This window comes from Mesoplodon densirostris, chromosome 15, assembly GCF_025265405.1.
Source record: "Mesoplodon densirostris isolate mMesDen1 chromosome 15, mMesDen1 primary haplotype, whole genome shotgun sequence".
In the NCBI taxonomy this organism is placed as follows: domain Eukaryota; kingdom Metazoa; phylum Chordata; class Mammalia; order Artiodactyla; family Ziphiidae; genus Mesoplodon; species Mesoplodon densirostris.
This window is the reverse complement of record NC_082675.1, coordinates 80,253,268-80,325,356: the sequence shown is the minus strand read 5'-3', so window position 1 is coordinate 80,325,356 and position 72,089 is coordinate 80,253,268. Positions and strand designations below refer to the sequence as shown.

At 33.7% G+C, this 72,089-nt stretch overlaps 1 protein-coding gene across 1 annotated transcript; it reads left to right on the top strand.

Moving 5' to 3' along the window:
• The first annotated feature begins 11,729 nt into the window (after positions 1-11,729).
• On the top strand, positions 11,730-66,718 carry CDH19 (cadherin 19). The gene is made up of 11 exons (XM_060119309.1): positions 11,730-11,924; positions 15,178-15,472; positions 22,051-22,170; positions 25,220-25,384; positions 27,422-27,603; positions 28,353-28,606; positions 40,583-40,704; positions 46,923-47,044; positions 61,124-61,238; positions 63,277-63,528; positions 66,228-66,718. The coding sequence occupies exons 1-11, from the start codon at positions 11,730-11,732 to the stop codon at positions 66,716-66,718; spliced, it is 2,313 nt and encodes a 770-aa protein (XP_059975292.1).
• The last annotated feature ends 5,371 nt before the right edge of the window (positions 66,719-72,089 follow it).

Genomic DNA, 72,089 nt, shown 5'->3' with positions numbered 1-72,089 from the left:
CTTAGTGGAAATGGTTTCAGTTTTTCACCATTGAGGATGATGCTGGCTGTGGGTTTGTCATATATGGCCTTTATTATGTTGAGGAAAGTTCCCTCTATGCCTACTTTCTGCAGAGTTTTTATCATAAATGGGTGTTGAATTTTGTCAAAAGCTTTCTCTGCATCTATTGAGATGATCATATGGTTTTTCTCCTTCAGTTTGTTAATATGGTGTATCACGTTGATTGATTTGCGTATATTGAAGAATCCTTGCATTCCTGGAATAAACCCCACTTGATCATGGTGTATGATCCTTTTAATGTGCTGTTGGATTCTGTTTGCTAGTATTTTGTTGAGGATTTTTGCATCTATGTTCATCAGTGATATTGGCCTGTAGTTTTCTTTCTTTGTGACATCCTTGCCTGGTTTTGGTATCAAGGTGATGGTGGCCTCATAGAATGAGTTTGGGAGTGTTCCTCCCTCTGCTATATTTTGGAAGAGTTTCAGAAGGATAGGTGTTAGCTCTTCTCTAAATGCTTGATAGAATTCCCCTGTGAAGCCATCTGGTCCTGGGCTTTTGTTTGTCGGAAGATTTTTGATCACAGTTTCAATTTCAGTGCTTGTGATTGGTCTGTTCATATTTTCTATTTCTTCCTGATTCAGTCTTGGCAGGTTGTGCATTTCTAAGAATTTGTCCATTTCTTCCAGGTTGTCCATTTTATTGGCGTAGAGTTGCTTATAGTAATCTCTCATGATCTTTTGTATTTCTGCAGTGTCAGTTGTTACTTCTCCTTTTTCATTTCTAATTCTATTAATTTGAGTCTTCTCCCTTTTTTTCTTGATGAGTCTGGCTAATGGTTTATCAATTTTGTTTATCTTCTCAAAGAACCAGCTTTTAGTTTTATTGATCTTTGCTATCGTTTCCTTCATTTCTTTTTCATTTATTTCTGATCTGATTTTTATGATTTCTTTCCTTCTGCTAACTTTGGGATGTTTTTGTTCTTCTTTCTCTAATTGCTTTAGGTGCAAGGTTAGGTTGTTTATTCGAGATGTTTCCTGTTTCTTAAGGTGGGATTGTATTGCCATAAACTTCCCTCTTAGAACTGCTTTTGCTGCATCCCATAGGTTTTGGGTCGTCGTGTCTCCATTGCCATTTGTTTCTAGGTATTTTTAAATTTCTGCTTTGATTTCTTCAGTGATCACTTCGTTATTAAGTAGTGTATTGTTTAGCCTCCATGTGTTTGTATGTTTTACAGCTCTTTTCCTGTAATTGATATCTAGTCTCATAGCATTGTGGTCGGAAAAGATACTTGATACAATTTCAATTTTCTTAAATTTACCAAGGCTTGATTTGTGACCCAAGATATGATCTATCCTGGAGAATGTTCCATGAGCACTTGAGAAAAATGTGTATTCTGTTGTTTTTGGATGGAATGTCCTATAAATATCAATTAAGTCCATCTTGTTTAATGTATCATTTAAAGCTTGTGTTTCCTTATTTATTTTCATTTTGGATGACCTGTCCATTGGTGAAAGTGGGGTGTTAAAGTCCCCTACTATGATTGTGTTACTGTCAATTTCTCCTTTTATGGCTGTTAATATTTCCCTTATGTATTGGGGTGCTCCTATGTTTGGTGCATAAATATTTACAATTGTTATATCTTCTTCTTGGATCGATCCCTTGATCATTATGTAGTGTCCTTCTTTGTCTCTTCTAGTAGTCTTTATTTTAAAGTCTATTTTGTCTGATATGAGAATTGCCACTCCAGCTTTCTTTTGGTTTCCATTTGCATGGAATATCTTTTTCCATCCCCTTACTTTCAGTCTGTATGTGTCTCTAGGTCTGAAGTGGGTCTCTTGTAGACAGCATATATATGGGTCTTGTTTTTGTATCCATTCAGCCAATCTGTGTCTTTTGGTTGGAGCATTTAGTCCATTTACATTTAAGGTAATTATTGATATGTATGTTCCTATTCCCATTTTCTTAATTGTTTTGGGTTCGTTATTGTAGTTCTTTTCCTTCTGTTGTGTTTCTTGCCTAGAGAAGTTCCTTTAGCATTTGTTGTAAAGCTGGTTTGGTGGTGCTGAATTCTCTCAGCTTTTGCTTGTCTGTAAACGTTTTAATTTCTCCATCAAATCTGAATGAGATCCTTGCTGGGTAGAGTAATCTTGGTTGCAGGTTTTTCTCCTTCATCACTTTAATTATGTCCTGCCACTCCCTTCTGGCTTGTAGAGTTTCTGCTGAGAGATCAGCTGTTATCCTGATGGGGATTCCCTTGTGTGTTATTTGTTGTTTTTCCCTTGCTGCTTTTAATATGATTTCTTTGTGTTTAATTTTTGACAGTTTGATTAATATGTGTCTTGGTGTATTTCTCCTTGGATTTATTCTGTATGGGACTCTCTGTGCCTCCTGGACTTGATTAACTATTTCCTTTCCCATATTAGGGAAGTTTTCAACTATAATCTCTTCAAATATTTTCTCAGTCCCTTTCTTTTTCTCTTCTTCTTCTGGAACCCCTATAATTCGAATGTTGGTGCGTTTAATGTTGTCCCAGAGGTCTCTGAGACTGTCCTCTGTTCTTTTCATTCTTTTTTCTTTATTTTGCTGTGCAGCAGTTATTTCCACTATTTTATCTTCCACCTCACTTATCCGTTCTTCTGCCTCAATTATTCTGCTATTGATCCCTTCTAGAGTATTTTTTATTTCATTTATTGTGTTTTTAATCGATGCTTGATTCATCTTTAGTTCTTCTAGGTCCTTGTTAACTGTTTCTTGCATTTTGTCTATTCTATTTCCAAGATTTTGGATCATCTTTACCATCATTATTCTGAATTCTTTTTCAGGTAGACTGCCTATTACCTCTTCATTTGTTAGGTCTGGTGGGTTTTTATCTTGCTCCTTCTCCTGCTGTGTGTTTTTCTGTCTTCTCATTTTGCTTATGTTACTGTGTTTGGGGTCTCCTTTTTGCAGGCTGCAGGTTCGTAGTTCCCGTTGTTTTTGGTGTCTGTCCCCAGTGGCTAAGGTTGGTTTAGTGGGTTGTGTAGGCTTCTTGGTGGAGGGGAGTACTGCCTGTGTTCTGGTGGATGAGGCTGGATCTTGTCTTTCTGGTGGGCAGGTCCACGTCTGGTGGTGTGTTTTGGTGTGTCTGCGGACTTTTTATGATTTTAGGCCACCTCTCTGCTAATGCGTGGAGTTGTGTTCCTGTCTTGCTAGTTGTTTGGCATAGGGTGTCCAGCACTGTAGCTTGCTGGTCGTTGAGTGAAGCTGGGTGCTGGTGTTGAGATGGAGATCTCTGGAAGATTTTCGCCGTTTGATATTATGTGGAGCTGGGAGGTCTCTTGTGGACCAGTGTCCTGAAGTTGGCTCTCCCACCTCAGAGGCACAGCACTGACTCCTGGCTCCTCAATTTGGGATGATTTGTTGTCTATTCATGTATTCCACAGATGCAGGGTACATGAAGTTGATTGTGGAACTTTAATCCGCTGCTTCTGAGGCTGCTGGGAGAGGTTTCCCTTTCTCTTCTTTGTTCTCACAGCTCCTGGGTCTCAGCTTTGGATTTGGCCCCGCCTCTGCGTGTAGGTCACTGGAGGGCGTCTGTTCTTCGCTCAGACAGGACAGGGTTAAAGGAGCAGCCTCTTCGGGGGCTCTGGCTCACTCAGGCCCGGCGGGAGGGAGGGGCACGGAGTGCGGGGCGAGCCTGCAGCGGCAGAGGTCGGCGTGACGTTGCACCAGCCCGTGGCGCGCCGTGAGTTCTCTCAGGGAAGCCGCCCCTGGATCCCGGGACCCCGGCAGTGGCAGGCTGCACAGGCTCCCGGAAGGGCGGTGTGGACAGTGACCTGCGCTCGCACACAGGCTTCTTGGCGGCGGCAGCAGCAGCCCCAGCTTCCCACGCCCGTCTCTGGGCTCTGCGCTTTCAGCCGCGACTCGCGCCCGTCTCTGGAGCTCCTTTACGTGGCGCTCTTAATCCCCTCTCCTCGCGCACCAGGAAACCAAGAGGGAAGAAAAAGTCTCCTGCCTCTTCGGCAGCTCCAGAGTTTTCCCGGTCTCCCTCCCGGCTAGCTGTGGCACATTAGCCCCCTTCAGGCTGAGTTCTCGCCGCCAGCCCCAGTCCTCTCGCTGCGCTCTGACCGAAGCCCGAGCCTCAGCTCCAGCGCCACCCGCCCCGGCGGGGGAGCAGACAAGCCTCTCGGGCTGGTGAGTGCCGCTCGGCACCGCTCCTCTGTGCGGGAATCTCTCCGCTTTGCCCTACCCAGGTATGTGGGGAGTTTCTTGTCTTTTGGGAGGTCTGGGGTCTTCTGCCAGCGTTCAGTAGGTGTTCTGTAGGAGTTGTTCCACGTGTAGCTGTATTTCTGGTGTATCTGTGGGGAGGAAGGTGATCTCCGCGTCTTACCCTTCCGCCATCTTTCCCGGAAGTCTCTACTTGCTTCTCTGAAACACTGTAATTTCTATCTTAAAAAATTCTTCATACATGGCTAGGCCAGCTGTGGAATGTAAATTCAAAACTTTTCAAAATGTATTTAGCACAAATTTGTATTCAAAATGTAACAAATGTGCTCTTCTCTAATTGACCAGTTATGTGAACTGTGTTTAAATATATTGTTAAAATTCAGAAAGGATATTATAAGTATAGTAAATGAAAAAAAAATTCTTCATTAACTCGAAGCCCCCTAGGGCAGAGACATATCTCTGCTTTCCCTCTATTTGCAACAACTCTGAGAGACACATCTACTCTTGGGACTCAATTTTTGACCTTTAGTCACTCTTCAATCCACTCTTTTCTAACTGTTGAGAATCACTTGTAAAACTTCTCTTGAGCTATTCATCAAGATGCACCAGTTTTTGTTTTTAATTAATGAGTGGTGTAAGAAACAAAATCTGGACACTTAGGGTGCATATTAGTGCTGGTAATAGGTAAATTTTTGCTGATATTGTTATGGTCTCTTTTAGTGGCACTTTAGGAAAGATATCTATTTTTCATGCTCATTTGTTAATACTGATTTTTCTAATTAAATACAACTCACTATCAAACTCTACTTTCCTGATAGCATATAGTTTTTCTACTACAAAACTATACACTGTCATTGTCATAATTCTGTCCAACTTCTTTAAATATTTGACTGAGTGTAGATGTCAAAAATTACTCAACTATCTTCAACAATTAGGTTTCCAAATTCTTCACACAATAAACAAATGCATTGCACCAGAATTTTCTAAATGTCAGTTTATTTCTGTAGGATAGAGTTTCAGACCTGAGTTTAGTAGATTAAGTGGTCTGAAATCTTTAACACTCCTGAAAGATATTTTCTAATTTCAAAATATCATTCCAATTTATTTTGCTGGTATGAGAAGCAACTAATAACAAGAAATTATGGATTAGGAATTTAGAGGTTGTAGGAGATTAGTGCATATCTTTGAAAGACTTAAGAGGTAGAATTGACCATAGATGAAACCTGAATATATATGAGAGGTAAAGTGAAGAAAACACTAAAGGGGAATTTTTATTCAACTGAGAGCTTCTGAGTGGAACCTGGTTTCATTCAGTAAAAGAAACAACATAGTGATGATGTGGAATGGGGGATAAAAGATAATTATTTCTGTGTGAGACATGGACATTGAAATACCTCTTGGAAAATAGGTTTGTAGATCAGGGAAGTGATATATATGGACTATTGAGATTGCTTTGTGATGCTTCAGGATATAAATATTAATTGAAGCTGTAAAACCAGGAGATAAACATGAATCGAATGAACAAAAAATTCCGTAAGAATCGAACTCCATAATTTAAAAAATAGGACAGTAAAATGAAATGGAGATTCCTCAGACAAAAGAGAACCACAAACGTGTATGGTGTATTGCAAACCAAAAAAGGGAGATTTTTGAAAATGATGTGTGGTTATGGTGCAGGCAACAATGTGCCATGCCACTGTGAAGTTAATTTTAAAAAAATAAATAAAAGTATTTATTAAATTTATAGAAAGAAATAAAGGGGATCCCTTTTGACCTCAATGGATTGGTTGCATTGTACAGTAGTAAGGGTAGAAAAAGCCAGACTGCATTTTTCTGTAGACTGAATGAGAAACCGTGAAGACAGTAAATGGGCATTTATCCTGTAATAGTATTTCCCCTCCATTTTCTTTGAGATTTATTTGTGGATGCTGTGCCTTTTGAATTAACCTTCTAATTTCCTGATCTTTTCTATCCAAGTTTCTAGATCTATGCATTGTTATTCTACTTCCTAAGAGATTTTCTCAAATTTATCTTTTAACCACCCTCCACCTTTTAAAAAACTAGTCATGAAATTGGACTTCACTAGATTTTTTTTGGCAATGACTCAGGTGGTTGATTTAGATACGCCAACTATCATTACAGCTTTGTACTTGAGGATATATGTTTCTTTATTAAAGAAAGTTGATAGGCAAGTAGATAGATTTCAGTTTACAAGTTCATGGAATCAACTTTTCTAAATCTATATTTAGATGTGACAATGACACTATAAGGTGATGGTTTTAGTCTTCTGATTCTATCTCTAAAGTGTCTTAGGTCTTGTCACTATAGTACGTTTCTACTTCAAAACCTGACTTTTCACATAATAGAAACTGCATACATTAGCTTTGGGTGTATAAACCTGAAATCATTTGTATACAGTCTGCAGCAAATATTTCCTATTTTTTGTTGCCCTGTCTTGAAAGGAGTTCTTTCCTCTATGATTTAAACAACATTAATGTTGACAGTTACTCCTTTGATTTTTTATTCCTGTGGTAATAGGGACTTACTAGTGATTCTCTTATGCACCCTAAGGATGGATTAATTAGAGGGTTACAAAGAAATCTGTGTTTATAAACATTTAAATAAATGCCATGTTTATGGCATAATAATAACTACTTTTATTGCACATTTAATATGTTCCAGGTGCAGTTCCAGTTCTTTTTAAATGACTTATCGCAACATACATAGAAGTCAGGTATGTTATCTCATTTTGCAATTAGAGGAACTCAATCTGAGAGTGTTTAAGCACCCTGATTAGTACCATGCAACTCTTGTATCTATATATGTACAAATCTTTACATTTTATACAGATTTCCTTAATAGTTAGCATTAATTTAATATTAAATGAAGACTTAAATAAGTAATATAATTAAGAAAAAGAACCAGATGGATACTATATGGTTTATTTGATTTAATTATTTACTTCATGTCATACCTTTATCTACTATATATATATATAGATAGATAGATAGATTTTTTTTTTTTTTGCGGTATGCAGGCCTCTCACTGCTGTGGCCTCTCCCGTTGCGGAGCACAGGCTCCGGACGCAGAAGCTCAGCGGCCATGGCTCAAGGGCCTAGCCGCTCCGCGGCATGTGGGATCTTCCCGGACCGGGGCACGAACCCGTGTCCCCTGCATCAGCAGGCGGACTCTCAACCACTGTGCCACCATGGAAGCCCTTTATCTACTATTATGTATTCTCAACCTTTATTATTTATAATAACCATCCATTCTAGATATAATTTGGCAACCAGAAAGTTGCTACTACATGATCAGGGCTTTACGGTAAAAGTCAGTCTGAGAACCAGAGCAGATTATTCTCTTGAAGAGAAGGGAAGCAGGATAAAGTGGGGGATGTGGATTTGGAACATCCAACATGGCCATGTGGTGCTCCTCTACCTTGCAGAACAGTCTCCAAATAGGTGTTTATGTAACATAGGGCATACACAATACCATCAACTGAGCTGTGGGAAAATGTAAGAAATTCTATTTGTATTGATGTTTTATCTCATTCTCTTGCATGTCAATTTTCAGTGTGATTTTTAAAATATCTATATAGTGGTGAAAGTTGTAGAAGTAAATGATTAGTATATAAATATACAACAAATATTGGAGGCCACCTTCAGCATTTTTTTCTGATAGGAGTATAAAATATGAAAGTTCAGAAACCACTGCTCTAAAAATAAACCTTGGTCAATATCTGCACACATATTTCCAAAATAGCATCCATATTCCAGAATCCTGCAACCACATTGGTTAAATGTGCCCACTCAGAAAGAAATAAGCTCTCTGGATTTAACTCCAATCCCACCAATTATTACATGGCTAAGCAAAGCTAGTTAACCTACATATGTTCATTGTCTGCATTTATAAAATAGCAACATTAAAAGAAAATATACCATAGAATTGTTGTAAGACAAATTAATTAAAAAATGACATACTCTTTGTATAGTTATAATCATGGAGTAAGCCCTCAATACTTGTTAGACAAGATGATGATGATGATGATGATGATGGTAGTGTCCTCAGACTATTTGCCTTAGAATTACCTATAGTGCTTGTTAAAAATACTTAACTGGTGAATCAGAAGCTATGGAGTGGAAAATCTACATTTTATCCAGAGTAGAATAAGATGTGTAAATCATTTCCCACAAATAGAGGGATGGAACTAACCAAGGTACTGTTTACTTTATACATTTAAGGATCAAGGAATTTTCTTCACGCATAGTAAAAATTTTAAAGTAGAAAAAATGTAATCAGCTCCAACATAAAATAATAACAGTATTGTCACATGTTCAGAGTTTAAACTAATAATTATTACTACTATTGTCAAAATAGTGTTTTTGCTGAAATGTTTTTAATATTTCACCCAGTTCCTCTGAATCTGATACTATATGATTCTGTGATCATATTTTATGAATTTTAAAAATTTTCATTGATTCTATACACACACATACACACACAGACACACACACACAAGCAAAATACAGGGTATATGACTTTAAACGTTTTTTTTTCATTCACTATGATTTGGGCCTTTAAAAAAGTCATGTTTATATTATGATTTTTTCAATAACAGAATCATATTTTCCACACCATTTAGAAGTGGTGCTTACGAAGTATTGCTTTTGATGGTAGAATAAATTTATAGATATTGTAGTTGTAAAGAAGATGTACTGAAAACAATTGATAATTGGAGAAAGGAATATTTTTTGGATATATTTGACTAGGCTTTATTGAGCTACTAATACAACATGAGCAAAAATTGTCAAATAGAGTACAACTGTGTCTTTATTTATAATACTATAATAAAAGTGGCTAAAAAGATTTTCAACAAGTGAAAACCAAGATAATATCTTTATAATGGAAATTGAGGACAAAATATATAACTGTAACAAATTTTTCGGAGAGTAGAATATATTGTTCGTAAGAAGAAAAATATTTTTTCCTTTATTTTGTCTTTATAGTGATATATATGTTCAATTCGACAGATATTATTTATGTGATGAAAATAATTAACTGATTATGTTTTATAATCACGCAAAACAACGTTTTAGGTGAAAAATGCCTAAAACAATAACTTTGCATCATTCTAAGATTGTGGAATTTTTGACTCAAAATATATGTTAACTGATGGTTTTGTAAAACTGCTATGATTTATTTCATGGTTCATGAAATCTTCAAAAGTGTACCTTATTCATCAATTGTTGTTTAAAATGTTTACTTTTCTAAATTTGTCTTAGTTTTTCTTAGCATTGAAAATCATTTTTTGTTAGTTATATACTATCTGAAAGCTATGAATTCATTAGGATTAGATAATAAAGGAAACCTGGAATATATGTTATATTTTCTAATCAATATTTCAGTGGTTTATCTGCATGAATTACACTTTAGTTTTTACCCTGTATAAATTCCATACACACATACACACACACATACACACACACACACACACACACACACACATAGAGCTGGAGCCTGGAAATAAACACAATGTTCTATTTGTTTAGATACCATTTGTGTGTGTGTGTGCGTAATGCAACTTTGATTAGTTCTAGTCATAAAAATGAAAAATCAATTAAATCCAATGAATTGTAAGGAGAGTGTCGGGCTTCCCTGGTGGCGCAATGGTTGAGAGTCCGCCTGCCGATGCAGGGGACATGGATTCGTGCCCCGGTCCGGGAAGATCCCACATGTTGTGGAGCGGCTGGGCCTGTGAGCCATGGCCACTGAGCCTGCACGTCCGGAGCCTGTGCTCCACAACGGGAGAGGCCACAACAGTGAGAGGCCCGCGTACCGCAAAAAAAAAAAAAAAAAAAAAAAAATGATAACGACATTTGAAATTTGTTTTAATATCAGGAAGTGGATATGTATATAGATTAAACAATATGACCGTGTTTTGATAATTTTGAACCTAAGTAATGATATGTAGGTGTTCATTATACTCTGTTTAGATGTATGAAGATACCATAATATAAAGTTAACATAGATGTTATTTACCCAACATTTTAAGCATAATTCATATCACTGTTAGTGATAGCTTTACAAATGTATACAAAATATATTCTCATAAAGAAAACTGTACTTGTTCCAAATGTTTTCATTATTCACTAGCTATCAAAATATATGTTTTAGCTATTTCTAAGCAACAGACATAAGAATTTCAAATATTTAACATAAGGGTGAAATTCATCTTTAATTTTCACCTCAGCTGAATTTCTTCATGACTTTCATTAAGTAAACTTATAACAAAGAATACATCTGCTTGAAGTAATTACAGAGGGATCACAGGATCCCCGTTTATGACAATGTGTTCTTTCTTAATTAAGTGTTTTTAATAACTCTTCCTAACAAGAGCCAAAGACCTAAAAAAACCTGTCAGGGACAAACAAGGTCATATGAAAAACTCTTAACAGAAAGAGATTCTATGATTTTTCTGCTGACTATGGCATTGTAGACTGGACAAAATTATTTTTCTTCATTAATCCCAAACAAACAAATCCAATCTGGTTATACGGAGGCACTATATAGATGTGGAAATTGCAAAGTTATTCAGTTTTATATAAGGGTGAGAATTACCAATCATATCATGGAGAGCTGTTATGATCAGTATCAGGTAAATGGAAAATTTTAAATGGAAAAGTCAGTAGCTTGAGTTTTTTGTCTCAATATTTACATACTAAAAGATACCTTTCGTCTCCATTTTACGTATTATAAACATTCAGTCATTTTACCCAAGCACTGTAATTTTTCATTTATTTTTTAAAAATGGTTTTATTTCTTTGTTAAGCTGAAAAACATTTCTTTCATATCTTTTGCAATATAAAAATATCTTAACAGGATTTCTATTCACATGATGTTTTATAACATCAGTATAAATCAGTGTAAATGTTTAAGTCCCCCAGGTTTTAAGTTGAATTGTCATTTTGCCTATTTAATTAGCTATGTAAAATACCATAATGTGGGAAACTGGATGAAAAAACGTATCTATTGAAAAAGAGGAAAAATGTCACATTTTTCCCTGGCTTGATGGTTGATTTAATTGGATAGTTTGAATTTTACTGAGATAGAAAGGAATAAGTAAGCAGGTTCAATTTTTAAAAATATCTCAGTGTCAGTTATCAATCAAGGAGATTGCTAGAGCAACTTTTCAACCTTCAGGCAGATTTATGACTACAATGACTGAGCAGAAATTTGTAATTGTACCATTCAAATTATTGCTGAGTTACAAAACATAATTAAGTAGCTGAACTGGAAGATGAGTGTATATTTCTGTTCCATTTTTACAGATGCAAAAGTTGTATCCTGTCTTTAACAATTATGTGAGAAAATGTTATTTTTTAAATGTTGAGAATTTTGTTTTGTTTTTTGTTCTCTAGGAATATGAAAGATACCTAAGAGTTAAAAATATCACAAGGGAACATAAGATTTTTGTTTGCAACATACTGTTCCTCTGAAGCGTACCAGTTGGAATAAAGATCAGAATGAATTGCTGCTTATTGCTGCCTTTTATGTTGGGAATTCCTCTCCTATTGCCTTGCCTTATAGCAACAGAAAACTCTAAAACAGAGCAAGTTAAGCACCCAGCGGGATCTCATTTGAGAGTGAGGCGGGGCTGGATGTGGAACCAGTTTTTTGTACCAGAAGAAATGAATAAGACTAGACATCACATTGGCCAGGTACTGATTTTCTGGAAGTGCTACAGGAAATAACCTTGTAAATCTGATCGAAAGAGTGGAGGAGGCTTTGGTATTTGATGAATTCTCCGTTTTTCTTAGTGGAACCATTAGAAAGCTTCAAACACCAGCATAATTGATTGTTATATTTGCAAGCACCTAAAATAGTTGCAAAAACTTGAAAAAGAGGGAAAGCTCTGATTTTTAAATTTCACTTTAACCTCATACAAATTACAGCATTTATCAACATCTGGAAATGTGATGGTGTTATTTTTGGTTATGGATCAAAGCCACCACACGGAGAACAGTAATGTTTACCAACGGTATTTAGCCTGATTTTCCATTATGCTAAGTAGGTGTTGATTTACTCCTCATTAATTTTTAATGAAGCAGATTAATACCAAATCCTTTTACAGTTATGTAGCTTCAAGAGCCTACACACTTCATTTGATTAGTGAAGTTGAAGTAAAACAAATAATTATTTCATTTTCTTATAAGAATACATTTTAAGAAAATTTCCTTTATGAGACAAAACATTTCCTATTTATGTTTTTGGGTTTTATTATTATTTGATTTTCTTCAAACAGAGATAGTTATAATATCATGTCCTTCTCTGTAAGGCTCTTTCTCTGGATGGATGAACTGAAATAAGTTTAACCGCTAATTAACTGACACTAAAATTTAATTGGGCCCAAAGCGTGAAACACTCAAAATTTATTAACTCTCTTTTTCTAGCCCTTTTAGGGGAGCTGCAGTGTTAGTGTGTTGTCTGGATACCATATGAGTTCATCTGTCCCATCAGCCAAATATATGAGTACATTCGACCAAAGGCCTAGATTAGGGTTTTAGGCAAACAGATTTTAATCTGTGTGTGTGTGTGTGTGTGTGTGCACGCGCACGCGCGTGCGTATGTGCCCACCCGCGCGCGTGCCTGCCTGCTGCCTGCTATAAGTAATATTTCCCATCCCTTTTTATTTTCTAAGATGACTCCAGGTAAAGCACAGGCAGAACAGTGTGAGGTCCGTTGTTAAGTGTCTGCTAGTTACCTGAGTCTCTAGCCATATTTACAGAGGACTCCACAGATCCCCATGGGCTCTCCCACCACTGAATAAGGAAACATGCTACTATTGGCAGGCGAATGTTAGTGGTAAGGCTCTACAGGGAAGTGCATCAGTGCAGTCAGAACAGGGACTAGTCACTGAATAACTCACATTTTCTGTTTTTTGTTTTTCTGCTCCCCACACATGTCTCCCATTTCCTCCTTTCATATAGCAGTTTGTTTTGCTTCTTTTTCATTCAGTAAAAATATTTATGAAAATATTCTAACAGATATCTTTTCCTCTAAACAACCTCATTAAGCTTAAACCACATACAGATAACTGGTTTAAAAGAGAGTAATAATGAATACTTACATGCTTGTAATAACAGAGCTGGTAAAAATAAAATGTAGATGATGTGTCCAAAATAACTTTCTTTTTGATCTGTTTGTTAAAACAGATTAAATTTGGAACACACAATTAGGTAAAAATTTAGTCATATTGATTTGCCAAATTGATAGTAACTATGTAATTGAAAAATATTTTTGAATGGAAATACAGAAAATTTTATAACACTAGAATCCACGAAATTGAAAAGTGTTTAAAATGCATTTTGTGACAACAAGAGGAAGATGTTCAATTTTTTTTTAATTGAATATGGGTCCTTAAAAAGATGAAGCTCACTGATCTATGAAAATTAACATGAATATACTTGAAATACATTTATTCATGACTGAATTTGACTTGTCTTCATTCTAACATTCAAATTTTCAAACTACATTGAAATAATATTTGGAAACCAGGGACTAAGCATTGCTTTCATTTGGTATACTTATTGGAGAATACATTTGTTTTCCACAATTTCTTATCACTGGGGCATGGGGATTTCACTTTTACGAGTAATGAAGGACTTTCAAATTTTAAAAGCTGTAACTCTTTTATTATCTTTTTATTGTCTCCAATTTGGTTCTTTCATTGTAGAGCAGTGATGTTCACACACTATTAAAATTATTAAAATTTGTTGTTTTAGATCTCTTTAGATATTCTCCACAATCACATAGAAAACATTATTAATTAGTCCAGAATAATATATTGTACTTCGAGCTATCAGAAAAATTATGAAATTAAGGATGTATTTTTTGGCTAACTGTAAATTTTCAGAGAAGCTCTTACTTTGAAGATGGGTATATTCATAAATGGTGAATCGAGAACCATGGATTCACAATAATTAAGAGATTATTCTCTAATCCTTCCTTTCTTTATGTAAAAATATGTTAGATATGAAAAATCATACAATGTTACCTATATCATAACATCTTTTTTATATATAAAATTCAAAATTCCATTCACACTATGAATAATGACAAATTTACTTTGCTCTTAAATAAATAAAATAGTGAGGACAAAAGAAGTACATTTGAGAAATGAGTGACCTATGTTGGAAAGGAAGAGTTAGAGCTAATTTGGCTAAAACTCAAGGACTAAAAGACCATGTTAGGTACCGGTTTGCAGGGGAGGATCTGAGATCAAACAGGCCTTTTGGTGTAAATCATAATTCTACCCCAAAACCATGTGACGCTGTGAAAGTTTTTAAAATTTTCAGTCTCACTTTCCTTCTCTATTGAAAGAATTTATTATATCAATGTGTATTTTACAATGAATGCATGAGGATTAATTGAGAAAACTAATATAAAGCAATTTGTAGATTTTATGGATGATTGAGATTATTATCATCTTCTCAACATGCTCCCTAATTTTCTTACTAATATTTCCATGTTTTCTATGTGTTTTTAGCCTAGAGATAGAACATCACTGTTTAACTTTATTTTAGATCATTATCTCTCTGTCTCTAGGCCCCGATCTAATATAAATATTTGAGAGTATGGTTTTAGTGACTAAAAATGTAATCATATAGAGTAAACATGAACCAACTTTTTTGTGCATAATGTATAAAAGGGGCTTTGTTTTTCAATCATTATAGTTTCTAATTAGAATAATCTGTTTAGAGTAATGAAATTTGTATAGTGCTTTTCGTTGAAAATTCAGACTTCTCTGCATGGTAATAGATGTTAATCTTAAACTTAACATTTTACCTCACTTAATATAATATGGGAATTATATGGAATTCTTAGGGAATAATTAACAGAAATTAAGATTGCAATGATTAAAATTTGTCTTAACATGTTTGGAAAGTAAATTATCTCTCTTTGCACTTGCAGCTAAGATCTGATTTAGACAATGGAAACAACTCTTTCCAGTACAAGCTTTTGGGAGCTGGAGCTGGAAGTATTTTTGTCATTGATGAAAGAACAGGTGACATATATGCTGTACAGAAGCTTGATAGAGAGGAACGGTCCCTCTACACTCTAAGAGCCCAGGTAATAGACACCACTACTGGAAGGGCTATGGAACCTGAGTCTGAGTTTGTCATCAGAGTGTCGGATATCAATGACAATGAACCAAAATTCCTAGATGAACCTTATGAGGCCATTGTACCAGAGATGTCTCCAGAAGGTATTGCATATTAATTTACATCAAAGATGTACCTATTAACAATGAAAACAGATTTAAAATTTCGAGCATATGTTTTGGAAGTGAATTATTTACCATTCTACACGGGTACTTCCTTCTGCAAATGTGTTAAGTGAAATATTTGAAAACATTAGACTTATGATTAAAATCTTGTAAATAGTCATACTATATATTAATAAGTAATTTGTCTTGTTAAAATATAACTTCAGTCTTCAATAGAAAGAAACGTTTATTTGAGTATACATAAAATTCTTCAGCTTGTTCACTTAGTGGTTTCTTCCATAAAAGAATTTACTTTCCAAAACAAACTATTCTTTTGTATCTCAAAAAATACATAAGATCATCCTGAAAGAGTCACACATAAAAATAGGAGAAACCAATTTATAAGACTAGAATCCTAGATGCATCCAAACAACGGAACTTGAAAACTAAAAACAAAACAAAATGGTTGAAGACCTCTGTTTAGCCATATCCATTTTTAAGTTCTTTTTCAAACCCAATGCCACTTTAATAAATATTTTAAATATAATACTTGTAGAAGAGAATGCTTTCCATTAGATGTAATAATTGACTGCCTTGGAAATCAGACATGTCTTTCCAATAGGGAGAAAATCATGGTATGGTTACACAAAATTTGTCCACACATTCTTTGTGAGAAAAGTTTAATAATACAACAGATAGTAAAATTTAATTCACAAAATTTACTTAAGTATGATAAATTTCAATGTAATTTAATAATTGTCATTTTTAAATTATGCTAATGTGCTTTAAAACTGCCTTACCTAAACATTTGATTCATTAGCTAGGAAGTCTAAAAATGTATATTCCATTACATATTTTCCTGATTCTTCATTTTTTTAAACATTCCAGGTAACAATTTAAAGACCTACTTCTACATATATTCAGAACATAGTGTTTTAACAACAGCCTAAACAAATTTAGCTGTGTAGCATGTATCAAGACCAACTGTCCTTAGATATAATTGACACATTAATATTGTCCTATGTGATAACTAGGCAGTGATATATTTCTTCTTTTTTTAAATAAATTTATTTATTTATTTATTTTTGGCTGCACTGGGTCTTCTTTGCTCTGCACAGGCTTTCTCTAGCTGTGGCAAGCGGGGACCATTCTTCACTGGGGTGCGCAAGTTTCTCGTTGCAGTGGCTTTTCTTGTTGTGGAGCATGAGCTCTAGGTGCACGGGCTTCAGTAGTTGTGGCACGCAGCCTCAGTAGTTGTGGCTCATGGGCTCTAGAGAACAGGCTCAGTAGTTGTGGAACGTGGGCTTAGTTGCTCTGCGACATGTGGGATCTTCCCGGACCAGAGCTTGAACCCGTGTCCCCTGCATTGGCAGGCGGATTCTCAACCACTGAGCCACAGGGAAGTCTGGCAGTGATATTTCTTTTTCCCCTTTCCATTCTTCTCCTCCTCCTCCTTTCTCTCCTCCCCTTCCTCCTTCTTCTTCAACTAGCATATGTTATGGTCCTCACATGTTCTAGGAACTTTTTGTAAGACTGGGGATTCAGTTGTAAAGGAAATATATGAAGTAACGGCTACTATGGAACTTATATTTTAGTTATAGCACATGAACAGTAAATAATTATTTTAAATAAGCCAGGTAATATTTGACATTGTATGTTATTAAAGTGTTAAGTATGGGTAAAGTATGATGGTGATTAATTGACTGGAGGAAACGGGGACATTTAGGAGGTGGCATTTGAAGGAAATGATACAAAGAGGCCAGCCATGCCATGTTCTGGGAAAAAAAATTTCCATTGCAGGGTGAGGAGAATTGTATATATCAATATTGGAGTTATTGGCATATTGCTGGCATGGAGGGCATGACAAAGGATGAGATCCCCTTGGTAGAGAATTTAGGTAGAGAAAAGGCAAACGTACAGGGTGACTGAACTGTAAGAACTTAGTTGACTGCTGAATTAGAATCAGTGAGATTGGTCAGTCATGTAAGAAAAGAAAGACACGAGGAGAGACGTTGCACAAGAAGAGATCCTCCAACTATGTGGAAGCTGCTTTTAGGTTGAATAAAATCAACGTGATTTTTTTTCTCAAGAATTTGGTACAAGTTTACATGCTGCATCACCTATGTAAAATGTTTTTGCAATATGATATGTCTGATAAAGTGGGCATAGTCAAATATCATCTTAAATTTATTTTTATAAAGTCCTTTGCAAAAACTAGCTTTAAGATTCTAGAAATCCATCTAGAAAGACACAACTGATTTAAATTTTGCATGTTTGAAGAAAATCTCTCAAGGGTAATATAGACAAACAATATCAACTATCAATGTAATGGATAAAATGCAGAATTTATATATTTCAACATGTTGTAAGTTTATTATAGGAACAAGTAAACTGAGAAATTACTTTTATTAAAATCTGATTCTGAGACAATAATTTTTTAGAATTAAACTTTTGTTCACTTAACAGTGTAGATACCAACTGATTTAAGAAATCTTCAGACTGCAAGAGTCCAGTCATTGGCTCTTTGCATTTCCAAATAGTTTGGTCATCTGTGATCTAGCTATGCTGACTCAACTCAGAAACTCACAATGACCTTTGGATCCTTCAGTCACCAAGAGAAGGCTTTTCCCACTCTCTCGTCTACATTCCTTGCTAATTCAATTTCATGAATCTAGTCAATTTAAAATTTTAAGAGTTGCCATCAGTTATTCAACTCTAATTACAGGATGGTGTCTTAAGGTGGAATAATAGGAGTTAAGAGTGAGAGGATTCAGTATATACATATTCGTTCTGGGTTATTGGCCCTTCCCTTTACACATAATCATTGTGATCATTTTGCATTGCCACCAGTGTTCTAAAGTAGGGCGATCAGATTTCCATTTCTACCTATGACAGCCCTACTAAACCCTATTTTTTTTTTCTGGCATCTTGCCCTAGAAGCATTTGTCCCTGTTTTTTAATTTTTAAAAAATTGTATTAGTACCTGCATTACAACAAGCCAGAGTTAATTTGGTAGGCATCTACTTTTTTTACTTGCAGCTTCTTCCATGGTGTGTGAGAAAAAGTGTGTGAGTCATGTGGACAGTGAATAAAGTTGTTTTAAGACATGGTTAAATCTGAAAGAGGGCTAGTTATAACCCAGTACACTATATGATAAAACACAGTTAAGCTAAGAAACCTATTAAATACTGTGAATACATATGAAGAATATCCTTCTGATGATATATTTCAGGTTAGAATAGTCTGCATATCTTTCATTAATGTACATATAGACCATTTATTCTTTAGAAATACATTTATTTCTAATATAATTTAGAGAGAATTTAATTTTTTATCCATTAATGTAATAAACCCAACTTTGTCACTTGTAGTGAGAGCACAGTAAAATGAATAAAGAGAGACTAAACAGGTTAGATTATATATGTGACATGTACCATGCTTCATACATTGATCGAGTCAGTAATGCACATTAAAGATGATACTCAACAACTAAGTGTCTGTTGCCTATATTTAACTGGTAACACAAGGAAGAGGGGACTGTGAAACAGTTATTGATTATTTCCATGAAAGACACATTATTGGCCACATAGTGATTTTGTCAACTTTGTATGCACTATAGTATAGCATACCTAACTGCAAGTGAATGCACAATTCCTCTTACACATGACAAGTCCTAATGGAAAACATATATATACAAAATATTATCAAATATTTTTGTATTTCTTAATTGCTTTGATGTTTATTTATTATTACTATTTATTTACATTTGACTATTTTTTGAAGATTTCTACAGTATTTAAATTACTGATTAGGAAAGTATACAGGCTTACTTCTCTCTATTTACTTTTTTAGAAAAACCATTTAGAAAATATTTAGAGGGTTTAAAGTTGCTTAATCTGTATTTAATGAATTGTAATGTCAATAAAACTGAAACAGGAAAAAAGGAAAGACTGAAACAACTGAAGAAAATAAAATCAGATCATCAGAGTGATGTAAGAATTGAACATTGCTAAAGTCCTTCTGAATTTTATAGACGACATTTACAAATTATAAGTAAGAATAAAGCAAGACTTTATGCAATGAATTTTTGGAAATTCTGCTGCATATTTGTATCATCTTAATTTATTTTACATTTCTTTTTTCCGTGGTAAGTTTATAGTAAGATTCACAGACACATGATTTCACACACATACATGCATGCACACACACACTCACTCACTCACAAACATAAAAAGTGAATCACTGGTTAGTCATCAATTGTTCATCATCAAGCACTGTTTGAAACATTGTAGAATTATGCCAGTTCTGTAAGATTGCTACTTTTAATTTAAAAGTGCAGTGAGTCTTATAAGGGAGAACAATAATTATTTTCCTAGAAATTGAACTCCCTAACAAATTCACGTGAGAGAGTTATTCTGAATATTTATATCATATTTTTATCCACTAAATTTTCTGAGTTTGACTTTTTTTGATTTACCCCACATGCAAAGAAATTATTTTTTGTGACATTAATATATTACATTAAGTTTTCCATTTAGTAGAGAAAAAGGTCATGACATATTAGGACATTGAAGAGGTATGTTTTGGTTAGAAGTAAATGAAGCGTCGATTAAAATGGGCTTTAAAATAAACTGAACTGGGAATAACAACCTAACTCCATAGCTCTTGTCTCTAGAAATGAAGTATGGGTGGTCTATGAGTCAGTGCATTTTCTTAGTCTTCCTGATTCTCATTTGTACGGTACTAAGTTAAGAAATCTAAAGTCTTAATTAAGAATTTCTCTTGGTCAACAACTAAGAGTACAATGATTTTGACTATTGTTTCTGAAGCCAAATACAGGTGGTCTAGTTCTGAAAACTAGAGACAGGAAACCCTGATAGAAATAAATGAAATAGAGACATCATGAGGAAATGTAGGGGAAGGAAATGAATGAGTGCAAAGAAGCGTAGTTAAAAGAACAAGATTTGCCTATTACAAACTGATAGAAATGTCTCTAAGAAGCCTTTTGTTGGAATAATTCTTTACGATTCCTACAGGGATGTATCTATCTATTCATTTATTTAGTATTTGTATTATTGTGATATAATTGACATATAATATTGTGTAAGTGTAAGGCGTACAATGTGCTGATTTCATACATTTATATATTGCAATGTGGTTACCATTATAGCCTTACCTATCATTTCCATCATGTCACATGATTATCAGTTCCATGGTGAAAACATTTCAGATCTAGTCTCTTAGCAACTTTGAAGTTTATAATACAGTATTGCTGACTATAATCACTATAAGGTACATAATCTCCCCAGAACTTATTCATATTCTAACTGTAATATGAATATATTACAAACATCCTTTGACAAACATCCCAAGTCCCCTACAACCCAGACCCTGGTAACCAGCAATCCACTGTCTCTGTAAGTTCCGCCTTTTTTTTTTTTTTTTTTTTTTAGATTCCTCATATAATTCATTGCATACTCTGCCTTTGACTTAGCATAATGCCCTCAAGGTCCATCCATGTTGTCTCAAATGGCAGGAATGTATTTAAAACACCTGAAACTAATGAGTGTCTACATGTTGAGTGGAGGACAGTACAAAACAAGTGTTAAATAACTAACATAACAATTCTAAAACAAAACAGCAAATACTATCAATACATGCAATTGAGGACCACAGGAAAAGTTTCAACATTTTTATTACTGAAGCATAGAATGGCTTCATACTAGAATGTGTCAGTTTATAAAATTAGATTGTAATGAAAAACTTCATAATGCTAATTTCACATAAAATCACAAGCCTATTTGATTTAGTGCCATTTGTGTTGCCATTCTTATTGACATAGAACATAGTGTCTCAAAGATGTGGATTTCCAACAAGACCCATAATGCTAGATTCCATGTTTACATAAAAATAATTTAAAAGCTCATTAAAGAAAGATTTTTAATTTGACCATTAATTTTAAACATACAAATACTTATTTCCCATGAGTTTTATTGATTGTTACTGAATTTTATTAAGAATACTTACCTTATCAATCTGGTAGATTTTGTTTTGCACTTTAAAAATTTCTTTAAAGAAAGTAGGCATTTTACAGAAGGGGATGAAGCAAGCCAAATAATTATGCTCACCTTCAGCTTCACACTGTGTCGAGATCATTTCAATAATCTTTATTAATATTTTACTAATATTCTGTAATTTTTTGAGGTACAGGTCACAACATAGTTTTTTGAAGAAAACTGTTTCTAATTTCCCTTTGATTCCTCTGCTAATAACACATCTTTAAATGATCCTTAATTATGTATTGTAATGGGTTGTTTAATAGTTATATTTCATTAGATCATGGATTCACATATTTAAAACTCTACATGGTATGTGGAAATTAGGGTTATTTTGTATAAGGTTATATTTTCTTGTCTATACAGAAAGATACTTGTTTTATAATTCAGAACAGGGAGGACTAGTCTTTTATTGCATATCATCATCTTGCTTGCTAAAGAAAGAATACCTTACAGAACTGGAATCCGTTTTTCAAAAAGACCATAGACTTAATTTCTTGTAACTATGTATTTTCTCCTCAGGAACATTTGTCATCCAGGTGACAGCAAGTGATGCTGATGATCCTTCAAGTGGAAATAACGCTCGTCTCCTGTACAGCTTACGACAAGGCCAACCATATTTCTCCATTGAACCAACAACAGGTATTCCTGGAAGAAACGAAGTGCAATTCAACATGATTCTAAGGCAAAGTCAGAGCAAAAGTTCTCTGCCTACAAACATGTTGTAAAGTAGACCTGATGTTTCAATAAATAAATGGGTTGTAATGTTAAGCATTTAATTATTTTTAATCTTTTAGCTGGTTTTTCTAAGGTTGGGAGATTGGACTTTTCACACCCATACCACAAATGATTTGTGTATGGGATATAAAACATACTTAAGGTTTATTACAAATTAATTACAGAACTACAGACAACCTAATTTAAATATATGGGGAAAAGACATTTACAAGCAATTGACAAAAAATTGACAAACAAAAAGTCTGCAAGCATATTAAAATTGCTCAACCTCATTAGTCATCATGGAAATGCAAATTAAAATCACAGAGTTACACCTGTACACCCAGCCAGAATGAGATTAAGCTGAGTTTATGGCTGGGTGTAGGAACTTAAAAAAAATTAGTTCTGTATTTTATGTCTTTTTGATTCACATGAATACAACATTTGCTTTTTCTGTCCTCCAATTTCTGTTAATCAATTGAATACTTTATAAAATAAATTTTAAAATTGCTCTTATTTATTTACATCTATTAAACAGTTAAGAATTATGTGACATTGATTCATTTAACAAATATTGATTGCTTTGGTCACTACAAAGATTAAACCCATATAAATGAGCTTATAGACTCTAAAGATGAGAGAAAAAAAAAAACCTGGCTAACCAACCAAGAATGTGGCAAGTTCCAAAAGCAATAAAATTCTGTGATTGTTAATGAGACAAATATTATTTCCATCTTTATGACATGAAAAGCTTTAAAAAATTAAACATGTGTTGGGTCTTTAAGCATTTGTTATTGATTCATTCATTTAGCAAGTATTAAATAGGTCAGCCTTTATCAATCAAGTTTCTTTTGAGAATCAGATTCTGAAAAATATGATTTGAGTGACTATATTCTAAATTCTCCCCAGGATAATACCTAGTTTCTATTATTCTGAATGTACAGGTTACAGTTATTTTAATACATGCAATGGATGCCTTAAGACATTCCCTTACACAATTTTGGTTGAGAAGGGTTGAACATGCAACAGGCATTGTACAGTATACTAGGTTTACAGCAGGACACCATTGCAACGTTAAAAAAATAATAATAGGGCTTCCCTGGTGGCGCAGTGGTTGAGAGTCCGCCTGCCGATGCAGGGGACACGGGTTCGTGCCCCGGTCCAGGAAGATCCCACATGTCACGGAGCTGCTGAGCCCGTGAGCCATGGCCGCTGAGCCTGCGCGTCCGGAGCCTGTGCTCCGCAACGGGAGAGGCCACAACAGTGAGAGGCCCGCATACCGTAAAAAAAATAAATAAATAAAAAATAAAACATCATAATAATAATAAAAGGAAAGCAACAGGGACTCTTTTCTCTTGGAACTTACAAATAAATATTAAACATTTGTGTATTAATAAATACATGCATTGAGTTTGTGAATATTATGAAGTGAAATAAACAAGGTTCAATAGAAGAAAGTAAGAACTCCTTCATATTCTGTGACCAAGGCAGAATACACTGAAACCAGAATGCTGAGCTGAGCACGTGACCAAGGTAGGAGAGCATGGAAAGCATTCTAGGTTATGGGAAGAATGTATAGGAAATTCCTGAGAAAGGAGAGTGTTTAAGCTCTTAGACTAACTAGACACCAGTGTGAAAAAGCACCGAGGAGGAGAATAGAAAATGGGCTATCTGTGTAGTACATGTGTGCTGGGTGACACTGGATCTTCACAACCATTTTGAGCACTTTTCCTCCAGCCCTCACTGACTTCTTAAACATATTGAGCAGATTAGCTAAAGCAATTAATTGCATTAATGGAGGAGCAGTAGAGCCGGCAGCAAGACAATTGGAAGCCAAAGCACAGAAGTAGTAAGTTTTTGAGTGTGTAAGAGGATCTATGAATATATATCCTTTATCCATTCTGAAGGTAAGAAGACATGTTGAAAATAAAGTCAGCAAAGTTAATTGAAGCCTCCATACATGGGAAGTGAAGGCCTCTGTGTTCGTCTCACTTGCTGACTAGTCTCTACACCTTTGGAATATATGGTTCCAAAACTCTAATACTATTCTCCTTTTCTAATAGGAAACACAATTCCCTGTTGAGTCACACACAGGGAGATATTAGGAGCATCTGTTTCATATATTCCATGGTTTCCATACTGATTCATATAACAGAGTATAATTGTGAAACACTTCAGTCCACCATTAAAATCTCATCATAATGTGGTCCAATTTGTCCTTCTTTTATTTTTTACAGGTATCACACTTTTTTAATTAACACTTTTTCCCCAGACATATTTGAAGATTAGCCATTCTCTTTCTTATATTTGTATTATGTGTTCCCCAAATCTTTAGGATTACAGCCCTTCTATTCACCACCTTAAATTTTTCCTAGGTTTTTTTCAGTGATGATTAACTTTTTACTAAATAATTTTATAGAAAGTGGACACTTATTACAACATTTCCGTGGTCCAATATGGATATGAATATCTCTGTTGGTGGATTATGAATAACTGTGAGTCAAAAATCAGCTCTTCTTCATATATTATGACTCAAAATAGATTTAACATCACAGGTGCACAATATTTTTGCATAAATTTGTTATTATAGTTTTACATGTATAATAAACTAACTTCTTCTAAGTTTAGGGGAAAAGTTAATTGTAGAGCCCTGATATTATGTTAGAGAAGAAAGCAGAAAATAAGTTGAGGTAAAAATAAGACATTCATCTCCTCTCCCTGTGGTTTATCTTAACATAGTACTTCATTAAGATTCCACTACTATTAGTATTGTGATGACCACTCTAAACTTTAGGCAGAGGTGGTGATTGACTTATTATTTTTGTATTTTTTTCTCCAGGGCAGCATCTAGCACATTGTAGTGGTTCAAAATGTGTCAAAAGAATGATTTTATGTTTGAATTCTTAAGAAATTAACTAGGAAGATGTCATGGTTAATAATGAAATAATAATTATAGTTTATTATGTCTTTAAAGGGGTCATAAGAATATCTTCTAAAATGGATAGAGAACTGCAAGATGAGTATTGGGTGATTATTCAAGCCAAAGACATGATTGGTCTGCCTGGAGCACTGTCTGGAACAACAAGTGTATTAATCAAACTTTCTGATGTTAATGACAATAAGCCTATATTTAAAGACAGTAAGTAAAAAGGATTCTAATAAATAATTTTATTTTATTATTAATTTTATTTTATTATTTTATTATTAATTTTTAATTATTAAAATAAATTACAATAATTTATAATAAATTAAATTTAAAATAAATAAATTTAAATTTTATTTAAAATTTTATTTTAAATTTAAATAAATTAAAATTACTATTTTATTAATTATTTGTTTTATTTATTTTATTAATTAATTATTATAATTAAATTAATTATTAATTAATTTAATTAATACACAAGTGTATTAATCAAACTTTCTGATGTTAATGACAATAAGCCTATATTTAAAGACAGTAAGTAAAAAGGATTCTAATAAATAATTTTTGAAAGTATGGGAAATAGCACAAACTAAGTCTTGATTTAGCAAAGTGCTTAAAGCATCTGCTTTCAGATTTAGGGTAGTGTCACTCTTTCCTCCAGATTAAATTGTTGGCAATTTTTAACTTGTACAATCAAATAAAAGTTTCTTTTAATTTTCCTACAATGAAAGAGGCACAGTAGCACAGTTAAACTGTTACTTCCTGAAAACAGCAAAATGTTACCAACTTTAAAGTAACATTTCTCCCACCTAAAAAAAGGAAAATCTCACAAAGCAGTCTGTGGAATGACTTGCTATATGCTACTAAGGAAGTCAAGAATCCCTTTAAAGAGAAATTATACTGAACATGCTCCTTTTTTTAATTCTAAAAAGATTTATTCTTTAGGATATTAACACATGTGATTATTTTGTACATTTTAGCATAAATTACAAATGATATATGGATGACTAGTTCTTTGTAAGTTTTATGGAAGTTACTTCTGAAAAGTAAAGAGAAAAAACTTATTTATATTTATATCTATGTATTTCAAATATAATTGCCATTATTTTCTTGTGACGAAAACAATGGGGGTCATCTGACTTCATCTTTCTCTCTCTTTTTCTTTTTTTTAAAATTTATTTTATTCAGATATAGTTGATTTACAATGTTGTGTTAATTTCTACTGTACAGAAAAGTGATTGAGTTATACATATATATAATTCTTTTTGATATTCTTTTCCTTTATGGTTTATCAGAGGATATTGAATATAGTTCCCTGTACTATTCAGTAAGACATTGTTGTTTACCCATTCTATATATAATAGTTTGCATCAGCTAGCCTCAAACTTCCAATCCATCCCTCCCCCACCCCATCCTCCTGACAACCACAAGTCTGTTCTCTGTGTCTCTGAGTCTGTTTCTGTTTCATAGATAAGTTCATTTGTGTCACATTTTAAATTCCACATATAAGTGATATCTTATGATATTTGTCTTTCTCTTTCTGAGTTACTTCAGTTAGTATGGTAATCTCTAGGTTCATCCATGTTGCTGCAAATGGCATTATTTCATTCTTTTTTATGGTTGCATAATATTCTGTATCTTTCTTGTCCATTTCCACTAATGGAATGGAGTTAATGCAATCCAGGTTCAGATTCTCAAAGTCAAACTGTTACCCTTAGAACTCAACTATTTGTTTTTGGACTCTACCGTCTTTAATTCATACTTATATTGGGTTGGCCAAAAAGTTCATTCAGGTTTTTTTGTAACATCTTATGGAAAAACCCAAATGAACCTTTTGGCCAACTCAATATTTATTAGTTATTTTAGGTATCAGAGAATGCTTGAGTGAAATTGAAAAACTCTTTTTATTAAATTTAATTTGGCATGGTGGAAGGATACAATAAAAATAAACCTATGGATATTGAGAAGGTATGCATATGAATAGAAATTTGGAAACTATATGTACTGGTGAAAGGACTTCCTAAGATATATTTAAGAGAAAATAATAGGTACTCAAAAAATTTGAGGGAAATGTTCAGATTGCAAAAAAATAAAGGGAGAAAGAGAGCAACAGAGACAGGTATTTAGAACAAGTAATTGGTGAAAAAGGTGGGTATGGTTTTTCTGACAGCCCATAATAAAGGGAGGGTGCTATATTTGGGAGATTTTTACATTAATTATCTGTGCAAAATATCCTGAATTTTGTTTTTAAAGGTTTATACCGCTTGACTGTCTCTGAATCTGCACCTGTTGGGATGTCAATTGGAAAAATCATGGCATATGATAATGACATAGGAGAGAATGCAGAAATGGATTACAGCATAGAAGATGATTCAAAAACGTTCGATGTCATTACTAATAATGAGACCCAAGAAGGAATAATTATATTAAAAAAGGTAGATGCATTAAGATTGTTTTGCATAATAATGCAAAATCAAATCAGAAATACATATATATTTTGTGTAACCAGTTAGTTTTTGCTTTGTTAAGTAATTAAAATAAGACCCTGTGATTTAGTTTAGGGAGCAAAAGAAAAGATATATTATATGTGCTTTTATAAAAAATTCTAAGATATTTCATTTTTTAGAATATTAACATATATGATTATTACCTACATTTTAGTATAAATAACAAATAGTAATATACAAATAGCTAATTATTTATCAATTTTATGCAAGATACTTCTGAAAAAATAAAGAAAAAAGCTCAGTTATTTATATTTTATATCTATATATTTCAAATATAATTGAGGAGAGAGTTAATTATTACCGAGATCTTTTGAATTATATTGTAGAGTAGTTTTTTTTAAGATTTTAATATACAGGAGAAACTTTTTGAAATTATCTTAAATAACAGGAAATTAATTCTCAACTCTATATTTATACTCAGAAAAGTATACTTTTAATCCTAAATAAAAAATATAATTATTAACCCAAAACATTTTATAATAGACATAAATAACAAAATACACATAGGGATTTGCTACGCAACTACTTAATGATATCAGAGGGATCCAAGAACATAAATAGTAAAACCTAACTGGAAAGCAACTGAGACTTAATTTAACAATAAAAACTTTTTTTTTCTTAAGTAATTCCTCGGGTCACTGATACCAGTTTTCTGTGTACACTGCATTTCTTTGCAGAAAGTAGACTTTGAGCACCAGAACCACTATCGTATTAGAGCAAAAGTTAAAAACCGCCGAGTTGATGAGGAGCTCAGGAAATACCATACTGAAGCTTCCACCACTTTCATCAAGATCCAGGTGGAAGATGTTGATGAACCTCCTGTTTTCCTCCTCCCGTATTACATATTTGAAATCTCTGAAGGAAGCCCGTACGGATCATTTGTAGGCACCGTCTCTGCCACAGATCCAGATCAGAGGAAATCTCCTATCAGGTATGTCTGGAAGGCCAGCTTTGCATTAGTAAATGAGGGAACACAGATTAGCTTGAAAATAAAATTTCATATTAATGTAACAAAGATATATCTAGATCTGTATTTCTCTCTAAGGTACTTATAAAATTTGCAACAGTTTAAACAAATTGAAACAGGAAGCCTCACTATTGGTTAAGATGCAGTGAAATAAGCACTTGAAAACATGTGCAAGAAAGAGGCAATCACCAACTAAAATTAGATGCAGTCAACTCTCTATTAATTGGGGTAAGAAGGTGAGGGAAAAGAAACCCTTGATTATGCCAAATCAGAGCAGAAGCAAAGCTGATCACAATGTGGTTCATCTAAACACTGTTTAATTAAAATGATATTCAAAAATAAACTAAGCGTTTATAGGGTACCGCTAAAGGAGTAAAACTGAAGTAAGCCCAATCAATTAGAAATAAATTTCTGTGTTGCAATTAAACAATATTTATCCTCTATTAAATTAGTCTGTTATATTCAGGTAGTATATTTTCTTTCTGTTTTTTTTTTTTTTTGTATTCACATCATAGTTCTGGCTAAAAATAAAAGCAAAACCTGTTACATGTTTCCTTCCACCACCTTCCCTTGCTCATCCATTTTCCATACTTTACAGTCCAGGGACTTACACAAACTTCCATATATTTATTAAGGTGCTGGGTACTGCTTTGCTCTTTGGAAGGGCTACTGACACAAAGAAGAGCTTCTTTAAATTTCTGAGACAGACAATGCTCCCACTTTTCCACTGTAATTCCTAATCATAAAATGCTGCCTTCTAATATGTAGATACACTTCCTATTTATTAGCAGTAAATTTAATAATGAATATAAGTATATATGTAGAATATATATATGTGTGTGTATATACAAGTTGGTAAATTAATTGTTTAGATTTTAAAGAGTATATTAACCTGTTTGTTTTTCTGACAATACTAAAGAATACATAATTTTAAAAAATGCTTTCATGATTAAAGCTTTCATTATATTATTCTTTATAATAATAAAATTGTCAAAACAATTTAAATATCTAATCTCGGTGGTGTAAATAAGGCAATGAATGATGAATGCTTTCTAATGATGCTTATTAACATAAAGACATGGCATGATTCTTTAAAAATAGCACAAAATTAAAAAAATAATAATAATAATACAAAATCATTAGAGTTGTATGTTTACTACAAGTAAAATATTATGTAAAATAAATGAGAAAAATAAGTGAGCACACCCAAATATCAACAGAGGTTGTGTTTTCTTATTTTTGTTTTTTTTAAATTTTATTTTATTTTATTTTTTTTATACAGCGGGTTCTTATTAGTCATCAATTTTATACACATCAGTGTATACATGTCAATCCCAATCTCGCAATTCACCACACCACCACACCCACCCGCCCACTGCTTTCCCCCCTTGGTGTCCATATGTTTGTTCTCTACATTTGTGTCTCAATTTCTGCCCTGCAAACTGGTTCATCTGTGCCATTTTTCTAGGTTCCACATACATGCGTTAACATATGATATTTGTTTTTCTCTTTCTGACTTACTTCACTCTGTATGACAGTCTCTGGGTCCATCCATGTCTCTACAAATGACCCAGTTTCGTTCCTTTTTATGGCTGAATCATATTCCATTGTATATATGTACTACATCTTCTTTATACATTTGTCCGTCATTGGGCACTTAGGTTGCTTCCATGACCTGGCTATTGTAAGTAGTGCTGCAATGAACATTGGGGTGCATGTGTCTTTTTGAATATGGTTTTCTCTGGGTATGTGCCCAGTAGTGGGATTGCTGGGTTGTATGGTAGTTCTACTTTCAATTTTTAGGAACCTCCTTACTGTTCTCTATAGTGGCTGTATCAATTTACATTCTCACCAACTGTGCAAGAGGGTTCCCTTTTCTCCACACCCTCTCCAGCATTTGTTGTTGGTAGATGTTCTGATGAAGCCCATTCTAACTGGTGTGAGGTGATACCTCATTGTAGTTTTGATTTGCATTTCTCTAATAATTAGTGATGTTGAGCAGCTTTTCATGTGTTTCTTGGCCATCTGTATGTCTTCTTTGGAGAAATGTCTATTTAGGTCTTCTGCCCATTTTTGGAATGGGTTGTTTGTTTTTTTAATATTGAGCTGCATGAGCTGCTTATATATTTTGGAGATTAATCCTTTGTCCGTTGATTCATTTGCAAATATTTTCTCCCATTCTGAGGGTTGTCTTTTCATCTTTTTTATGGTTTCCTTTGCTGTGCAAAAGCTTTGAAGTTTCATTAGGTCCCATTTGTTTATTTTTGGTTTTATTTCCATTACTCTAGGAGGTGGATCAAAAAAGATCTTGCTGTGATTTATGTCAAAGAGTGTTCTTCCTATTTTTTCCTCTAAGAGTTTTATGGTGTCCAGACTCACATTTAGGTCTCTAATCCATTTTGTGTTTATTTTTGTGTATGGTGTTAGGGAGTGTTCTAATTTCATTTTTTTACATGTAGCTGTCCAGTTTTCCCAGCACCACTTATTGAAGAGACTGTCTTTTCTCCATTGTATATCCTTGCCTCCTTTGTCATAGGTTAGTTGACCATAGGTGCTTGGGTTTATCTCTGGGCTTTCTATATTGTTCCATTGATCTATGTTTCTGTTTTTGTGCCAATACCACATCGTCTTGATTATTGTAGTTTGTAGTATAGTCTGAAATCAGGGAGTCTGATTCCTCCAGCTCTGTTTTCTTCCCTCAAGACAGCTTTGGCTTTTCAGGGTCTTTTGTGTCTCCATACAAATTTTAAGATTTTTTTGTTCTTGTCCTGTAAAATATGCCATTGGTAATTTGATAGGGATAGCATTAAATCTGTAGATTGCTTTGGGTAGTATAGTCATTTTCACAATATTGATTCTTCCAATACAAGAACATGATATATCTCTCCATCTGTTGGTATCATCTTTAATTACTTCCATCAGTGTCTTTATAGTTTTCTATATACAGGTCTTTTTTCTCCCTAGGTTGGCTTATTCCTAGGTATTTGATTCTTTTTGTTGCAATGGTAAATAGGAGTTTTCCCTTAATTTCTCTTTCAGATTTTTCATCATTAGTGTGTAGGAATGCAAAAGATTTCTGTGCATTAATTTTGTATCTACAACTTTACCAAATTCATTGATTAGGTCTAATAGTTTGCTGGTGGCATCTTTAGGATTCTCTATGTATAGTATCATGGGATCTGCAAACAGTGACAGTTTTACTTCTTCTTTTCCATTTATTTCTTTTTCTTCTCTTATTGTCACAGCTAGGACTTCCAAAACTATGTTGAATAATAGTGCTGAGAGTGGACATCCTTGTCTTCTTCCTGATCTTAGAGGAAATGGTTTCAGTTTTTCACCATTGAGAATGAAGTTTGCTGTGGGTTTGTCATATATGGCCTTTATTATGTTGAAGTAGGTTCCCTCTATGCCCACTTTCTGGAGAGCTTTTTATCATAAATGGGTGTTGAATTTTGTTAAAAGCCTTTTCTGCATCTATTGAGATGATCATATGTTTTTTATTCTTCAATTTGTTAATATGGTGTATCACATTGATTGATTTGCGTATATTGAACAATCCTTGCATCCCTGGGATAAATCCCACTTGATCATGGTGTATGATCCCTTTAATGTGTTGTTGGATTCTGTCTGGTAGTATTTTGTTGAGGATTTTTGCATCTATATTCATCAGTGATATTGGTCTGTAATTTTCTTTTTTTGTAGTATCTTGGTCTGGTTTTGGTATCAGGGTGATGGTGGCCTCATAGAATGAGTTTGGGAGTGTTCCTTCCTCTGTAATTGTTTGGAAGAGTTTGAGAAGGATGGGAGTTAGCTCTTCTCTAAATGTTTGATAGAAATCACCTGTGAAGCCATCTGGTCCTGGACTTTTGTTTGTTGGAAGATTTTTAATCACAGTTTCAATTTCATTACTTGTGATTGGTCTGTTCATATTTTCTATTTCTTCCTAGTCCACTCTTGGAAGGTTATGCCTTTCTAAGAATTTGTCCATTTCTTCCAGGTTGTCCATTTTATTGGCATAGAGTTGCTTGTAGTAGTCTCTTAAGATGCTTTGTATTTCTGTGGTGCCTGTTGTAACTTCTCCTTTTTCATTTCTAAGTTTATTGATTTGAGTCCTCTCCCTCTTTTTCTTGATGCATCTGGCTAATAGTTTATCAGTTTTGTTTATCTTCTTAAAGAACCAGATTTTAGTTTTATTGATCTTTGCTATTGTTTTCTTTGTTTCTATTTCATTTATTTCTGCTCTGATCTTTATGATTTCTGTCCTTCTGCTAACTTTGGGTTTTGTTTGTTCTTTCTCTAGTTCCTTTAGGTGTAAGGTTAGATTGTTTACTTGAGATTTTTCTCATTTCTTGAGGTAGGCTTGTATAGGTATAAACTTCCCTCTTAAAACTGCTTTTGCTGCATCGCATAAGTATTGGATCATTGTGTTTTCATTGTCATTTGTCTCTAGGTATTTTTTGATTTCCTCTTTGATTCCTTCATTGATCTCTTGGTTATTTAGTAACGTATTGTTTGGCCTCCATGTGTTTGTGTTTTTTATGTTTTTTTCCCTGTAATTCATTTCTAATCTCATAGCATTGTGGTCAGAAAAGATGCTTCGTATGATTTCAATTTTCTTAAATTTACTGTGGCTTGATTTGTGACCCAAGATGTGATCTATCCTAGAGAACGTTCCATGCGCACTTGAGAAGAATGTGTAATCTGCTGTTTTTGGATGGAATGTCCTATAATTATCAATTAAATCTATCTGGCCTATTGTGTCATTTAAAGCTTCTGTTTCCTTATTTATTTTCATTTTGGATGATCTGTCCATTGGTTTAAGTGAGGTGTTAAAGTCCCCCACTATTACTGTGTTACTGTTAATTTCCTCTTTTATAGCTGTTAGCAGCTGCCTTATGTATTGAGGTGCTCCTATGTTGGGTGCATAAATATTTACAATTGTTATATCTTCTTCTTGGATTGATCACTTGATCATTATATAGTGTCCTTCCTTGTCTCTTATAACATTCTTTATTTTAAAGTCTGTCTTATCTGATACGAGTATTGCTACTCCAGCTTTCTTTCTTTTTTTTTCTATATAACCAAGTTTATTTATTTATTTATTTATTTATTTTAACATCTTTATTGGAGTATAATTTCTTTACAATGGGGTGCCAGCCTCTGCTGTATAATAAAGTGAATCAGTCACACATACACTTATGTCCCCATATCTCTTACCTCTTGCATCTCCCTCCCTCCCACACTCCCTATCCCACCCCTCTAGGTGGTCACAAAGCACCGAGCTAATCTCCCTGTGCCATGCAGCTTACTCCCACTAGCTATCTATTTTACATTTGGTAGTGTATATCTGTCCATGCCACTCTCTCACTTTGTCCCTGCTTACCATTCCCCCTCCCCGTATCCTCAAGTCCATTCTCTAGTGGGTCTCCATCTTTATTTCCATCTTGACCTAGGTTCTTTTGACCATTTTTTTTTTAGATCCCATATATATGTGTTAGCATATGGTATTTGTTCTTCTTTTTCTGACTTACTTCACTCTGTATGACAGTCTCTAGGTCCATTCACCTCACTACAAATAACTCAGTTTCGTTCCTTTATATGGCTGAGTAATATTCCATTGTATATATGTGCCACATGTCCTTTATCCATTCATCTGTTGATGGATGCTTAGGTTGCTTCCAGGTCCTGGCTATTGTAAATAGAGCTGCAATGAACATTGTGGTACATGACTCTTTTTGAATTATGGTTTTCTCAGGGTATATGCCTAGTAGTGGGATTGCTGTGTCATATGGTAGTTCTATTTGTAATTTTTTAAGCAGCCTCCATATTGTTCTCCATACTGGTTGTATCAATTTACATTCCCACCAAGAGAGCAAAAGTGTTCCCTTTTCTCCACACCCTCTCCAGCATTTACTGTTTGTAGATATTTTGATGATGGCCATTCAGACCGGTATGAGAGGATATCTCATTGTAAGTTTGATTTGCACTTCTCTAATGATTAATGATGTTGAGCATCCTTTCATGTGTTTGTTGGCAATCAGCATATCTTCTTAGGAGAACTGTGTATATAGGTCTTCTGCCCATTTTTGGATTGGGTTCTTCGTTTTTTTGATATTGAGCTGCATGAGTTGCTTGTGTGTTTTGGAGATTAATCCTTTGTCATTTGCTTCATTTGCAAATATTTTCTCCCATTCTGAGTGTTTTATTTTTTTGTCTTGTTTATGGTTTCTTTTGCTGTGCAAAAGCTTTTAAATTTCATTAGGTCCCATTTGTTTATTTTTGTTTTTATATCCATTTCTCTATGAGGTTGGTCAAAAAGGATCTTGCTGTGATTTATGTCATAGAGTGTTCTGCCTATGTTTTCCTCTAAGAGTTTGATGGTGTCTGCCTTACATTTAGGTCTTTAATCCATTTTGAGTTTATTTTTGTGTATGACGTTAGGGAGTGTTGGAATTCCATTCTCTTACATGTAGCTGTCCAGTTTTCCCAGCACCAGTTATTGAAGAGGCTGTCTTTTCTCCACTGTATATTCTTGCTTCCTTTATCAAAGATAAGGTGACCATATGTGCATGGGTTTATCTCTATGCTTTCTATCCTGTTCCATTGATCTATATCTCTGTTTTTGTGCCAGTACCACAATATCTTGATTACTCTAGGTCCTTAGTATAGTCTGAAGTCAGTGAGCCTGATTCCTCCAGCTCTGTTTTTCTTCCTCAAGATTGCTTTGGCTATTTGGGGTCTTTGTGTTTCCATACAAATTGTGAAAATTTTTGTTCTAGTTCTGTGAAAAATGCCAGTGGTAGTTTGATAGGGATTGCATTGAATCTGTAGATTGCTTTGGGTAGTAGAGTCATTTTCACAATGTTGATTCTTCCTATCCAAGAACTTGGTATATCTCGCCATCTGTTTCTGTTCTCTTTATTTTCTTTCATCAGTGTCTTATAATTTTCTGCCTATAGGTCTTTTGTCTCCTTAGGTAGGTTTATTCCTAGATATTTTTTTCTTTTTGTTGCTGTTGTAAATGGGAGTGTTTTCTTAATTTCACTTTCAGATTTTTCATCATTAGTGTATAGGAATGCAAGAGATTTCTGTGCATTAATTTTGTATCCTGCTACTTTACCAAATTCATTGATTAGCTCTAGTAGTTTACTGGTAGCATCTTTAGGATTCTCTATGTATAATATCATGTCATCTGCAAACAGTGACAGCTTTACTTCTTCTTTTCCATTTTGGATTCCTTTTATTTCTTTTTCTTCTCTCATTGCTGTAGCTAAAACTTCCAAAACTATGTTGAGTAATAGTGATAAGATTGGGAAACCTTGTCTTGCTCCTGATCTTAGTGGAAATGGTTTCAGTTTTTCACTACTGAGGATGCTGTTGGCTGTGGGATTGACATGTATGGCCTTTACTATGTTGAGGAAAGTTCCCTCTATGGCTACTTTCTGGAGGATTTTTATCATAAATGGGTGTTGAATTTTGTCAAAAGCTTTCTCTGCATCTATTCAGATGTTCATATTGTTTTCTCCTTCAGTTTGTTAATATGGTGTATCACATTGATTGAATTGCATATATTGAAGAATCCTTGCATTCCTGGGATAAACCCCACTTGATCATAGTATATGATCCTTTTAATGTGATGTTGTATTCTGTTATCTCATATTTTGTTGATGATTTTTGCGTCTATGTTCATCAGTGATATTGTCCTATAGTTTTCTTTCTTTGTGACATCTTTGTCTGGTTTTGTTATCAGATTAATGGTGGCTTCACAGAGTGATTTTGGGAGTGTTCCTCCCTCTGTTATATTTTGGAGGAGTTTGAGAAGGATAGGTGTTAGCTCTTCTTTAAATATTTGATAGAATTCGCCTGTGAAGCCATTTGGTCCTGGGCTTTTGTTTGTTTGAAGATTTTTTTCTTTTTTTTTTTTTTTTTTGCGGTACGAGGGCCTCTCACTGTTGTGGCTTCTCCCGTTGTGGGGCACAGGCTCCAGATGCGCAGGCTCAGCGGCCATGGCTCACGGGCCTAGCCACTCTGTGGCATGTGGGACCTTCCCATACTGGGGCATGAACCTGTGTCCCCTGCATCGGCATGCAGACTCTCAACCACTGTGCCACCAAGGAACCCCTGTTGGAAGGTTTTAAATCACAGTTTCAATTTCAGTACTTGTGATTGGTCTGTTCATATTTTCTATTTCTTCCTGGTTCTGTCTCAGAAGGTTGTGCATTTCTAAGTATTTGTCCATTTCTTCCATGTTGTCCATTTTATTGTCATATAGTTGCTTGTAGTAATCTCTCGTGATCCTTTGTACTTTTTCAGTGTCAGTTGTTTCTTCTCCCTTTACATTTCTAATTCTATTGATTTGAGTCTTCTCCCTTTTTTTTCTTCATAATTCTGGCTAATGTTTTATCAGGTTTTTTTAATCTTCTCAATGAATCAGCTTTTAGTTTTATTGATCTTTGCTATTGTTTCCTTCATTTCTTTTTCATTTATTTCTGATCTGATCTTTATGATTTCTTTCCTTCTGCTAACTTTGGGGGTTTTTTTGTTCTTCTTTCTCTAAATGAACTTTATTTATTTATTTAAATTACAATTTTTTTTTGGCTGCACCACTTGGCTTGTGGGATCTTAGTTCCTGATTAGGGATTGAACCCAGGCCCTCCGCAGTGAGAGTACAGAGTCCTAACCACTTGACCACCAGGGAATACCCACAAAATTGATTACTCTTAAAAACAGTTTGTGAGAGCCTACAAAAAGAATATCTTTCAATGTCTCTTATGGACGTTCATTTAGAGTGTCTTTCAAATAATATTATGCTTAAATAATAGGTTCACAGATTTCTTTCCATGTGGTATAATTTGATGTAGCAAATGTTCAATATCAAATTTATATTAAAAAGTCCACAAGAACACATTTCAGGAGGTTTCCCCCTTTTTTTGGAAGCAAAAGATCCAGAAAATACTAAATAATTTCAATTTGAGTTTTAATTTGATAATATCTCTTCCTTAATACTCACCCCATGGCAAGATATATAGAAAGCAAAGGGAATGATAATATAGGGGAAATGCATCGCTTTTCCCCTCAGCGATGTTCCATTGCTTGGGAAAAAGAGATTAACACATATTAAGCAGGGTAAAATATACCTACTTCCAATAACTTATATTACTCAGGTTTTCCTCCTGAATATCACCTCATGTTTCTGTGAAGCATAGGCATTTCCAGGCTCATTTTCAGCAAGTCTTATGTGGGATAAATCAACTTGTTTAACGAAATATTCTTGTCATTGTCAAGAGCAGACAAACTTGAGAAGTAAGTTTGCCTTTGTATAAATTATTATAATAAGCTTTATGGTAACTGCTTAAGAGAACTGGGGGCAGGTATGAAGGAAGAATGCAGAATCTAGACCTGAAAGTGAGATGATACAGTTGCTTCAAGGAGCCTAATGTGTTGGGAATTAGAGCTTAGAAGCAGTCTGTAATAAAAACTCCATCATACAATTATGGAAACTCCACAAGAAATTTTCCTTATGATTTTCATTTTATCTCCATTCTCTGTATTACCATATTGTTTAGATTCCACATATAGGGCATATATTCTTTTGCCACTACTGTGGATGATTCATTCTTTGGACATTATTAAATTTTCCTTTTTAACTAAGCCTATAGTCAAATTTTATAATATTTTATAAATATGAGAAAGAATATAGTTTTTTCTGTTAGAAAAAGAAGAGCAATTTAAATTCAAGCAAGCAAAAAAAGGAAAAGAAAAAAGAAAGTAAAAAACATTAGAGCAGGAGCAGTGAAATTGAAAATAGAGAAATACAGTGAAATGAAAAGCTGTTTCTTCCAAAACACTGGTAAAAATGATCAATCTAACCAGACAGCCAAGAGGGAAAGAAGAGATTAGACAAAAATTACCATTATCAGAAATGGAAGAGGGCACATAACTATTGAACCCATAGATATTAAACAATATTATAAGGAAATACTATGAACAACTCTACACCTATGAATTCAGACCAATTCCTTGAAATTCCTTGAAAGAAATTACCAATATTCACATAAAAGGACAAATAATCTGAGTAATCAGGTTTGTGAGAAAGAGCCCAGCTCAGGAGCCAGAAGCAGGTTTGTATTTAGTTCAAGAATGACAGGGATATCTTTCACCAGTGGAAGAGGCTGTCTTTAAACATCTTTCACCTGTGCATTAAAAAAGTACTTTAAAATTCTTGAAAGATCTGGTGGAGTTGCACCTACTTGAGAATCTCTAGGCTTTGTATTTGGGCTTGGCTATTATGTGCCTCAGTTTTTCTTCTGGGAAGTGGGAATAGTAGAGGTGTACGAAAATTAAGAACCCGATATAAAGGCATCCTTATATGTATGGAAGAATCATTTGTTTCTATCATTCTGTCAGGAGCTCTTAGCAGTGAGAAAACATTACATAGCCACATTCTATTCACTCAGCATTTTTAGAGGAATGAAGAGTATTTTAAAAATACTTTGCTTTGTGAAGCAAACCAAAGATTAAAACTTTATATTTTAAGCTTTTTAGTTCAAACTCTTTCTAATATGTATTACAGACTTATTTCCTTTCTTAAATGGTGTGTATTCACTATTATTTAAAATGTTACTGATGACTCAGGGTCATAATTTTTAAAAACTTTTATAAGCAAATAATCTCAAACTTTTGGTTGGTTTTATTTGGAAGGGTGTATTATAGAAACAGGATATTCTGTACCCTTACTACAAAATATTAAACTACTGTTTCATTTTGTCAACAAATCTAAGTAGGAAATGTGACCACATGTGGATATGTAAGCAAATTGCTTATAAAGGTTTAAAAATGAGTAGAGCTAAAACTGAATTCTTTTAAAGCTTAATTCTTTGTAGTTTCTGTTTTAATTTCCCCCTCAACACTAACCTACAAATTAGTGTGATATTTTTAGAGAACTATCAATTCAAGATTAAAATATTCTTATCTTTTGCCACATAATTATGGTAAATCTCATTGATGTCTTATCAAAATCTTTAGGAATATATATGCAATGAGAAGGCATCACTGAACTCTAGTTATTACTCTTCTTTAATTTTTATTATTAATCATTTGCAAGCAGATAAGACATGCTGAGTACTTCAAAGTCTTCTTTCATTGTGGAATTTGAGATTATATTCTGGGCTTTTGCATGAGAGAATTTTATTATCTGGCTTCTTTCCATGCATGATCTAATAATAGCACATTACACCTAATATCCTTACTTCCTCACTTTTAGGAGATATGTTTATATATGTATATATGTTTATATATGTATATATATAGATATGTTTATATGTGTACACACACATATATACATATATAAATATATGTAATAAATACATACTTTATTTTTATTAGATATTATCTAATTATTTCCTTAAACAAAAACAAATATTTCTCATATGTCAGCAATCAAGTAATTATAATATGATGCACAAATTTAGGAAGTAACTATGTGGTGTGGCAAGGAGACTCAGCAGCCTAAACTGAGAATTTGTTTTACATTGCTTCAAAGGAAAAAAATGTTTCACAAGCTTTAATTTTTACCCCCATTTATTTGTACTTCTCTTCATTTTGCAAAAGACATTTTGCCATTTCTTTTTAACCAAGTCATTCACTTATGAAAATTCTCTTCTGGGAATGAGAATGAGTGACATGTGTTTAGATTTCACACGTGTAAATTGAAGTCTAGAGCTGTTTTAGGGTTTTGGTGCTTTTTTTTTTTTTTCCTGTCTCCATTGAGTTGAATCTTAAATGTAGAATTTACCTGTCTGAAAATTGTTCAGCATTGCATTACCTGTGTAGAGTGTGGATCTGATAATATCTTATTGCTTAAAAAGAGTATTATACACTCTTTAAACAGTATTATATGGGGAAAATAATAAAATTAAGGAATTATTTGTGTATGTGCAGGTATTCTATTACCAGAAGCAAAGTGTTCAGTATTGATGACAATGGTACAGTCTTCACAACTAACCCTCTTGATCGAGAGATTAGTGCTTGGTATAACCTAAGTGTTACAGCCACAGAAAAATGTAAGTACTCATTTGGGAACCACATATTCGTTCCCCATATTTTTTAAACCACTCAGTAATCTCTAAACATAGAGACAAAAGCTAAAGTGTTGCTGAAATTAGAATTAAATGGTATTTTATATGTCAATTCATACACGTGTATTTAATTTATTATTTTAAATTCAAAATGCCTGCACATTCTTACTACAGCTTATTTATATACTTACCACTAAATATCTTTATTTTTATTATGGCAATAAATAATGTTCAATACAAGAAATAAATCATGGAAAATTCAAAAAAACACAAGAATTAAACAAAAAATCCCTTGAAATTCTAAGAACTTTTAATTATATAATTATATGTTCTTACCATATTTTTCATGAATGCATTTTTAAATCAATTTTTAAAAACTGAATATAAATTTGTAAGTTATTTCAAACTGGACATATAAAGTATTGCCCAGTAAAATGTGTTCAAATTAAACTCATTGTGTCAGCAGTGCTGATAGTCACATCTTTAATAACCAGTAGTGACCAGTTTTTTTTCACAGAGAGGCAGATGATTCTATTTTCAAGTTGCAAAACTAGATAAAATCATCCCAGTTTACCACTTAGATTGTGTCTTCAGAATTCTCAGTCAAAATTAGATCAACCATATTCATTCAGGCTCAAAAGAATGGATAAAACACAATGGAAAGGATTATCAAAATCTTCCCTATTACTTAGTCAATGGTTTTAATATAGTACAGTAAAGGATTCAATTTGTGAGTTTTCAATGTTTTAGATTGCATCCTTTCAAAACTGATTTTGCATGGAATTTTATTCATCGTGTTTACTTTCTTGGCTTGTTCTTTGAAAGTCTTTGAACATATATCTTACTCCTCACCTTAAGTAGGCTGATGAGACGGTGGAGTACAAAGCATCTCTTGCATATTTTTTGTCATACATTGAATAGCTCTTTGGAAACTGCAGAAGGACTGCGTCTGGGTTTTGAGTTTTCTGTTTAACTAAATGATAAATGATGGGGAGCAAATGTTGCAGGGGAGTAAATGCCTGCTGCACAGAAGAAACACCAAGGCTTTTGGTGTCAGAAAACACAAAGATGTTTGTCTAAAAGCAAGAAACTTTTATTCACTGTATATTTCTGAGAACAAATTATTTATATCATTACTTAAAAGACTGCTGAGAAAAGAATTCAAATCAGTTCAAAGGAAGACTGGACATCTTTGAAAAATGTGTTTCTACGTAAAGTAGCCTTCAACTATTGAAAGAGCATTTTTTTTTACAACTTTATTGGAGCATAATTACTTTACAATGGTATGTTATTTTCTGCTTTATAACAAACTGAATCAGTTATACATATACATCTGTTCCCATATCCCTTCCCTCTTGCGTCTCCCTCCCTCCCACCCTCCCTATCCCACCCCTCCAGGCAGTCACAAAGCACCCATCTGATCTCCCTCTGCTATGCGGCTGCTTCCCACTAGCTATCTGCCTTACATTTGGTAGTGTATATATGTCCATGCCTCTCTCTCGCTTTGTCACAGCTTACCCTTCCCCCTCCCCATATCCTCAAGTCCATTCTCAAGTAAGTCTGTGTCTTTATTCCTGTTTTACCCCTAGGTTCTTCATGACATTTTTGGTTCTTTTCTTAGATTCCATATATATGTGTTAGCATACGGTATTTGTCTTTCTCTTTCTGACTTACTTCACTCTGTATGACAGACTCTAGGTCTATCCACCTCATTACAAATAGCTCAATTTCATTTCTTTTTATGGCTGAGTAATATTCCATTGTATATATGTGCCACTTCTTCTTTATCCATTCATCCGATGATGGACACTTAGGTTGTTTACATCTCTGGGCTATTGTTAATAGAGCTACAATGAACATTTTGGTACATGACTCTTTTTGAATTATGTTTTTCTCAGGGTATATGCCCAGTAGTGGGATTGCTGGGTCATATGGTAGTTCTATTTGTAGTTTTTTAAGGAACCTCCATACTGTTCTCCATAGTGGCTGTACCAATTCACATTCCCACCAGCAGTGCAAGAGTGTTCCCTTTTCTCCACACCCTCTCCAGCATTTATTGTTTCTAGATTTTTTGATGATGGCCATTCTGACTGGTGTGAGAAGATATCTCATTGTAGTTTTGATTTGCATTTCTCTAATGATTAATGATGTTGAGCATTCTTTCATGTGTTTGTTGGCAGTCTGTATATCTTCTTTGGAGAAATGTCTATTTAGGTCTTCTGCCCATTTTTGGATTGGGTTTTTTGGGGTTTTTTTGTTATTGAGCTGCATGAGCTGCTTATAAATTTTGGAGGTTAATCCTTTGTCATTTGCAAATATTTTCTCCCATGCTGAGGGTTGCCTTTTTGCCTTGTGTATGGTTTCCTATGCTGTGCAAAAGCTTTGAAGTTTCATTATGTCCCATTTGTTTATTTTTGTTTTTATTTCCATTTCTCTAGGAGGTGGGTCAAAAAGGATCTTGCTGTGATTTATGTCAGAGTGTTCTGCCTATGTTTTCCTCTAAGAGTTTGGTAGTTTCTGGCCTTACATTTAGGTCTTTGATCTATTTTGAGCTTATTTTTGTGTGTGGTGTTAGGGAGTGATCTAATCTCATACTTTTACATGTCCCTGTCCAGTTTTCCCAACACCAATTATTGAAGAGGCTGTCCTTTCTCCACTGTACATTAAGAGCATGTTTTACTGAATTTATGTAAATAATTAGCCACTGTAATCTTAGTTTATATATAAGGGGTTTTTTTGTAAGACTATATCATTAATTTCTGTTAAATTAGAAGTACTACAATTTGTTATTAAAAAGCAGAGTCTTTAAAATATATTATTTGTATTGTTAGACACAAATATTGTATTAAAACAAAATTTATAAATAAAAGAAGATTAGAAATATGGTTAAGGAAAAAATGCCTGTGAAAGGCAAAATGAATATAAGCTGAATATATTTATATTACATGGAATTTATTACTGAGAAGTTAATCACTGTTCTAGAAATAAGTGATTTGAAATGTTATCGAGTATAGCAATTACACAGTTCATGCTGATCTGCTTCTGGTGCTATAAAATCAGTTTCCTCAAAATAAAAAAATTTGTTTAGAAAAAGAGAGATTTGATATTCCCATTGTTATTTTTATCAAGTTGAAAAGTTACAGGATGGGGAATAAAATTCCAAAATAAAATATAATCAGATAAATATTTTCAAAACCCCACAAAGTTAATTATCATTTCACTCATCTTTGAAGATTATTTTTGAAAATGTTTATTTCATTTTAAGGGAAACTGCTTAGAAAGAACTTATGTAACACTAAGTAACCAATTTTCATGTATTTTTTCCTCTGTCTCTTGATTCATTTTTAACCCACATTATTAAACTCATTTTAGAACAATTTTGGAGAAAATAATTGTAAGTGCCAATTTCTCATTACCATAATATTGATATCAAAAATAATTGTTTGACCATTTAAGTCACTTAAGACATAGTAATATAAACAAACCACCTAAACAGTGGAAAACAAGGCTTCATATAAATTTGTTACAAAAAGTACTTGCTGCATGTGTTAACTACCTGGAAACTTGTGACATAACAATTATGCTGATTACAGGAAAGAGATGTTCCATTTTCACATTTGTTTTCCCAGCAAATGAAGTTCACTCTGCTTAGTCTTTTTCCTGGAAACATCCCAAATTAAGCACCAAGCTATTTATCAGCATGCCAACTAAGTGAATAAGACAACTAACTACTTTAAAATGAATCTGTGAAGATATGTGTATGCTTTTTATAGTCATGCCAAAGGTTTAATTTGAACTTGATTTTAAATAGATTTTTCAGAAAAATAGATAAACATTTTAAATGAATTTTTTTACTAATTTTCCTTAAATTTATTTGTAACTGATATACTTTTTCCATTTTACTTACTTATGAAGAAAGTTGTTCTATAGTGATATATATTTAAACCATAAAAAATATTAGACTTAAGTTTTGAATAATTTCATCTTGAAATATCTAGAAATATATTTTCATATTTAATGTTTCTTAATCAATTTTATCCTGAATGTAACACAATAGAGAAGAGTCTCAACATCATAATTCTTAATGGTTTATGTATTTTCTAAAGGCCATGGGTTTCTTTTGTATGCAATAAAACTTGCAAATTTTAATTTTAATGAATTGAAAGCTGTAATTTCTATCATAATTGCCACTGTTATTTATTAGTTAAAAACAATTACAACCAAAAATTTTATCCCAACCTGGAAAACCTCTTCACGAGGTGAAATAGAAACAGTTTTATAATTGAAAATCATTAAACCAGAATTTGATGTGCATCACAGTAAATTGATAAGAAATTGCCAAATCAGAAAGAAATCTCAGCTTTTTACATAGCCAAGCAGATATAACCCACTGCAGACATGTTCTCAAGATAAACCATCACTGGCCTTAAATTAGGAGAACTTCACATCACCATGTGCCATACAGTTTATCCTAAATTCACTAGGTAGTTGGAGTGACTATCTGTGTTTGTTTGCTAACTGAAACCTAAACTTTTATATGTTTATGACAAGAGGTAGTTTTGCATCTTAGGGTCAAGACCTTTGCTGAAGTTAGGCTCCTACCCTCCCACAGAAACTGGGATAAAAAAGTGTTATCTTCGTTGATGGCTTTATTTCAAGGAACTGGCTCCCAGGACTGGAGAAAGACAGGCCTGGGTTGTAAAGTTGGCAAGACGTTTATCTCAATTTTAAAAGGTTTACATACATTTAAAAGAGATAGAAAAATAGTTTACAAGCTTTTCTAAAGTAAATGCTCTAAGAAGAGGAAGGAAGGAAAGACTTTTCCCTAATTTTCAACAAGGAGAGTTAAGCCTCTTTTTTTTTTTTTAATTTGTATTTGCCCTTATGAATTACAATCGCAAATATAATGCTTTGTGATTAAAAAAAAAAACATGTAAGATTATAAATAAAAACACTGAGGCAAACAAAAGAAACTCCCTCTCCCCACTCTTCAATATATGTACCTTCCCATGGCTTTTTAAAATAAAAAGAAAGATTTAAAATAATGATATACAAATATACAATACCTTATGCTACAAATTGTTTTTTAGCACTTCACAAAACATCATGTATATCACTTCTGGTTAGTAGATAAATAAAATAATAGTATTTAATGTTTATTGCTTATTTATATGTTAAGTGATCCTCTAAATGTTTCATATGTATTAATTCATTTAATCTTTATAACAGCTCTATAAGCTAGTTACTAGTATCATTTCCATTTTACAGTAAACCAACTGAGACAAACAGTGGTGAGCATTTTTCTCAAATTGAGAACCAAGATTAAAATACATTTTTAATGTTCATGATATTACTACATGTGTTACATTGATGCATTCATTTTTAATAAGCATGCACAATTTCATAGTTTGGTGGTAATTTATTTCCCCAATCCCTTTTGGGTTACTTCCAGTTGTTTGGTTGGGATGCATACAATTCTGGAATAAATACATTGGATTACATACTCTTATATATTGGTGCCTTGGACTGTAGCATAGGTTTCCCAAACTAATGACTGGGTCAAAGATATGTGTAGTTTAACTTTTACTATCCATTGCCAGATTAGGTTCTAGAAGAGGCTAACATCCCACTATTTTTCATCCTTCCACCATCACTGGCTCTGTGTTTAATATTTAACACATGGACTAAATCATCATTCTCCTCATTTCTGGTGAGCGAGCGCCTTTGTGAAAGTTATGATAGAGCAACACGTCTCAACTGCAGGCATTTTTGCCTCCTAGTACATTTGACCATGTCTGAAGACAATTTAGATCATCACAACTAGAGTGGAGGGTGCTACTGGCATTCAGTTCGTAGAGGCCAGGGATAATACAAATATGTTCAATAGTTCCTGGATTTAAAAACAAAAGTTCTCATGTACCTGACTATCTCCTTTACTTTTACTACTTTTCCTCAACAGCTCCTAAAGTCCATGGCAGATACAAGGCACTGGATTAATATTGGTTGAGCTGAATGTGTTGAGAACATTTTTTCTAGGCTGTATTGTTGAATAATAGATGAATTATATAGCTATCCTGTCCTCAGCTTTTATTCAAGTAAAATAAAAATGTACCATGTAGCCTCTAATGCAGTTTTCATGACCATGTTTCCCCTAAAGACAGCATTAGCATTCTTTATTTTCATTCTGTTTATTCAATTTGCAGATAGTATAGAACAGATTTCTGCAGTCCCTGTGTATGTGCAAGTTCTCAATATCAATGATCATGCTCCTGAGTTCTCCGAATACTATGAGACTTACGTTTGTGAAAACGCAGTCTCTGGTCAGGTAAGAATCCATAATAAATTGCCGACGTCGAAACATTGCCTTGTTTTATACAGAATAACTTTTGCTATGTATTCCTCCCACTTTGAAATGATAAAAATAAGAGTTATTTAGCTATATTAATTCCATGCTTTAATGCTGTAAATTCTGTATAATTTAAATTTCTTTCTTTTAAAAAAATATATAAACTTCACATTTTCTACTTCCAAATTCCTCAAATGTTTGAAAAATCTGCTAACAGTCAGGATTCACGAGTAAATCCTTTGCACATTGTCAGTTCAATAAAGAAAAATTATCTTTTGTGATTCCATAGAATAGATAATTTTAATTAATTTTTATTTTCCCATTCATCATGAAGATAAAGATAAAATGATATATAAAATATATCAGACATCAACACAAATGAAACTCAATTTCAAATGAATTACTAAGTATGTAAAGACTTATGAGAGCATACTCATTTTGAAATAACTTATCATTACTTCACTTTTTTTTTTTTTTTTTTGCAGTACGCGGGCCTCTCACTGTTGTGGCCTCTCCCGTTGCAGAGCACAGGCTCTGGACGCGCAGGCTCAGCGGCCATGGCTCACGGGCCCAGCCGCTCCCGCGGCATGTGGGATCTTCCCCGACCGGGGCACAAACGCGTGTCCCCTGCATTGGCAGGCGGACTCTCAACCACTGCGCCACCAGGGAAGCCCTTCACAATTTTTTTCACACATTTTCTCATGTGGAGCTTACCTTTTTCTCATTTGTAAAATGTAGAGTTTAAATTAAATTCTTCTTTGAGTGTCCCATTTCCAGTACACAATAACTTTACATTTTTTTAGGTATCCTATTAAATGTCATAAAACATTTAAAAAATTTATAAACTAGTCTTCAAAATACCGAATAAGTATATATACTATAAAATCAATTATTCTAAGTAGGCTTGAATTTATCAATAAAGCTAGTTGGAGACAATTTGGATTTTACATGGGTCTTAAAATGTCTTGTGAAATTTATTCAGCTAAGTTTATGCTAGAATACATTTTATTCTGGAAAGAATTCTCAAATCTTGCCTATAAGTATTTCCTAAATATTTTTAAAAATAATAAAAAATGATTATAAATGTACAAATGAATTTAAACTTAAAATATCTATTTTAAATGGATTTATACCCAGGGTTTTTGATAAAGTGAAAGGTTAAACATAAAACTTTCAGATACTCTCCACAATACAGCACACTGTCCTCTAGATCCAAAAGCAAACTGATTTAGAAACCTGTGAACATACAATATAGGATAGAAAGATTCAAAAACAGAATGCAAGTGAACTGGGACCCATCGCTTCTATAGACATTGGGCTTAGACATCTCTTTAAACTTGGTGTTACAAATAGATCTATGCTTAAAAATTTGATATTTCTAAGTTTCTCAAGCATTTCAAACATACCTGGTTACCTGGACACATCAACAAATAGGCAACTTTTTAAAAAATCACGTAAATAATTCATGTAAATCTAATAAATGATACTTTAAGTGTAGTAAATCAGTTTCCTTAAAAGTCACATAATTTGGGGAATAATCAATTTATCTTACAATTTAAACATTCTGTTTAAATTTTTTCAGAGGAAATTTTTTTATTAAAAATAAAAAATAAATAATCAATAAAATAAAGAAATGGCTACACCATCAAAACATAAAATGAGAACTATACATGTCACATATTGTAAATTCTGGCTTAAGCCAAGAGAAGATGAAGAAACAGCATATACTTCCCCAGATGGCAAACAGAAAATTTGGGTGGTGAAAGCAGAGAGGAAAGAATCTCACCTTTCGATTGCAGATGAGAAAGGGAATGTAATGAGAAAGAGGAACCTTTTGTGATACACCTCTCAGCCTGAGGTTCCCCAAAGTTAATTGCTAAAAGAAGAATGAAGAATAAAATATAGGGAATATGTAATTTAGAAAATATTGGAGTAAGAAACATAAAACTTCTTAATTGTAAAATCTGTGGGGAGACTTTCTGCCAAGGACAATAGACTTGGTGTGAATTTGTTTATACTAAGAATCCCAAAGTGAAGTTCACTCTTTTTTCTCCCACACATTCTCCTTCCCCCCCACACACACAAAGAGAAGTCCTCTTTGATGTTCAAAAAACCCAGAGCCATGCTAGTTTAAAAAATAAATATATGTGCACTTGCATGGGTACACATACATACACTCGAGTAAAAACAAAAGAAAAGAATGTAAGCAATCTACATCACAGATTTATAAATGGGTGGTGTTAAGAAAAATAGATCTTCAGAATTTGTGTCCGTTTCTGTGTACTTTAGACACGACCTATTAGTCTTTGATTGCTTTCATTGTTTTTGGTACAGCAATATGTTCTAGGCTCTGCCACTTACCAAATTATTGCTTCCTAGCTGCACATTCATCCTTCACTACCTGCTTAAAAAGAACTGGCACTGTGAAACTATGATAATGGATTGGCCCATTAGAGCATCTTTTATTGTGAGTGCAAGGTTGAGTCTTGTCAATAAAGGGCACTGAATGCACATTGCAGGAGGAAAAGGGCCCCTCTTCCTGGTTCTATGTGTGTAGCATTTTTGCTTTTCCCTTTCTCATGCTGCACGGTTGACCAGCCAACTGGATGTGTGGAAATACATGTATTGCTTTACCTAACCACAAGCACAGTTCCCAAAGCCCCAAATGTACATTCCCTTGGCAACCATAGGACTCCAGCCCAAGCCAGAGGAGGTCTTACAGCCTTGCCAGTGTCGTCACTGTGTGCTCCCGGCCTTGAACCTGCAGTGGTCTCCCAATTCTCTCTGCATTTCCAACCACCAGCCCACTTGTACCCTGGAGAATTATCCATGTTTGCCTGGAGAATGTGGACTGGTTCTAGCCCAGTGAATTCCTTTGCCGTGCGTGCAAGATGCCGCAACCACACCTCCTCTAAGGACATCTGAAGCTTGTCTCCCTTCCACATTTGTCTGTCCTTAGATGATTTCACTGAACCCCAGAGTACCCTTTGGAGTTCTCATTACATCTTTATCGTTACTCCCCTATTATAGCTTAATAATTCTTTATATTAAACTTCCTTCATTTTAATTATTGTCTCTCTCAATTGGAACCAGACTGATACATAGGAGCATTTTATATTTCCTGTTCAAGATCTCAAATCAGTTATTTTCCCAAGATTCTGTGATATTTTTAGTGGAGAATTATAGAAAATGTAGATGCAATATCAGTAAATAAAATTGGGATATCTGTCCATGTAAACCAAGTAAAACCCTGCTCTCTTTCTCTTACCCTACTATCTTAGCTCTCTTCTTCTCTCTCTCTCTTGTATTTTTAATAATATTGAAGACCACTGTAAGGAAAACTCCATCTCATTTTGTTATTTCTTTACAAGTTTCTTTATTTTCTTCAGTTATGTACAATTAATATATTTTAGAGAAAGATAGGTATGATAATTTTCAGAGGTCCTCTTTAATTAGAACATTTATAAATATTTAGAGGTAAATAATTTTTTCTCAAATTGCAAAAGATAATCCCACTTATATTTCAGCACTAGTTGGGATAGTTCTGCCATTAATGTGTGTACATATATACGTATACAGGTATGGCAAATAACGTGGGCTTTTTGACCAAAATACTTCATCTAAATGTCTAATAGAGACTTGAATCCTAGGACTAGTACAAGACTCTCTATTCTTAAATGTAATAGAATTAATATGAAAAATATTATAAGGTGATGATACCCAAAAGATAAGAAATTAATTTTACATGTCACACACTCTCAGAAACTTAAAAGACAAAGGATGAAGAAGCAAATTCTATTTAAAAAATAAAATGATTGAAAACAGTGTCAAATTTAGTAAATGTTTTCCATTACAAGTAAATATATTCACAAATCCTATACATTTTTGGTATATCAATAAATTTTAATTAAAAATAAAGGCAAAAGATAGAGGGAAAATAATTATTTGCAAAAACTGAAAAAAAAAGTGCTTCTGTTATTAACATATAAGAGGGCATGCTGATTGATAAGAAATCATCTTATTAAAAGCTGGTTCCTTGATACTGATGTAGTAACTGTCTTTTAGAAATACTATGAATAAATTTGTCAATAAATAAATATCCAGGTAATTTGTATCCATTACAGATGACATGTTAATGATTTGTCAATGTGAATATTTTCCCTAGAATATAGTGGTCCTATTGAAGTTTATCCAAATCATTTTCTATAATATGTATTACTATAAATTAATCTATTTTTCATTTTTATCAAAACCACATTTTACTGTATAGTCTTTTATAATAGAATCTACTACTAATATTCATAGGAAGTGAACATTTTTAATAAACTGATTTATAGAAAACATGTTTGTAAATTACTTATGACTATAGAAATACTAAGTGAGTATATAAAAATGAGTATAAAATATAATTTAAGCATATAGATAATTTTACTTAATTTAGGAAAAACAAAGAAAATAAAAGATGTTTTGGAATACCAATTACCTAATAAATCACCTTAAAACCAATAAAAGAAAAGCAGTCTTTCTAATTAGCTCCTAGATTATTAGAACAACCAGACTAATGAGTCTTGAAGTAGCACAATTTGAAACAATTAGATGCCAGAACAATCAGTGTCATCCTATAAAAGCAACATTTTCCCTTACCTTTATTTTGACATCAAGATGATCAAATTTTTAAAACTTGGGTTCAAAAATAATTAGGGAAAAATGCTTTGAATTATGAAACTTGTTTTTTAAAGCTTATAATGTGACTATGTGTATAAGAATTCATGAGATTTTCCATGAGCTCTGCTGGTTCGTTTTTTACAGTGCAGATCTATGAATAAGTATGAAGGGCAAAAGTATTGCATTTTAAAATTATTAAAAATTTTCCAAACAAATTTCAACAAATATATCTATATCTTAAAACCATGTTCTATTATATATACAATATTTTCTTGATTATTTCAAATCGGGATTTGATTGTTTTACAAACATTGGTAATTTGTTAATGATGAATTTATTTTGAGATACTGAAGATTGCTTAACTGTGCTAGAACGTCAGAAAACTAAACAACAAGCCATTTTCTTTCCAGCTAATTATCATTCTTGGCATCAAAGTGACCACAGAGTCAAAAAACAAAAAAAAAGTATTTATTAACTCAGGCTTCTCTAGTTTTTTTTTTTTTCTTTCTTTTGAGTGGCATTGTCTACTACATTTTTTTTTTTTCCGGTACACGGGCCTCTCACTGCTGCGGCCTCTCCTGTTGTGGAGCACAGGCTCTGGACGCGCAGGCCCAGTGGCCATGGCCCACGGTCCCAGCCACTCCGTGGCATGTGGAATCCTCCCAGACCGGGACACGAACCCACCTCTCCCACACCGGCAGGCAGACTCCCAACCACTGCACCACCAGGGAAGCCCTCTACTACACTTTTAATTTAGTTTTAAGCAATGCGTGTACACAGCTTTCCAATGATAACTGTGTGTATTTGTGTAAGTTTGATGGATTTGCTTCTCTTAGCATTTGAGAAAAAATGAAAAGGATAGCAAAATAATTTTTCTTCCCTTTATTCTCTACCTGATATCCTTTTTTTTTATTTGTTCTATCTTGTTTTGTTTCATGTTTTTGAGAGACAAAGTGGTCCTTTAGAGAGGATTGCAATGAACGTTTGTTTTCTAGTGTTAATTTGGGGCATGGTATGGACTGATTGGTATTTTTTATTGTCTAAAAATCAGTTATGTAATTCAAATATGTTTCTGCTCCTGTGGGAATGAAACATCAAAAACGACAGTTAAGCAGCAATAATAGAAAGATTGCCTGGCATAATAGCAAGAGAACTTGACTAAACTCATCCACACTAACCGAATTCAGTGATAATCTAACCATGCTGAATACCGGTCTCCTCATATGAAAAAGAATGATACAACTTCTGCTCTACAAAAGGGTTTAGTAAAGATAAAATACTTTAAAAATACTATTAAATGAGAAAATTGGTAGAATTCAACTTTATTCAAAGTAATTTTGTAAGTACTAACAGCAGCATACATTTAAGAGTAGTGTCATACATTACAAGTTCTTAACATGGGGCCCTTACCCTTCTAAAGAGACTCTGATGAGCTATGAGTCATCTGTGTACACTGGATAGTGCATAGAAACAACACTGTCACTGTGTATGCAGATGAGGGTGGAAGCAGGTTAATGTCTCTCATCCAATGCTTAAAGGAAACCATTACTTATAACAATTGAAAACCAATATAAACATATTATTGATGGGTTTTTTTATTGGAGCTTTTTGGTCAGATTCTTGATTTATTTTGATTGGTTTGAAACATTAAGCTTTTTTTAAATCTCTGGAGCAATAATTCAATAAATTGCATTTATCATTTTTCTTTCTTTAAGTTAATATTTGTTTATTTGTTTACCAAATTATTTTATTTCAAAACTATTGTTTGAAAGACAATGAAATGATACCTTTGAAAATGCAAATCAAGAAAAAGAAAGAGGGCTTCGCTGGTGGTACAGTGGTTGGGAGTCCGCCTGCTGATGCAGGGGACGTGGGTTCGTGCCCCGGTCCGGGAGGATCCCACGTGCCACAGAATGGCTGGACCCGTGGGCCGTGGCCACTAAGCCTGTGCGTCCGGAGCCTGTGCTCTGCAGCAGGAGAGGCCTGCGTACAGCAAAAAAAACAAATTTTGCTGTTGCAAATGGGTATTCATAGGGAGGAAATGGAAAACTTCACCTTAACCTCACACCTTATACAAAGATTATTTCAGAATGTATCATATATTTAAATGTCAACCTAGGGGGCTTCCCTGGTGGCGCAGTGGTTGAGAGTCCGCCTGCCGATGCAGGGGACATGGGTTCGTGCCCCGGTCTGGGAAGATCCCACATGCCGCGGAGCGGCTGGGCCCGTGAGCCATGGCTGCTGAGCCTGGGTGTCCGGAGCCTGTGCTCTGCAACGGGAGAGGCCCGCGTACCACCAAAAAAAAAAAAAAAAAAATGTCAACCTAAAGCAAAAAAACTTTTAGAGGCAGAGGAGAAAAAATTCTCTTCTGTGGCTAGGAAAAGAGTTCTTAAATATGTCACCAAAAGCCCAATCCATAAGAGAAAACATATTCAGTATTTTTAAGAGAATAACAAAACGATATTTTAAAACCTATTAATATTTTCCTTAGAGCTAGTGGTATAATATACACATAATGTAAAAATATGTGTAAACTTTTCATTTGATGCTGAGAAGTCCTTTGGCAAAAACTTAAATTTTGGATTACAAATAAAATGAGTCAAAATGCACACATAATATAAATAGTAAGAATGAAATAATGTACTCAAATCAATAGTCAAAATCTCACTTAATACTGAAACACACATGGTAGCATAATATAAAACAGTAATGAGAAAGGAATTCCTGCTTTCCACACTATCAATGCATAGTGTTCTGAAGCTTAGGTCCACACAATAATATATAAAATACATACAAAACAGAGTTATTGAAAAGAAGAAAATTTATTTGAGAAGATAAGGTTATCTAGTAAAATACTGACAAATAAATATGACAGAATTTTAAATTTTCTTAAAGCCACATTTAAAAGTATTTTAAAAAGAGGAAAGGTTGCTATCCAACAGGCATAAGGTTTCCGTTAAGCTGGGTGAATAAGCTCTAGAAATCTGCGTGCGACATTGTCTCTATAGTTACCGATACTTAAAAATGTGTTAAGAGGGTTGATCTCATGTTAAGTGCTCTTATCACAATTAAAGTTTTTAGTATGTCAAAGAGAAACTGTTGAAATTAACTTTAATGTTTTTTGACACAATATATACAGAATATTGTGATTTTCACATGTAATGAATTAAAAATCAAAAGGGAAATACTTTATATGTTTTCTCATACTATGAAAATCACTCCCATCCCATTTCCCACAGGCTCAAACAGCTGGACAAAATGACAAGTTAAAAGGTCTCCTATATCTATCTGCTTTGGGTAGATAATAACATTCATTATAGAAAATCAAAATACCAGAATAGCTGCACTGTATTCTGGAGGAAATCAGACATTTCCTTAACGACCTATGTGGGTAAACAGAAGATTTACTTCTGTTCTTAGTGTGTAAATGGCCAGAATGGGGAGGAGAGGAAGGAGAACATTTTTCATTGGTTTGCAAAATGTGAATATAATAAACGAGCTGACATTAGGGCAATTTGTCTTTTCTGTTTTGTGTAAATAGTTATTTTTCAAATTAATGATTCCCATTATCTTGACTTGTACCAAATCTCTTTTCCAGAAGTAAAGTGTAATAGCAGTGATTTTTAGATTCTTTCATACCAATACACTGTCTAATGTAAAGACATTTACATTGTCTCCATATAAAAGTATTCTTTTGACTAAATTTCTGTGATCCCACAGTGTGATCCCTGGTTTCTATTCATCTTCCTTTCTCTCTTGTGTCCAATACTTTTCATTTTTTTCAGACTCACTCTTCCTGCTATCCTCCACAAATATGTCTTAAATACAGTTCATATTCAAGTGACTTCTAGATCTTTATGCCAGTTCTTTCTCTTGTATTTTAAGCTATATGTCCAACTAATTAGAGAAAATACTTACTCAGGTCTCCTATGGTCACACCAGATTTGTTCCCAAGCCCGCCTTTTTTTTTACAGTGTACCCAGCAAAATTACTACAATTCACCAAGTCGTGCAAGAAAGACAAATTGATATTATCATTAATTCTTTCTAGGCTTTTATTCTTTATATCCAATCAATCATTAAGTTCAGTTGATTCCATCTCCTAAATTTTTCTGTAATCTGTCAATCATAATCTATCCCCACTCTTACTAAGCTCACAAGGGCCTAACAACACTTGCGCAGTGAACCTTAGTTCTGCCGAGGGACGTTCCTGTAAAATCAAATGTTGAATTATCCGATCTCACAGCCGACATGCAGAGATATACTACGGTTGTTCATTAGTTATCGTTAGGTAAGCCTGTAGGCACGTAAACCGCTTCTATGACAGTCAGTTTTAAGTTTTGCGGCAATGGTCAGAAGAATATATTATGTGCCTTCTTAGGAATGATAAAAAGACCTTACTTTGGTGACATCGACATACCCTTAGAGGGGCTTCCCTGGTGGCGCAGTGGTTGAGAATCCGCCTGCCGATGCAGGGGACACGGGTTCGAGCCCCAGTCCGGGAGAATCCCACATGCCGCGGAGCGGCTGGGCTCGTGAGCCATGGCCGCTGAGCCTGTGCGTCCGGAGCCTGTGCTCCGCAATGGGAGAGGCCACAACAGTGAGAGGCCCACATACAGCAAAAAAAAAAAAACAAAAAACAAAAAAAGACATACCCTTAGACAAAATTGGGGACCTGGGAATCTGTATCTCCATCTGGAAGCATGTTGTACCATCTTCAGTTTATGCAAACACTTCAGTAATTTATTTGTACTTTCTCATTTAAAATAACTTACATCCTATCACTGATTGTTGCTGTCTTTTTGTATAGCACATCCAGGAGTTTTGTTTACCAACTGGTTGCTCCCAAACTTGCTAACTAGATTTTCTATTTTCATACCCACACTAAGGATGTCCATAGAATGAGCTTTTTAAAATGCAAAACTTCCCCCAATAATTTGGGATTATAAATAAAAATAATTTTGTCTTTCCCAATTTAAAACTTGTGAGTGGCCATTGGTGTGAAGTCCAAACTCTGTAAAATGCCCTCCTTAAATAAATGTTTGTGTGGCCACTGATCAACTCTGAAGTAAAATCTAATTTCAGTTTAGATGCCAGGTCCTCTGACCCCAAAAGTTTAAGTATTAGGTACTTTAGGTGTTTTATTATATGCTTTTATTCTGTACTTTAGGTATTAGGTCCTTACTCAACACTCTACGTTTGCAGTCCTGCTTCTACCTCTATTCCACTAGAATGTAAACAGTGGTGAGAGAGTCACTCTTGACCCCAGCCACCATGGGACACCCAGACCTGAGATGACGTGGCATGTTCCAAGTGTCAATGAAATATTTGTAAATGGATACATTTGGGATATTAATTAGATATTTTCATAATTTAATTTTAAATTTATATATGATGATTTTATGTGAACTTATAAAGAATCATTAAAAATTAATTTGTCAAAGGAAAATAAAAAATAAATATATTGAGATAAAATAATGTATAATTTTTAACAGAATATGGGTAGATTTCTACAAGTTAATGGCAAAACATTGCAATATCTATGGCTTCTAAATACATCTAATAAAATTTTGTGAAAACTTATTTTTTTAAAAACAGAGTAACTCTGCCTCTGTCTAGGACCAAAATATGAGAATATCATGAGCATCTCAACATTTTTCCCCTAAAAACATTCTAAACAAAGAAAGAAAACAGACTACAGACTCAATTTTCTTGTGGCTCTATTATTTTATTAATTAGCACTTTGACCTTTTGAACAGGTGTTCAACAACCTTTTTGAATTCTGTAGATTTATTTTGTCAAACAGATCTGATTTGGAATCTGATTTGGAAGTACTATAAGAAGTGACAGTCTTGTTCATATTTGTTGACAACAATTTCTTGACAGGAGAAAGAATTTGCATTTATAGCTTGATATAAGGAACAAATACCTAGAATAAATAGATAAGCAAGCAATTTTGATAAGATTTTTAAAAATCCTTCCACATATTCATTTACTGCAACTCCTACTTTTTGGTTAATATAGCTTGCATTGAGAGAAAGTATTTATTAAGCACATTTCAAGGAATTAATAATTTACATCAATTGATACTCAGTACCTGTGTATTGATTTATAGTTTATAATTCAATTTATAGTTCATAATAATTCAAAAATGTGTTCCTCAACTAACCTTGGAAGTAGGTTTCACTGATATCTGCCATTAGAGGTAATGAAACAGACTCAATTGAGTTGTTTGCTCCAAATCACAGTATATAACACTTGCTTATTGACCAGCTTTCAAAAAATTGCATGTTTAACAAAGGTCATACCTTATAGTTTGTGGAGAAATGAGTACTGGACTGATTTAAAATCAGGCTATTTAATCTGGGAATGACATTTTAGTAAGCTGGTCCATGGGTGCCTCTTTAAAAAAAAAAAAGCCATAATGAAAGGTAATTAATAGAAGGAAAATGATTATATGTCTTCCTTGATTATCTTTAAATATCTTACAATTTTATTTGTCAATTATATCTAAATAAAGTGGAAAAAAGGCTCTGGGGGGCACATATACTACTCATATTTCACACCAGCTGTTGCATCAGCTTACATTCAAATTCTGACCCAGCAATTTTACCTACCTAAGATATATAACTGACTTGAAGTTTAATATAAGAAAATATAAAGTTGGGACAATGATAAGGTTTATTCCACAAGATTGTTGCAAGGATCAGCTATGGTAATATATAGAACAAACCCCAGCCAATAGGTAAGTTCTCAGTGAAAGGTGGGTATTGTTAGGTTCTCTATGCTTACAAAATATATTCCCATTGTAGACTTCAAAGTAGTATAGACAGGAAATCACATGTATTGTGTCAAAGGGAAACTGGACAAAATTCTGCCCAGAGAACAAAGAGAAATGAAAAGGCTACAGTTTCAGAATTTGTCATAACACAGCAGTTCTTTGTATGAGCTTTGCATTTTGATTTCTTTGCTTCTCTCATAAATGTATAAGGCCAGAGATAGGCTCCAGGTAAGTATATATAAATATATACTTTAGAAATCTAACCAATGCAACAAATAGGCATTTTTCTTAGAATTTTATTTGAAAATTAAAATGAAAAACTTGGGCCTCCCTGGTGGCGCAGTGGTTGAGAGTCCGCCTGCCGATGCAGGGGATACGGGTTCGTGCCCCGGTCTGGGAGGATCCCATATGCCGCGGAGCGGCTGGGCCCGTGAGCCATGGCCGCTGAGCCTGCGCGTCCGGAGCCTGTGCTCCGCAACGGGAGAGGCCACAACAGTGAGAGGCCCGCGTACAGCAAAAAAAAAAAAAAAAAAATGAAAAACTTTCCATTGTTATATTAAAATGAAGAATCAATATCCTCACTCAATACTTGAAGGTATATTAATGTTGACCCCTTTTTAGAGATTTGCATTTTCAAGAAAAATATACGTGTTCAAGGTTGGTTCAATAGAATTAATGATACCCACTATGTGACTGATTCTGTTATGTCAGTGGGTTCCTATTTTTGTAAAGTGGTGTAAAACCCAGTTTACAAAGCAATTTATAAGTGGAGGTATGTTCATTGAAAAGGGCCAGAGAAACCTGTACATATTCCATTTACCTATACATATGTATAGGGTAGTTTGGTTTTAAAAGTATTAAAAAATATATACAAAGTCAAAATCTCTCTAGTGTTCTTGAGCCTTCATACAGGAAAGGAAAACATTTTCAACATTTAGTCAGAGGCATGTGTCTAAAACAGAAAGTCAGGTAGTAAGATAAATTATTCCTTGTCTAAAAATCAAGGCTGCATATGCCAACAAGATAAAAGTGATTTTTTTTTTTACAATTTACTATCCATCTTAATTGAGCAAATATATATATAACGAGATTACTCACAGTATTCAGGACACCATCCTATGCAAATCCCAACAAGACAATGTTTTCTCAAAGAAAACACATAAAAATGTGTACTGCTTATGTGACAAGCACTTTGACAAGCTAAGACATTGAATCCTAAAAGTTAAGTATTAATATCTCCATTTAAAAAAATGCTATTGGAGCATAGTTGATTTACAATGTTGTGTTAGTTTCAGGTGTACAGCAAAATGAATTGTCTAGTGGTCCAGTGGTTAAGAATCCGTGCTTCCAGTGCAGGGGTCACAGGTTCGATCCCTGGTTAAGGATCTAAGATCCCACATGCGAGCCATGCGATGTGGCCAAAAAAATTTTAAAATTTTAAAAAAAGTATCTCCAGTTTTTAAGCTTAGAAAATTAAGTGGTAAAGACAGAATTCAGAGTATCAGACTTCCAAAATCTTATAATAACCGAAAATAAAATCATTATCCTCATACGATGAACATTTATTATTGTAGGCATTGATTGAATAAAAATGTTTTCTTTTATTAGATTATTTAATTAACACTACATGATTATGATTTAATTAGGGATGTATTATGAGGGAAAAGATAAATCAATGTAGAGAAATAATGTACAAATTGCATTAGTTTCACAAGGTTCTTTATGCATGTGAGGAGATACCCTTTGAGGTGTAACATTATAAATTATGGGTCTGTCATCTTGTAACTAAGGATATTTTTGTTTGACACATTGTTAAAAGCACTTTCATTCTAGAAAATTCAAAACAATAACTTCTATAGTCAATTTACTTTAATTTCCAGAATTAATCACAATCTCATTATTTGATCTTGACAGCACATCTCTTTTTTGACAATAATTAACTACTTGACTGACACTTTCATGTATTGAAAGCCAAGAACTAATTGTGATTCGTTCATAGTTACATTATTTCACTTTTTTATGATCTGAGATAGAGAGAGGGATTTATTTGACGTGGAACACTTTTCCTATAATCTTTGTGGGTCAAGGAAATCATGTACATTGCCCCTAAGCTTTAAATGCATTCCTTCCTCAAATCAATTTAAAAGCTCATTACTTTAGCAAATACTCTAGTAAGACAATAAGCTTACCACAGTTATGCTGTCAATATAAGCAGGAAATATATAACTTCAGCAAATCATAATGGTTTGTATTCCGATAAGAAAGGGAGAAGGAAGAAAGGAAGGAAGGGAGAAATCCAGGCAGGAAGGATGAGAGGATGTTTTCTAACAAACTTAGCTTATGGAAATTTTCTCCTCTGTTAACAAGAGTTTATTTATTATGTAATATTAAAGTGTTCTTTTGAAAGGAGCAAGTAAACATATTTTTAACCTGAAAAAATATTTTTATATTCTCCACCAGTTTGAGATATCCTCTGCAATATCCATAAAGATTTTGGTAAAGCAATTTTAATAAAAGCTAATAATAATTTAAAATAATAATAAGAATACAATAATGATAATGATCATTTTTCTGAATAATAATATAAAAAAGCTTATCCCTATATTTTTCTAGGTGATTCAGACCATCAGTGCAGTGGATAGAGATGAATCCATAGAAGATCACCACTTTTACTTTAATGTATCTGTGGTAGAAAATAACTCAAGTTTTACAATCATAGATAATCAAGGTAATGCCATTCACTCATAATAGCTTTCTATCCATTCTTCTTCGAGAATCTTGTTTAATTTTAAGGAAATTTGTAGCATTACTTTTTATACTATACCTGAAATATGATAATGTTGAGAAATAAAGCAAGGAGTGGCAATGGAAATTGGGAACAAAACTCAAAGTAGCGTCCTGGAAATATCAGCCCCATTTCCCACTGGATTTCTTTAAATTAGAAGCACTTATTCAAGTCATCATTGGCTATAGGCCCCTGTAAAGTCTGAATGACCTTGCAAATATAATTGCAGTTCTGACACCATGGTTCCTTTCATGTCTTCACATAACTCAAACTTCACCCCATGTCTGGGGAAGAAAATGATATATAATCATGTTAGTTTGATTGATTGAAAGATATTTGGAGTCATTAATTAGGAGCTATAAGTATTTGGAATTGGCTTAAGACTATTCTTTTTCCTTCAAAACGAAGTGATTATATCAGCCTGAGAACGAAATGTTCTAAAGGATTTTGTACAGAGGGAGAGAATTCCTTTTCCTTCCATATAGAAAGGGAATAACTTTTTACAAAGCCACTCTGTTCTTTTTTCCTTCACTTCAGTAAAATATTTTTTTGTCGTTACATGGATTTCTATTCTAATTTTGCTTCATATCTCAAAGATATGAAACACTGTAGGATTCATTACTCAAGCATCTATAACCAAACCCCTGCAGCTGTCCTTCCTTACAACTGAGTTTAAGCTCCATATAAGGGGAGATCTGTTATGGGAGAATAAATGCAGACACGTTCTTTCCCTTTTGCCTTTGTCAAATTCCCCAGTGAAGGAAACTCAAATAGATTTAGGATTTTAAAAAATGCAAATATCAATATAAGAAATAAGCTGTAGGTTAGATTTGTTTTTGTAAATATAAAATAAGTTAGTGGGACAAAATAAATATATTGAAACATAAAGAGAATAATTGATTTGGTTTAATGTTTGCAGTTACAAGGAATTTAATGAAATACATACCAAAAATATATAAACTCTCTCACCTCTTCAATCTGCCTAGTGAATAAAATCACAAGAGTTTTATAGACTTCAAGAGCATGATGGAGAATTAGTTTTTAAAAGGTCATTTGGAAAAAGTCATAAGTAGGCATACATTTAAAAGACTTCCATTTATTTGCATTTGCCTATTTCAAAGTCTTCCATTTATATGTTTCCATTTATTTGTTTGTGTCTTCTAAACTTTGTTTGATTGCCACAGAAAATATTTCAGGGAATGCCAATACCAAACGGCAAAGTCAAGTCGGGGGGAAGCACTAGTACTGAGACACAATAAACTGCACTGGAAAAGACTATTTAGAATATTTTGGGATTGAGGGAAGAGCAATTTCAAATGTTTTGAAGTATATATTGTTTATTTTTGTTAATTTTTTGAATGTTCTGTTTATGTGAATTAATCAGTACTACCAAGGTTTAATGATTCTCTGAAATTTAAGTAGAAAATGAGTTAATAATGTCAAAGTGAAATGAAACATTCTAATAGAATCTTTTACACTAAGTAAAATTAATTATTTTGTCTTATTAGTAAATACATTATTTGAGATCACTTACTGTGATAGAGAGATGACTTGAAAATCTTGTGTATTTATAGTATTTGTAAAAATAATGAGTTTCTACTAGAAAAAGCACTGTCATGAGTATTTAACCCAAATGAAACTGATACTGTCATTATAAATTTAATGCTAGTACCCCCTATTTACTATTGATATCTAATTAAAATGCCATTTTCTTTTCTGTGTTCCACATGTACATTTCATATATTTATCAAAAAACATTTTGGAACTGATTCGTATGCTTTATCTAATTTTTAAATTGGGATTTAGGCAATGTCAAAATCAATAATGACTTTTTGAGTTGATCTCTTGTCTTTTTTATCAGAAATTTGCTCTTCCCTATTTGAACTTATTTGATCTCTACACTGCTGTCTCTAGTACGTTTAACTGGTATGAATTTCTTTTGTATTATTGAAAAAATCATGCACATGGATTTTTGTTTTAGATAACACAGCTGTAATTTTGACTAATAGAACTGGTTTCAGCCTTCAAGAAGAGCCTGTCTTCTACGTATCCATCCTAATTGCTGACAATGGAATCCCATCACTTACAAGCACAAACACCCTTACCATACACGTCTGTGCCTGTGATGACACTGGTAGCACGCAGACCTGCAGTAATAAGGATCTTATGCTTTCCATGGGATTCAGGACAGAAGTCATAATTGCTATTATGATATGCATTATGATAATATGTGGTAAGTTGTGTGAACTGAGCATATCTTCATTTATTGACAGTAACATGATAAATATAGAAATGAGCTAATTCCATTATAATGGTATGTGTGGGCTTGTGTGTGTGTGTCTGCATTTAATTGCCCTTCTTAATGTGTTACAATACTAAAATCAAGTGGAGTGAATGAAAAATAGAGTGAATATGCACTTCAGGTTGAAAATAGATGATCCTTGAATTCTATGAGTATATGAGTACACCTGTGCACATCCTTTTAAGAGTGTTTTGGACACACATTGCAACATATGTAGCAATATAAAATTTGTAATAATAATGGTGAGATTCCATTGAGTGCTTATTATACTCCAGGAGACTGTCCTAAGTGCTTTACAGAAATTATGCAGTTTGATCCTCAGGATAAACTTAAGAAGTGGCAACTATTATCACCTTCATTGTGTAGATGAAGAAAGTGAAATTCCAAGAGTTATATGGTTTACAAAGGGTCATGCAGCTAGTAAATAAAGTGCTAAGATTCCATAACCATAACACACCTCTATCCAACCTAATACTGCAGCTCACTGGAGCCTAGGAGCATTGAGGAAGTAAATGTTAAGATGAAAAAATGTAAAAGAGAGGGTCTTACTTAAAGTGCTAAACACAAAAGAAATAGTAAAATAGCTCCACCTGTTTTTGTTTGCTTTTGTTGTTGCTGTTGTTTTCACAAGGAGATAAGTTATACTCATTTTACGGAAGAGGCAAATGAGGCCCCAAATGTTTTAGCCAGGCTTTCAAAACTACATGCATCTACCATAACTTTTTCCCTTTCTTTAACATACCAGTATATATAATCTAAACCCTTCTCTTGCTTTCCCTCATAACTTCATATCAAAGCCAACACAACTTTACTGAGTGTTGACAGCAATGGTATCAGCCATGGGTTCTGAAATCCCAAACTCACTGCTCAAAGGGACATACAAAATGTTTCAGGATTTGCTTTGCCTTCACTCTTCTCGTCTTTCTCAAAGCTTTCCTCTTTTACCATTCAAAGTTACCCTTTATTTCTACCTAGCTTCAGTTTTTCAAAATTATTTTTAATGATCTTTGATCATAAAACTGAATTTAGAGCTTCATAGCTAGATATCAGAAGCAAGTAGTAAAAACAGTATAATGTTTGCAGGATGCAAGTACTAAATTACTCACTGGTACAGAACTAAACCTAGTCTCGAAATCCTGCAAGTAAAAACCAAGGGCAGCCTCACAGTCAAGGGCACAAGTAATACTGAGAAGGCGGGAAATCAGAGTAAAGCAGTAGTCAGCAGTTTCCTGTGAAAGTTTCATGAACACGCTCTTCAATTTTCATAGATTGAAAAATTATTTATTAGATCCCTTTCTATTTTAACCACATACCTCTGCTGTATTAAACTACAGTGCCTGGATTCAAACACGATGGCCTTATTTCAAGAACACTATTTCAATTTCTTTAAATGTAAGATTTATATAAAATATTGCCTAATATATTTCTTTGTGATAATATTAATAACATTACTTCCTGTTTGTTTCAATTCTTATAGATGAAATGCTGAACAGCTACATAGATCCAAGATTGTGTAAGGATTGGCTATCCATGAAACACACACAAACACACACATATACACACGCACTTTTCTTTAAAATTTAAAAATTTAAAAAAGCATTCTGAAGTTGTTCTATTTCTACACAATGCTAAAATTATCTTATATAATTGATCGATGTGGACATATCAGTGTTATGATTAAAAAACCTGATAGGTTTGGAACTTCTGAAATTAATATGGTATAACAAAGCATGGATTCCGAACCAACTTTCTAGTTTTGAATGCCAGCTTTTTGTTTCCTAGCTGTGTGACTCTGGGTATGTGATTTAATCTCTCTGCACTTCAGTTTCCTTATCTTTAATAGAGAATTATAATAAAATATGGGTATCATAACAAATCAATGAATAAATGTAAAGCTTTCAGAAAAATGACTGGTACATACTTTGTAGTCAATAAATACTAACTTAGAAAATAATTATGCCACCGAATTTGTCTCAATGGCGAAAATCAAATCAGTTCTATGTGCTTAACTTCCACTAACATGGATCATTGGTTACTGAGATTGGCAGATACACATAGATTGGAAAACTTTCCTTCATTCTGCTTTGTTCTATTTTCAATATATAAGAAAAATATAAAATTTTTAATCTTAAATTGATCATCATAAACAATCACTATATTTTTATGATGTTTTTCTACTTTAAACCATCAGCCAGAAAGATTGTTATACTTCCTTGTCATTCTGCAAGTCCCTTCCATAAATTTTCAATAGCAAATATATCTTTTTGTCTTATAATCAGAAAATCAAAGCTTATGTCTTGAGCTTGTAACAGAAGCAAGAATTATATAGTTTATTATAAATAACAATATTTAACAATATCGTATATAATATATTATGACATATAATATTTATGAAATAGTACATTCTATATTTATGTATAATATATAATATAAAATATTGTAACATACAATAATTAATAATGTGTTTAGTATAAATATATGATAACATACTAATATATGATATTTATTATATATTATATATTTATAATATAATAGTCATATTATGGGTAATATGAAGCATATGTATTTATAATATATAATATTGTATTATATTTGTGTTAATTAATGTTTTTGTATGCTCTCTTTGACAGGGTTTATTTTTTTGAACCTAAGTCTGAAACAACGAAGGAAACAGACTCCATTTCCTGAGAAAGGTGAAGATTTCAGAGAGAATATATTCAGATATGATGACGAAGGTGGCGGAGAGGAGGATACAGAGGCATTTGACATAGTGGAGCTGCAGGGTGGCACAGTCATGCGGGAACGCAAGACTCGGAGAACCACCAGGGTAGAGATTCGGAGCCTGTACAGGCAGTCTTTGCAGGTTGGCCCAGATAGTGCCGTATTCAGGAAATTCATTCTAGAAAAGCTCGAAGAGGCTAACACTGATCCCTGTGCCCCTCCTTTTGACTCCCTCCAGACCTATGCTTTTGAGGGGACAGGGTCCTTAGCTGGATCCCTGAGCTCTTTAGGGTCAGCAGCCTTTGACCAGGATGAAAACTATGATTACCTTAATGAATTGGGACCTCGCTTTAAAAGATTAGCATGCATGTTTGGTTCTGCTATGCAGTCAAATAATTAGGGCTTTTTTTTAAATAATTTTTTTAAATGTTAATGTGTATTTGGGCAAACTGATAGTCTCTTGGTAAAGAGTTGTATACTCCGGTTCTCTGGAAAAAGGAAAAGACCCAATTTATAATGTTTTCTGATATTCTTGGGGTAAGTATCCCATGGTTATTTCAAGCTACCCATACATTGTCACTGACTGCAGGTATGGGAGGTGAAGCTAACAGTCAGCTCTCGGGTGCCAATGCAGGCCAGCTCTAGTGTGCCCCTGAAATACTCCTCTGTCATTTTTTCAATACCATCCAATACAAATTCTCAAAATTTTTGAAAGTTTAATGTGAAAAGGGCCCCGAACTAGATTGTCTTAATATTATTTCATTTGTCCATTTTTTAAATCTTACAAAGTAAGAGTGAAGAGTTTATGTGTGTTAAGCTCCTTATATCCTACAGAGATAAACACCTAGGAGAATCTCGGTGGTTATATACATCTTTTAAAAACTGTTTCTTTTCTATGAATAAGCAAGCTTCTGACTGAGAGTCTATGATTCATTCTAGTTTGATATTTTTTGTTTTGTTTTGTTTTTGTTTTTGTTTTTGCTTTTTTGCTGTATGCGGGCCTCTCACTGTTGTGGCCTCTCCCGTTGCGGAGCACAGGCTCCGGACGCGCAGGCCCAGCGGCCATGCTCACAGACCCAGCTGCTCCGCGGCATGTGGGATCCTCCCGGACTGGGGCACGAACCCGTGTCCCCTGCATCAGCAGGCGGACTCTCAACCACTGCGCCACCAGGGAAGCCCCTCTAGTTTGATATTTTATAAATGTCATCAAGACCACATTTTAAAACTGATTTCAAATTTAGACAGATGCTTGGTATCTGTTAATTACTCAAAGATATAGTGTAAATTTGTACTCTTTTTGATATTACAGCTTTATTTTAAAAAAGGGGCATACATTTTGTTTAGGAGATTTTCATATGTTATTTTCTTATGTATCCAAAATACATCTTTATCATGTCACAATACTATGACAAAACACATATCAACATTTACTCAACATTAAATTTGAACTTTAAGAAAATGGTAGAAGGTGTGAAAATTTTTTTAATTTTAGCTTCAGTTTTTGATTTCTAATTTTATTGCTACTAAAAATAATAGAAATAAATGAAAGGAGTACTGGATTCAAACTGGAGTTAATATTCACCCTAAATGTTATGATCAGCTGCCTTGCTCTTACCATGCATAAAATAAAACATGATAAAATTCTCAGCATTTCCTTTTTTATTAAGAGATTAGACTATAACTGATTCTTCTGTGTCATTTTTTTTATTATGGAATATAAAATTAGGTACAATAGTTACTTTTATTGTAACATTATGAAGGAGGTATGCTAAGCTGCTGGACATAAAGCTTTAAGGTAACATTAGATAGTAAGATAATAAAACACTTTAATTTTAATCAACCTTATAAGAATGAGTCTTATTATTCTATCCAAATCAAAGTGGAATTCAAAATTCACAGGTTGAACAGAAAGAAAGTAGTGAATACTGTGTCCTCAAAATAGCTTTATGTGTTCATTTTTTAATAGCATGTGAAACTGAGCTGAACCAAATTGACCATATATGCTCTAATCAAGTATTTCAAATAATTTTGAGCTAAAGTTGGAATAGTTGAATGGCTACACTATTTTTTTCTCTGTACTTTAAGACAATACCATCCATACTATGTAATAGAAGAGAATTTTTTCATCAGCATCAATCAGGTACCATTATGTCAGCAACATAGATATCACCATTTTACAAAAGCCTGAGAAAATCAGACTTGAAATACAACAATTTAGGAAGATAATAAATGTAGTAGAGAGGACATAATCTATAGTAAATCCTTGTATGTTCATATCATTATTTAATTAGGGAAAAGTAAGAACAGTAAACAAAAGAAAATTCAAAAAGTGTAAAAACTTGCACGTAAAAAAATGTATGGGTTGAGAGAACATTTATATTCCTATCATATGGACATAAAAATTGAAAGAGTATAGTTAGGGAAATTTTCATGAATTATTCCGTGAATGGCTGTACCCTGTATTTAGAAAATAGTGCTATGTAATCGTTGTTGAAGAACTGGAATGTATGATAAACAGCAGATGAAACAATCCATGGAAAATAGATTAGAAAAAAAGAAATAGGGTCTTCTGAGGCTTGCAGTTAGTTCAGTCATGAATGAAAGCCTTATAAACAACTTATCAACTTGGATGAACACCTTATAAAAATGCAGTATCTGCATCACTAAGTTTAGTGCTTGAGTCCAGTGGCACTAAGCAGATGTGTTAAAATAAATTCTGGTTTAGTTAATGAGAGGATTGTCAATCATAGGGTACATAGGAAAAGAGATTCAGGGCTGGATACATATTTGCTAGTCTAGAAAGTGTCCTTTTAAACTATATCAAGAAAATACTATCTGATTCTAGTAGAGAAGTTGCAATTTTCTAGAAGTTATACTTGGTAATATTTCAATAATGATTTTAACCTTTTTTTCTAGTCACACAGCTGTTGCAAGAACACAGCTGTACCTTAAGCTAAAGACATGACATTAGGGTCTCATTTTCGTAAATTTTAATAAAGGTAAATCAATGCGAGGATATTTATGAAATAGCACAGCTTAGCGTTAATACCTGCACTACTTAAATAGCACCCTTCATTAACTTACAGGTTTATGTGTAAGTCTTAAATTACTAGTGGTTGAGACAGGAAAATATTGAAATCCTTTATAGGGATCAGAAAATGTTAGCAATAATAGTTCACTAAGCACATAGCTTGAGCCTATCAGATCTGAGTTTGAATTAGTTCACTTTTATTTAAATAATTGTGTGAACTTTATCGAACTGTCTAATCTTTCCGTATCTGAGGTTGTGATCGGTAAAACGAGGTCCAATCTACCTATTTCACACGATTGTTGTGAAGAATAAGTAAAACAGGAAGCACACGTAGTACCAGACAAAACGCAAGAGTTCAATAAATAACAGCCCAACATCGTAACAGCTGACATTATTCTGCTGGAATGCACAGATCCCTTTCTTTTCTAGCACTGAGTGATCCCAAGGGCTTCACAGCGCATTTGAAATATAAAATCAGTTTTCTGACCTGACATACAAGGTCATATATTATCCTGTGTCTGCTTATCTCTGTGTGCTCTGACCTCTTCTAATGCCATGCTCTAGGCCTGAAGCAATCTCCCTCCAAACATTTCTATTTTTTATTCCCTCACTTCATTCAACTCCGTTATCAATTGCAGCTTCCTCAGAAAGGCCTACCGGACCACTCTCTCTCACTGTGTCCCTTGCTCTGCCTTTCTTTGCATCAAATCACTCAGCTACCTTGTAGCAAGTACATTATATATATGTTACTTGTTACTGCCTTTATCCTTTATTAGAATGTAAGCCCTAATTGGGCAAGAGGTTATAGGACTTTTTCATTTGTTCTTATCTAAAATTGTTTCTAGCATATGGTATGTGACCAATAAATATTTCTTAAATGAATGTAATAATGAATCCCAGTCTATTTTACTCGGTCCTGTATAGAAGCCATATTGACATTGTTGAATATTAATGTGAAATAAATGTATTTTTCAAACCAGGTTAGCACTGGGTAGTTCTGGGTTACAATAAGATTTTTTTAAATCTTTCTAGAAATTATATGGATTTGGTATTTTTACTTGTTTGTACTATTGATATCATTTCCTGTTGTGGGGCAAGGTAATAATGTTATACTGTTTAGTCAAAACACATCCTTCGATGATTGCTGTAGAAGTTCTCATATGAATAAATTCCCATGAAGTGTGATGAATAGGAAAACATTTGCGATGCATGAGAATTCTATGCTTCACATTTTAGAATACAATTTGGTAACAAATGCATTGTTAAGCTCACAGGGCTACACAAAAGCTACAAGGTAGCTTCATGTTCTTTTATATGATATAAATAGGAATTAGATATCTAGTACATTAAAAGCTGGAAATAAATGTAGAAAAGGATTATGTGGCTTTTATGTATCCAATTATGTCTATCTTATATATCTATGTACCTCTCCAACCATCCTTCCATCCACATATCCATCTATCAACTATCTCCTTTCTACTATCTATCCCCTCTTCCAGGAAACTATAATTTCACAATTACATTAGAGACTAGCATCTCAATCACAAATTAGATCCTTTGAGACATGTTAGTATTTCTTGCCGTCTTTTTTTTCCTAGAGAGCTCCAAGGATGGGAAGCTGCCTGATATGAAATGGCAGGGAAACAGAGAGGGCTAAAACTAGGCAAAATGCAGTTCCTAGCCTTTGGCAAGGCAAAACTGCATGAATTTCCCATAGGTTAAGTGGTTCCAGGTGTAGAAGTTTTGCACAGAATGTAGAAGCTGAAAGGGAGCTTAAATCAGTCATCCAAAGACTGTCACACAGGCTAAGGAAAAACAGGGACCTCTGGTCCTTAAAATGTCTCCAAATACCCAATGCATGAGCTCCAGAATAGAGTGCCAGCAGGCAGACGCCGGTCATCACACAGAACTTTGGCTGTGAAATTATGATAGAGCCAGCCTTGATTATATGCCCTTTATCTCTCATCTCTCCATCCCCACCCAGAAACAGAGGTCCAGATACAGCAGAGTAAGTGGAACAGGGAGAGAGACAACCACCTTGGCCAAAGTGGGCATAAGAAAGATCAGGCAAATGTTTCTTAAAAACTGAATAAAATGAAACATTTTCATGATGTTTCTTTCAAGTTACAAACTAATCGATAAAGTGGATACATTAACATATCAAATCAATCTGGCATTTCATATAGTTTGAATAATTTAAAATTCACCTTACTAGTAGAAAACATTAGCAAAATACAAAAAAAGTAAATATAATTTATAGTTTTCTTAGGACATTTGAAAGCCTGTTAAAATAGTTTATACAACTTTATTTCATGTTATTTCTTTGTGCTTATTCATTTTAATATTTAAAATGTGATATGTTGTTTTGGCTTCTGCAGTGCTAAGTGGTTTATCTCAGCTAGAAATAAGGCTGGACATGGAAATGACCATATATTCATGATTACATAGAGATACAAATCTATAGAATATTTTGTCCTAGGAAAGGGAATAGAGATGATATATGGGATTTATCTGTACAATAGGGATATTAAGGATATATAACTCATCATACCATTGGAGGAATTAACTGAAATAATACATATAAATAATTAACTGGGCTTAATGTATAGCAAACATGACATTTTTATCTGTTGTGATTCTTAAAATAATAATTATTATAATTATATTAAGTTTAACTTTAGGAATGCTCATAGACTTATCTCCTTACTCTTGAAATATTATGGCCAAAAAGGAAATGAAG

Excerpts from the sequence above, each read along its gene's own strand:
- CDH19 (XM_060119309.1), top strand. The coding sequence starts at position 11,730 with ATGAATTGCTGCTTATTGCTGCCTTTTATGTTGGGAATTCCTCTCCTA. Across the intron at positions 11,925-15,177 it reads CTAGACATCACATTGGCCAG|CTAAGATCTGATTTAGACAA; the intron begins GTACTGATTTTC and ends TTGCACTTGCAG. Across the intron at positions 28,607-40,582 it reads CAGAGGAAATCTCCTATCAG|GTATTCTATTACCAGAAGCA; the intron begins GTATGTCTGGAA and ends GTGTATGTGCAG.